Source organism: Chlorocebus sabaeus, chromosome 23 (assembly GCF_047675955.1).
Source record: "Chlorocebus sabaeus isolate Y175 chromosome 23, mChlSab1.0.hap1, whole genome shotgun sequence".
Lineage (NCBI taxonomy): Eukaryota > Metazoa > Chordata > Mammalia > Primates > Cercopithecidae > Chlorocebus > Chlorocebus sabaeus.
In genome coordinates, this window is record NC_132926.1 from 76,888,038 (window position 1) to 76,960,126 (window position 72,089).

Sequence of the window (72,089 nt, forward strand, 5' to 3'; positions counted from 1 at the left end):
AAAAAAGGCAATAACATGTTGATACAGCATGCCTCAGCTTGTTATTCTGCTCTAGATTTCAAAAGACTGAAATCAAGGTGTGGACAAAACTGCATTTTTTATTGGAAATCTAGGGAAGCGTATATTGCCGAGCCCATTCAGATTGGCAGAATTAGTTCCTTGTGACTATAGGACTGAAGTTCTTGCTTCCCTACTGGCCATCATCCAGGGGCTACCCTTACCTCCTAGGGACTTGCCTCTGATCCTTACATGTGACTCCCTGCATCTCAGACATTGTAATACTGCATCGAATCTTCTCACTGTAAATTTATCAGATTTCACCTTCTGCATCATCTCTTCAGGCTCCCTCCGGAGAAAGTTCTCTGCTTTTAGGGACTCATGTGATCAGGTTGGACCAAACTCTAAAATCCAGAATAATCTCACTATTTTACGATCTATAACCTTAATTACATCAGCAAAGTCTCTTTTTCCCTGTTATGTACCATATTTAACAGGTTCCAGGGATTTGGTAGTAGACATCTTTGGGCAGACATTATCCTATCTCAACATCCCAGAATCAAAATTATTGAAAATATTTGATTTATAGTATTTTTATACATTTGCATTGGTTGCTTAGACTATAAAATTGAGCTCAATTTGTATCAACTTATTTTACATTAAGATTACTTGTTGCTTTCTTTTTATTTCTGACTTTGACAACACAGATTATGCAGCATTTGGCTTTATTCTGTGCAGTATTTAAAGTGCAAACAGAAAGTTTTAATCACACTAATGTAGTATTTCTCAAATGAATGTCTCTTCCTCTCAATCAGACTTAAATATTAGATCTTAAAATTAAATTTTCTTGAGATTATCAAATTTTCCTCTGGTGGTAACAACAATCCGATCCAATTTTGTTCTTTCTTCTATTTGGTGAACAGAAAACAAAAAAAAAAATAAGTTTTAGTCTAGTCTCCCACCCATATCCCTGGTTTCTTGCAAACAATGTTTATTCAGCACTTAGTTTATCTAGCCTAGGCAGCACCTTTGGCACCAAGGATGCATATTTCAAAGATACAAGTATCCTATTTACGTTTTTTCACCAAACAGGAAAAATTTAAGGTTTATATGACTCTTCTTACTACTTTGAGGCCTGTGAACATATCAGAATAAATATATGGAAATCTATTTCCACTGCTGCCCTCTTATGTAATTTGCCCATTCCTGTTAGACTTTAACATTGCTTTTATCTAAACCTAAACAGTTCTTGAGAGAGGGAGAGAAAATGTAAATTCTGTAAATTCCCCTGGTATTTATGGATGAAATCTTATTTTGTAGATTATATACTGCATTTTACCAGATGCATATTTAATTTAAATAGTAATTATTAGTTTCGCTTTTTGGTAGATCTTTGAATTCACTAGACTATGTGGGTTTGACAAATGTAAGGATTATTATTAGTGAAATTATTACAAGGGTATTTTTACTTAGTTTCATATTTTGAATTAAAAGCATTTTATAGGCATACTTAAATAAAGTTCTATCCTAGAATTATAGTGTGCATTTATTCAGCAGGGTTTGTTTTAAATTATCTGCTCATTTGTTCCAGTTGCTTCTCCAACACTAATGTGCAGAGGAATTACCTGGGGGTCTGTTTAAAATGCAGATTCTGATTCAGTCGTCTAAGGTCACAGCTTTTCTACATGACTAACAAGCTCCGCAGTGATGCTGACATTGTTCCTCCAGGGACAGTACTTTGAAGAGCAAAGCTTTAAAAAAAAAAAAAAAAAAAAATCAAACCAAATCAGGAAATGCAAACTTTAGTCTCAGTTCTCATTATTCAGGTACATCAAATTGCTTTACCTCCTGGAAGAATCTTTTCCTTTATAAAGGAAATATATTTGAGTTATTATTATTCCGTGATTCTACATTTTTATATATTTTTTTAATAACTAAGGAACAAGAAACTACTGATCACTGAGGTGAAGTCAGATATTGCTCAAATTTACACAGTAGTGGCAACTCCTAGTTACTGACTTTAGGTTTTCTGATGGCAATTGGAAGCTTCTCTTCACTTTACCATACCAGCAACAAAACTTGAACCCATTTATATAGAACATCATATCTGAAAATAAGAGAAATCATGCAGAGCTATTTTACAAGATACCTTGAGAAATTTTAGCAAATTGGACTGTCATTACTTTAATGGATTTTATATTTTTTATACTCTACCAATAGTTTTGTCTCTATTTTATTCATTTCCACTATTCATTACCTTTATTCCCTAGTCCTTTCTCCTGCTCTTAAGCAACCCTTGACCAACTGATAGCAGCACCTTTAAGCAAAGTTATTCTTCACAGCAGTCTTACATCAATGCCAGCTGTGATTTCATTTCTATTGAATCACTATAATTCCTGAAACGATTTATGAAGTTGTTCTGCAATCCTGATTTAAACTTATGTTTCCATGAAATAAAGGCACATAAGGCTATATTCATCTGTGTTTTTCTACCTTTCTATTTTTTTAAGAAAGTTGGACTTGTGGATGTAAACTTATTGGCATGCCTTCATTGACTAGTAGAGACATCGTACTAAAGCACATGTAAATATAAATCTGAATATGCTTACTTGCAGGTGTAATAGATATCTCACTGGCAGTGTGGCACTTATTGCTTCTCTCAGCCTACACAACAGTGTTTGGACATGGATAAACAGGTGCACACTGGCGAAGGACCAAATCAACCCCAAAACACAAGTGACCGGTGTGCTTCTACATATTTAGGCCAACTGGTAGCTTTTTATTGACTGCAGATGGTTACTGAGTACACAATAAAAACTTCGAATTGACTAGTCACATTCTTAAATAACCCTAAAGGCTTTTTAAAAATGTTTTTCCTGATGGCTAGGAGCCCCAATTTGTACTGAAATGTAACAAGCAGGGTAAATTTGAGCCCACACGACAGCCTTACGGCTCCGATGTGTATGCCCTTGAAGCCAATGGAGATCTCAAGCCTCATTTCTAAACTCAGACTGATTTTGATATTTTAAGAACCTGAAGAAATGATCCAATTTCAACCTTCTCATCTTTCCCTAAAATCTTCCCAGGTTTGTAAATATGTGCTTTCTGGGACCCAACTGAAAGCACTGAAAGAGATCCACAGTCAACATATATGTGTAAATTATTTCCTATTTGGGGCATATCTTGCAATAATCTTAGCTGAGAAGGTGCTTCATCAAATGCAGCAAATGTCTTTTCAGTGTCAACTATATCCACCACACTAAGTTACTTGATGTGGGAGACATACACATATACATTAATCTATAGGTTTTACTCTCCAGTGTTCTATAATCATGACAATTCATGTGAATAAATAGCAAGAAAGAATTGAATAGAATGAAAATAACTATATGAAATACTATATGAATTTGTTTATATGGTATTTATGTCTACATAATACTATATGAATATGTTCATATAATACTATATAAAATGTATTAAAAATACACAAAAGTGTGGGCAATACTCTTCCTGATATGGAAGTGGGGTCAGGAGGAGAAGAAGAAAGTCCTGACCTTTGCCTCAAGTATAACTCTTGGGAGCGAAGTTGGCATGGAAAAAGTTGGCAATGTAAAATGGACAGTGTCATTTGGAAATACATGAACTGGTTTCTAGGTCATATTTGTGAATATGTTACCTAATAAGACCTTGGCTGATTCACTTGCCCCCTAGCTTGAGTGGCAATACCCTTATCTGTAAAATGAAGAGCTTGTATCCAATCATCTCTAGACTTCCTAGGAGATTCTAAAAATCGGTAACAATATTAAAAAAAAAAATTGAGGAAAATTGAAAGTACTTTTACTTACCCTCCCCCTCAAATCTCTACTTCCTGTGTGTACTTTCTCTATTTTATCTTTAAAGTGTATTATCATTTGTAAGATAAATTTACTTTGTTACTGTGTATATGTCCTAATCACTAAAAATAAACTCCATTTGAACAAGTTTTTGTTGAATTCACTATTATATTCTCAGAGGTTATAATACTGGCATGTAGTACACATCCAGTAAACAGTCATTTAATTGAGACTGGGCACAGTGGCTCATTCCTGTGATTCCAGCCCTCTGGGAGGCCAAGGTAGGAGAATTGCTTGAGGCCAGGACTTTGAGATCAGCCTAGGCAATGTAGCAAGGCCCTCTTCCTCCAAAATATAAAAAATAAAACACTAGCTAGGTGTATCATCAGGGTTCTCTAGAGGGACAGAATTAGTATAGATGTATATATAAAGGGGAATTTATTAAGGAGTATTGACTCACACAATCACAAGATGAGGTCCCACAATAGGTTGTCTACAAGCTGAGGAGCAAGGAAGCCAGTCCAAGTCCCCAAACCTCAAAAGTAGAGAAGCCGACAGTTCAACTTTCAGTCTGTGGTCCAAGGTCCAAGAGTCCCAAAATTGAAGAAATTGGAGTCCGATGTTCGAGGGCAGGAAGCATCCAGCACAGGAGAAAGCTGTAGGCTGGAAGATTAAGCCAGTCTACATTCATCTGCCTGCTTTTATCCTAGCCACACTGGCAATCTGGTGCCCACCCAGATTGAGGGTGGGCCTGCCTGTCCCAGTCCTCTGACTCAAATATTAATGTCCTCTGGCAAACATTCTTATAGACACACTCAGGAACAATACTTTGCATCCTTCAATTCAATCAGGTTTACACTCAATATTAACCATCACACTAGTTGTGGTGATGCGCCCTATAGCCTATTTGGAGGATCACTTGAGCCCAGGAGTTCAAGGCTGCAGTAAACTATGATTGTGCTACCGCACTCCAGCCTTGGCAACAGACCAGGACTGTCTCAAAAAAAGAAAAGAAAAAAGTATTTATTGAATAATTAACAAAATTAGTAAACATATTTAAACAAAATGAATAAAAATATAAAATGTACAAAATATCTATATTAAAGGAAACTAACAGTGTTATTCGGTGTTATCCTGAAATACCTTCCCAAATGTGAAAAGCATGCTATTATACAATTTGAATTGTATCAGTTAAAAAGAATAAATTAGAATCCAAAGGGTCAAATAATGAGTCAGTGTGCATCAGAGTGCTATGTCCTTTTCAGTGCTAGAATCTCTATCTTCCTTTTGTGCTGACAAAGAGGTTGATAGGGAGCAAACTGATAATTCGTATTATAATAAAACCTTGTTTTCAAAATAATACAATGGAGAAATTTTTTTTAGCTTTCCAAAAATAGACTATGTGGTTAAACCAACACATTTAAAATGATAGAATCACAATTTTACAACATAAAATGTTTAATAGTGGAGTAGGTTTTTTGTTTTTCCTTTTTTTAAAAGCCTAAAACCTACTAGAAATGCTGTAAGACATCAAACTTTTTTTAATTGGAGAAAAATAGTCTTATAATCTGATGTTTCTTATAGAATAAATTCTATATTAAGAACTACTGATCAGAGATCATTAAATTCTTTTTTTTTTTTTTTTTTTTTTTTTTTGAGACGGAGTCTCGCTCTGTCGCCCAGGCTGGAGTGCAGTGGCGCAATCTCGGCTCACTGCAAGCTCCGCCTCCCGGGTTTACGCCATTCTCCTGCCTCAGCCTCCGGAGTAGCTGGGAGTACAGGCGCCCGCCACCTCGCCCGGCTAGTTTTTTGTATTTTTTAGTAGAGACGGGGTTTCACCGGGTTAGCCAGGATGGTCTCGATCTCCTGACCTCGTGATCCACCCGTCTCGGCCTCCCAAAGTGCTGGGATTACAGGCTTGAGCCACCGCGCCCGGCCGAGATCATTAAATTCTTACAAGTAAAAATACATATGAATGAGATAAATAGTAAATAATATAAAACTAAATATCGAATATATAAAGATCAATGTTAAAACATTAAAGTGTTAAATTTAAAAATTGAATATAAAACAAAATTCAATATAGAAATTAAAGTATGTTCTCTGAAATAGATAGGTATAGAATTGGAATATTTTATATGTATCTTCTAGAAAGTGTAAATCAAAATAAAAAACATTACTAATAATAAACAATTTTGGTTAGAGTCCTTTCAGTGTTTATCATAAAATATTTTGGCCACATTTGAATTAGTGTTGTATAGTGACACATATTGAAACTAAGTAATAAAATTAGCTAGTGAAATTCTTGATAATTTCTTTAACCAAATAATAATTAAAATCATATGTTAAATTCCAACTGCAAGCAAATACACAAATAACCTATCATTGACTTCAAAGACAAAGCTTTCTAAGACGTAAAAAATATTTTGGATAACATAGCACATAACAATGGAGGGAAATTAAGACCAGTTAAACATATAGTATATCCAGTTAGAACTGAACTGTGTTAACAACCCAGAAGCAGAGCCATAGAAAAGAATACATTTGTTTAAAGAAAATCAATATTACAATGACTATAATAAAATGCAGAGGTGAACAATTGATTTCCTAGAATTCATTTCTGAGAAATTAAAATGTGAAACAAAATATGTAATATAAAAAGTTTAATTTTTATCTAATATGCCTATTATCATCAAGTAGTTTAGCCACTAAGTGTCTAAATACTAAAAATAGAAATATATTTCTTGCATTGATATTAATGTTGTATGGCAGGTCACTTCTAACATAGCCCCATGAGTGTCCACCTCCTAGCCCTTGTACACTTATGTAATCCCCAACACTTAAGTGTGGGTGGGACTTAGGACTTGTGACATCTTTCTAGCCAATGCAACACTGCAAAAGTGATAGGATATTATGTCTATCTTTACTTTATATAAGGAAAGCCACCATAGTGGGAAGACCACATAGCAAGGAACTGAGGGCTGCCTCCAGCCAACAGCCAGCAAAAAGCTGAGGGGCCCAGACTAACAGTCATCCAGGAATTCAATCCTGCCAATAACAACACAAACTTGGAAGTGGAACCTGCCACAGTAGGGTCTTAAGCTCTGATTCCTTAATTCTGTTCTTATGAGAGACCCTGAAGCAGAGGACCCAGTTGAGCTGTGCTCAGACAGAAAGTGAACCACAGAAAATGTGAAATAACTAATGTATGTTGTTTTAAGTTGCTAAATTTGTGACAATTTGTTATATCACAATAGATAACCAATATACAGGAACTATTAACAACACAGTAATGACACACGTATTAATTTCAGAAATGGTAGAAAAAGATGACATTAGAAATGCAGAAAATGTCATAATTTTTCAACTTGCTTTCTTTTGTTTTGTTTAATGCAGGTTAAAGGATAAATTTAGAAGACTATAGTTCATTCTTTTTAGGTGTACAGATCCATGAGTTTTGATTAGTGTTTGCATTGTGTAACTACGACATGTTGGAGATACAGAATATTTCCATCATTCCAAGTTTCCTTTGTGTGGTTACTGTCTTCTCCTAAACACTGTTACTGTCAATACTTACCTGATTTCTGACCCTATTGTTTATCCTTTTTCAGAATACCCTATACATTAAATCATACAGGATATAGCCTTTTGCATCTGGCTTCTTTTAATTCATATAATTTACTAGTAGTAGTAGTAGTAGTAGTAGTAGTAGTAGTAGTAGTAGTATTTTAGAGACAGGGTCTGTGATAGTTAATACTGAGTGTCAACTTTATTGGATTGAGGATGTAAAATATTGATCCTGAATATGTCTGTGAGCATGTTGCCAAAGGAGATTAGCATTTGAGTCAGTGGGAAGGCAGACCCACCCTTAATCTGGTGGGCACAACCTAATCAGCTGCCAGCATGGCTAGGATATAAAGCAGGCAGATAAATATGAAAAGACTAGACTGGACTAGACTCTCAGCCTACATCTTTCTCCATGCTGGATGCTACCTGCCCTTGAACACTGGACCCCAAGTTCTTCAGTTTTGGGACACAAACTGGCTCTCCTTGTTCCTGAGCTTGCAGACAACCTATTGGGGACCTTGTGATCATGTGAGTTAATACTTAATAAAATCCCCTTGAATGAAGGGGAGGCCAGACTCCCTTGAGGAAGGAACTCACTACATTACCATGAGTTAATACTTAATAAAATCCCCTTGAACGAAGGGGAGGTCGGGTTCCCTTCAAGAAGGAACTGACTACATTACTGACAATTTATGCAGTGAATCTTTCTCCCATCCTTCCCCAAGGAGACCTCCGGCCTTTTGCCAGGGTAACTGCACTGGGCAAAGAGAAATCATCAGACATTTCAGGGACTACTGAACACTGGCTCTGAGCTGAAGTTGATTCCAGGAGACCCAAAATGTAATTGTGGTCCTCCAGTTAAAGTAGGGGATGTTGGAGGTCAGGTAATTAATAACGTTTTAGCTCAGGTCTGACTTACACTGGGTACAGTAGGTCCCAAGACTCATCTCTTGGTTATTTCCCCAGTGCCAGATCCCACAATTAGCACAGGCAAACTTAGAGGCTGGCAGAGCCCCCACATTGGCTCCCTGACTGGTAGAATGGGGCTACTATGGTGGGAAAGGCCAAATGGAAGCCATTAAAGCTGTCTGTACCTAGAAAAATAGTAAATCAAAAACAATATCACATCCCTGGAAGGATTGCAGAGATTAAAGCTACCATCAAGGACTTGAAAGACCTGGGGTGAGGATTCCCATCACATCCCCATTCAACTCTCCCATTTGGCCTGGACAGGAGAGAAATGGATCTTGGAGAACAACAGTGGATTATCATAAGCTTAACCAAGTGGTGCTTGCAATTACAGCTACTTTACCGGATGTAGTTTCATTGCTTGAGCAAATTGACACATCTCCTGGTACCTAGTATGCAGCCATTGACTTGGCAAATGTCTTTTTCTCCATTCCTGTCCATTGGGCACACCAGAAGCAATTTACCTTCAGTTGGCAAAGGCAGCAATATACCTTTACTGTCCTACCTCAGGGATATATCAACTCTCTGGCTTTGTGTCATAATCTTATTCAGAGAGACCTTGATCACTTATCACTTCTGAAAGATATCACATTGGTCCATTATATTGATGACATTATGCTGATTGGATCCAGTAAGCAAGAAGTAGCAAATACACTGGACTTATTGGTGAGATATTTGCAAGCCTGAGAATGGGAAATAATCTGACTAAAATCCAGGGAACTTCTACCTCAGTAAAATTTCTAGGAGTCCAGTGGTGTGGGTACTGTCAAGATATTCCTTCTAAGGTGAAAGGTAAGTTGCTGAATTTGGCCCCTCCTACAACCAAGAAAGAAGCTCAATGCCTAGTGGTCCTATTTGGATTTTGGAGGCAACACATTCCTCATCTGTGTGTGTTACTCCAGCCCATTTATTGATTGACCCGAAAGGCTGCCATTTTTGAGTGGGATCCAGAATGGGAGAAGGCTCTCTAACAGATCCAGTCTGTTGTACAAGCTGCTCTACCACTTGGGCCCTATGACCCAGCAGATCCAATGGTGCTTGAGGTGTCAGTGGCAGATAGGGATGCTGTTTGAAGCCTTTGGCAAGCTCCCATAGGAAAATCAAGCAGAAGCCTCTAGGATTTTGAAGCAAGGCCCTGCCATCTTCTGCAGATAATTACTCTCCTTTTGAGAGACAGCTCTTGGCATGTTACTGGGCTTTGATGGAAACTGAATGTTTGACTATGAGTAATCAAGTCACCATGCGACCTGAACTGCTTATTACAAACTGGGTGCCTTCTGACCCATTTAGCCATAAAGTGGGTCATGCTCATCAGCATTCCATCTTTAAATGGAAGTGGTATATACGTGATCAGGCTAAAGGAGGTCCTGAAGGCACAAGTAAGTTACATGAGGAAGTGGCTCAAATTCCCGTGGTCTCCACTCCGACCACCCTACCTTCTCTCCCCCAACCTGCACCGATGGCCTCATGGGGAGTTCCCTATGATCAGTTGACAGAGAAAGAGAAAACTAGGGCCTGGTTCACAGATGGTTTTGCACGATATGCAGGCCCTACCTGAAAGTGAACAGCTGCAGCACTACAGCCCCTTTCCAGGATATCCCTGAAGGACATCAGTGAGGGGGAATCTTCCCAGTGGGCAGAACTTCAAACAGTGCACCTGATTGTGCACTTTGCATGGAAGGAGAAACGGCCAGATGTGTGATTATATACTGATTCATGGGCTGTAGCCAATGGTTTCACTGAATGGTCAGGGACTTGGAAGAAGCATGGTTGGAAAATTGGTGACAAAGAAATTTGGGGAAGAGGTATATGGATGGACCCCTCTGAGTGATCAAAAACTGTGAAGATATTTGTATCCCATGTGAGTGTTCACCAACAGGTGACCTCAGCAGAGGAAGATTTTAATAATCAAGCCGATAGGATGACCCATTCTGTGGACATCACTCAGGCTCTTTCCTCAGTCACCCCTGTCATCATCCAATGGACCCGTGAACAAAGTGGCCATAATGGCAGGGATGGAGGTTACACATGGGCTCAGCAACATGGACTTCCACTCACCAAGGATGACCTGGCTATAGCCACTGCTGAGTGCCCAATTTGCCAGCAGCAGAGACCACACTGAGTCCTCAATATGGTGCCATTCTTCGGTGTCATCAGCCAGATTCCTAGTGGCAGGTTGATTATATTGAACCTCTTTCATCATGAAAAGAGCAGAGATTTGTCCTCACTAGAATAGATACTTACTCTCTAGATATGGCTTTGCCTATTCTATATGCAATGCTTCTGCCAAGACTACCATCCATGGACTCACAAAATGCCTTATCCACTGTCATGGTATTCCACACAGCACTGCCTTTGACCAAGGCACTCACTTTATAGCTAAAGAAGTGTGGCAACAGGCTCATGCTCATGGACTTCTCTGGTCTTACCATGTTCCCCATCATTCTGAAGCAGCTGGATTGAAATAACAATAGAATAGACTTTTGAAGTCACAATTACAACACCAACTAGGTGACAATACTTTGAAGGGCTGGGGAAAAGTTCTTCAGAAGGCCATGTATGCTGTGAATCAGCATTCAATGTGTGGTATTGTTTCTCCTATAGCCAAGATTTATGGGACCAAAAATCAAGGATTGGAAGCGGAAGTGACACCACTCACCATCATCCTTCGTGATCTACTAGCAAAACTTTTGCTTCCTGTTTCCACATTATATTCTGCTGGCCTGGAGGTCTTAGTACCAGAGGGAGGAATGCTGCCACCAGGAGACACAACAATGATTCCATTAAAAGAAGTTAAGATTGCCAGCTGAACACTTTGGGCTCCTTCTACCTTTAAGTCAACAGGCTAAGAAGGAAGTTACAGTGTTGGCTGTAGTGATTGACCCAGACTATCAAGACGAAATCAGTCTACTACTCCACAATGGAGGTAAGGAAGAGTATGTATGGAATACAGGAGATCCATTAGGGCGTCTGTTAGTATTACCATGCTCTGTGATTAAGGTCAGTAGAAACTACTAAAGCCAAATTTAAGCAGGACTGCAAATGGTCCAGACTTCAGGAATGAGTAATTTGGGCCACTCCACAAAGAAAAAAAACAACAACAAAAAACAAACAAACAAACAAAACACACACACACACAACCTTCTGAGGTGCTTGCTGAAAGCAAAGGGAATACAGAATGGGTAGTAGAAGAATGTAGTCATCAATACCAGCTGCGACCACATGACCAGTTGCAGAAATGAGAAATGTAATTGTCATGAGTATTTCCTCCTTTTGTTAAAAACATGTTTTTGCATGTATATACTTATACTAAGAAAGTATCTTTATTTCACTTTTCTTTTATCAGGTGACATAATATTTGTTGACTTTATATCAGCATTTAGATACTGTTAACTTTATGTGATAGCATTTGGGTTGGGGATTGGTGCATTTCCAGTTGTACAAAGAGTAGTCATATTATGTTAGCCATAATTATGACCCTATTATTGTCTTTATTTGAATATTATCTGTGATCTCAAGAGATGTGTATGGGTTCAAGTTTCAAGTTGACAATGGATGGACTTGTGATGGTTAATATTGAGTGTCAACTTGATTGGATTGAGGATGCAAAGTGTTGATCCTTGGTATGTCTGTGAGCATGTTGCCAAAAGAGGTTAACATTAGAGTCAGTGTGCTGGAAAAGGCATAGCCACCCTTAATCTGGGTGGGCACCATCTAATCAGCTGCCAGAGCAGCTAGAATACAAAGCAGGCAGAAAAAAAGCCTCCCAGTCTCCATCTTTCTCCATGCTGGATGCTTCTTGCCCTCGAACATTGGATGCCTTCCTTCAGTTTTGGAACTCAAACTGGCTCTCCTTGCTTCTCCACTTGCAGAAAGCCTATTGTGGGACCTTGTGATCATGTGAATTAATATTTACTAAACTCCCCTTTATATCTATATCTTATTAGATCTGTTTCTTTAGAGAATCCTGACTAATACAAGGTCTCATTCTGTTGCCCAGGCTGGAGTGCTGTGGTACAGTCATAGCTCACTGCAACCCTGAACTCCTGGGCTCAAGTGTTCTTCCTACCTCAGCCTCTTAAGTAGCTCGGACTACAGGTGAGTGACAACACACCTTGCTAAGTTTTTAATTTTTTTGTAGAGATGAGGTATTGCTGTGTCAGCCAGGCTGGTCTTGAAATAATGGTGTCAAACAATCCTCCTACCTCAGCCTTCCGAATTACTAGGATTTCATGCGTGAGCCACCATACTCAACTTGCAGAATGTTTTCTGAGAATCTTCATAATGTTTCATTTATCTATACTCATTTATTTTTATTGTTGAGTAACAGTTCATCGTATAAATATTAAATATTTCTTGGTGGATAGTTAAGTTTTTCTAGGGTTTGGCTACTTGAATAAATCTCCCATCAACATTAACATACAGAAACATAGTGTTGACATGTTTCTTTTTTTCTCTTAAGAAAACACCTAACAGGGAGACTACAGGTTCATATAGTCTTGCTTTCATATAGTCTTAACTTTCATATAGTTCATATAGTCTTAACTTTCTAGGAGAACATCAGCTGAGCCTCCAGATGAGTACTCAGCCTAGGTTGACACCTTAATTTCCGCTTTGTAGATTACCCAGCTAAGTCATTTCCAGAGGCTTGACCCACAGAAAGTAAGAGATAATACATGTGTGTCATGTGCTGTGTTTGTGGCTGTTTGTTATGCAGCATAGAAGACTAATACTGTGGTTGACCTATCTTTGTTGTTGTTATCCTCTGTATACCATAGAGCTCAGTTTTTTCCAGCAATGGGCTTCTCTTCCCTGGACATTCTTTGTGCTCCTGCTTTACTTCAAATTTCTGCAGACCCTACATGCCTGCACCTCCAAGAGGGCCTGTAAGCCTCTGATACTGTGAAGTGCACATTTGCCACCTTCCTGTCTCTCCTCCCACCCATGAAAGCCAATATCTGCCTTGTATCTGTAGTGGACCTTGGACAGGCAACAGTTTAGTTTCCCGCTGTCCACCGGTGGTAGATCTTTGCCTTTTATGAATGCAGACTCTGGGTTCAAGACATTTTCCTGTCCACTTCTGTGGGCAGAGAGCGTTTGTTCGGCTCCTTCCCCAGAAGCAGTGGATCATTGCTGGTTCTTGGGAGTTGAGAGGGATGTTTCCTATTCCTCCTTTAGAGACAGATGGCGTGGCTTCTACCTTCCCCCAACAGATGGGTGTGTGGTGAGAGGTTATGATACCCCTATTGAGGCAGTTTGGGATTTTTACTTTGTAAGAGAGGAGGATTTAAGGAAGTGGGCAGTATTTTGTGTCACTATTTGAGGAGCAGATGGTCACCTCTTACATGTCTGCTCTTGCCATTAAAAGGGGCTCTTTCCAGTCTCTTTTCCTGCTTACAGTGTTTTTATTAGCACTTGGCAGAGATCCATGGAGACAGCTTATTATTGGGAGTGAACTATTCTGTGTCTAGAGCTCCAAGTTATTCTAATCTGACACACTAATCCATACTCACTCTAGGAATTCAATGAATTTTTTTTTCTCAGCTTAATTTTATTCACTTCTATGGTAACCTCTTTCTCCTGTATTTTAGCAAAGAGAATTGAATATGCGTTCTGTTTTGTCACTGGATAGAATTTATATCGCTTAGTTACTGTATGTCTTCTGCTCTCTGATGGGTTCAAGGAAACTTATTTTGTAGAACACCGGCTATTTTTATTGTTAGTATAGGAGCAATGTTATCTTGCAGATTTCTGCATCTTAAATGAAACCAGAAATTCTGCTTTATTTCTAAACCTGTATTCCACAATCAGAATTAATTAATACAGTGTAATAAAAAAATCTTAGTTTAATAAAGGATAATAGCTTTCCTAAATTGGATCAATTTTCTTAAAATCAGTGTGAGACCTTCTATTTTCTGGGAAAATGCCATTCAAAGTACCCCTAAGAAAACAAGGTATCACCAAGATTAGGGCAGTGTTAAAAGGTATAATTTGAGTTTCAAAAACCATTTGTGTAGTAAAGCTGTCCTTTCTCATCTCACACACACACACACACACACACACACAACACATAAAGTTTTACATAATAATGGTTGACTTTAATTTGTGGAAACTCTCAATATTGTATGAGCCATAAAAACTATTGCACTGAGTAGGCAAAATGCTTTAGACACACTGAAACAAATGTCTCTGCTTTGTAGTGATGAAAAACAACAAGGTCTGTTAGAAATTGGTTGCAATTACTATCTGGACTTTGGAACATTATAAAAAAAAAATCTGCTTCTTTGATTTGTTATCCAGGTAAAAGAGAATGCCAGAGTACGTATGCATATATGTATAAATTTTTCCCTTCACAATTAGGAGCGTGATTTTGTTGACTTATATATCTAGAAGAAACATTATTTATGGTAGAATTAGCCATATCTATGAAAAATTTGGTTTGTGAATTTTTATTATTCAGTATTGGAGGATTCAGATAATAGTACACTTGATTAGTCAACCAAGTGTGTTTGTAGGTTATGTAACCAATTACCAATGTAGAAAATATAGTGTGACATTCTGTGATACAAAAATTTTAAATGAGAAGAAATTTTAAATAGGGGCAAGTATTTGAATAACTATGAAAAAGAACCAATACAGAAACAGCTTGTAAACATTATACCATAGAAGACTAGTGCAGAAGGATGAATATTTTTGCTTAATTCAGTCAACTGTGTAGTTCTCAAACTACAGAAAATTCATACTAAATGCAATTCCATCTTTTCTGTCTTCAAAAAATACGTGAGCTTGAATCACCTCCTCTGAGATTGCATCCTGTGGTTTCTGAGAGTACAGGTGATGTCAAAATCACTGAGCTTGACCTCTATAACTTTCAACTTTATCAGAAGGAAGCAGAGTATAGTTGACTAGGAAATATACAGAAGGAAGATTGAGAGAAAATGATGGTTTGCAAAATTTAAAGAATTTTATAGGTATAGTGCTGTTTTAACTTCAGTTGATTCTTGCAGTACACAAGTCATCAGCTCTACATCTTGGGTATGGAAATCTGAGAAGAGATTTATAAGCCTCCATTTATATGGAAAATATGTTTTTTAAAATGTATTGCTTATTTAGACATGGATGCTTCTTGAGCTTTATCCTTTAAAATGAAGGTTTGCTTATAATGTGCTGTCTGGAAAATAGTTAATTAGAACAGAGAACTGATTGCAAACTGAATTGCACTGTTTAAATGTAGTATCCATTTTGCTTGTTTCTTTATTTTTTAAATTTTGTTTTTCTTTGTTTCATTTTCTTCCCTTTGAAAAAAGAAAATCCTGCCGATCAATAAATGTATTATCAGGACTCTTAAAAACGGGCTAAAGCTACTTAAAACAGTTTGTGATAGCCAACATTTTATAACCACAGTTTCCAACTAATTTGATTAAATGTTAGTATTACAGTTTACTAAATATCTAAACTCCTCCAAATTTAACCTCTAACTTCATCAAAGAGGTTTCTTACTTTCTTAATAAGGCATATCATTTTTAATTGTTCTACCTTGAGGCTATAAAATTATTATGACTTTTATGGTTTTATTAAAATCTGTGATTAAAAAAGCCAAAGTATTTTGAAACATCTCATTTATATTATTATTAGCAAAGCTCACTGAGACATGAAATGACATGTTGGTAACAAACAGAAGATGAAACTGTAAAATCCTGACCAGTCCTCTTCAGTAAGGTTCTTAAAAGGCTCCTGCTGTGCACCTGTGTGAAGAAGTCTGATTCTGCCAAGATGATTGAATGCTAAAATGTTAAACCAGGCTATTGGCAATTTAAAATTATACACTGAATCCCTCTGTGAATATTTGCAGCTTCAACTTCCAGTTTTAATTTACTCCAGTGAACAATTCTCCCATTAAAGACTCAATATTTGTTAGACCACTGTAATAAAACCTTCAAACATTTTGCCTCCAAATACAATATTTGCTTCAAATAAACTTTTGGTATTAATTCATCACTCATGTGTTATAAAATATGTTAGGCAGGTAATTAGGGTTTTCTTTTAACTCCCTGTGAGCCTCCAGTAGCATAAACAAAGTACAAAGTAAGGAGGAAAAAAATGCCTAATTAATTAAACACGTGTGGGAAGAGATTGCTGCATAAACACACACTCACATTTACCTATACACACATAAGTTAATATTCTTTGGGTTGACAAAATACATTTTCTTTGGCAAATTAACTTATCAAAATGTAACATGTGACAAAAAAAAAAGACATATTCTGGTTATGAGTATACTACCATAGCATGCAATTTTAATTTCCTCAGAAGGAAGTTATGGCAATGCATCCTATTCCATAAGTAAAGAATAGTAACTGAGGCCATTTTTCTTTCTCTCAATTTCAGCCACTCTTACCTAGGAAGAAATAAATGGTTCTTGAATCTAATTTTCAACTTTTCTAAGCATTTTTCTTGTTCTTCCTAGAGAGCTGTAGGAACATTTTTTTAGTGAATAGCTTACTAAATGGCAAATTTACATGACCAGTTTTAATTACATATTGAAGTAAAATGTAAAGATACATGATTAAGTTGATAAAAAAATTAAATTTAACCACCATTTTCTCAGCTTTTTTCAGTTTCCAAATTATGTATCTCATCACTGGTTGATGTTTCTAATCTTCTTATATACTAATTCTTTTCAAAAATATACTCTACATTTCTACTTTTGATTTTTCTGAAGGATTATATTCAATTATTTTCATTCCGTTGTTATATTTGTGCTTTCCTTTTTATTTATTTGTAATTTCCTTTTATATCAGTGATAAATATATTTAAACAAAAAAAATCTCTGACTTTCCATTTGGATTTGAATATATTAAGTAATGATTATAAAGTATAAATAGCCAAATAGCCAAATAACTGATATATTTAATGTTTTCCATTTTTAGAACTCAAGTATATCGCTAATCACTTTTACAGGCTTTCTCATTGTTCCTTTTATTCCGCTTTGAGAATTTTCTTAATTCTAATTCTTCTTTAATTTTCAGTGGAAGGACACAGCAGCTGATAGATTCTCCACATGTAGAGATAGTTGATTTGAGGAGGTTGTTTTTGTTTGTTTGTTTAAATTATGCTTTCCTTATATACATTCTAATAGATTTCCAAAATTCCAACCTGCCATTTATTGCCTATGATGCTATTCTGAATGGGACTCAAATATTCTTCAAGATAATTCAAGAATATTAAGTTATTGCTATTTCACACATACACCTTAGAGTATAATATCATACTTTAGCCATTAGTTTTACTATCATTGGAAAATAGATTTTGGAGCTATTTCCAAGCTTTTTGAACTCTTCTATCAAAGATTTATTATATCAATAATGAAATAACCTCATAGAGCAGGAGTTCAGAACATCAAGTTTAAATTCTGCTTTATGATATACATTTTTACCATTTCCTAGTAATATTTGCTAAAGGAATCTTTTTTCTGTCCCTTATTGATTCCACTGCATCTACTACTATTGAAATCCTACTATCAAAGAATTCACATAAAAGGTAACTCATATATATATCAATATTGACAAGTTTCTTTTTCCTTGACAGATCATGTAAGGCCTTCATGTGTTTGAAAAAAATTTAATACCAATGAATTAAGTGGAGTGGCTGTGGAAACACAGGGAAACATAAAGTGAATTCCATTATTTAGAAGAAAAAAAAGTAATCTATGCCTAAAATATCAGTGGTGTAATTATCGGATTTGAAAATAATCCTCTGCCTAGTACATGTTATGCTGTGCTTCACGCATGAACCATTTAAAAGATTTATATAACAAGTTTCACAAATTCTGCATGCCAAAGTTCAGATAAATCCAACATGATATGAACATAAACAACTGGCTATACATAAAAAATTATATATATATATCTATAAAATGTATCTACATAGATATACAAAAGTCTGCAGAGAAGACAAATTGTATAAATATATATATATATAGAGAGAGAGAGAGAGAGAGAGAGATTTACATGTTTGAATCCACTGAAATTAGGAAAGTTCTAGTGCATACCTATACTTTTATTACTGCCTCCAAATTTTGGGAGCACCAACTAATCCTGCCTTTTGGCTCTTGACTTCATTTCACAATACACACAAGATAATGTTCTAGTCTGGAGTCAAAAAGAAAAGATTACTTCTGACATACAGATAGAACTTAGGCGTGTACTTCATTTTAAGATACCCATGAACAAAACATCTCTCCTCTTTGTTAGACTCAACACTTTAGAAGTTAACTCACTAAAGATTATTTGACAGTGATTGCTTCCCAAATGAAGTCAACAAGCTCCTCAGTATCTTCACAGTGCTGCAATAGCCACTTTATTTGCTCTCAACCAAAGCCAACACAACCCTTTCAAAACAAACAACATATCCACCTTAAGCTGCAATAGCTCCATTTATTTACACTTAAGATTCATGGCATCTATCTCTCTTGTTTTTTTGTTTAGTAATATTCTGGTTAGATTTTCTCATTTAATAAGCTCATCACCTAAAAATAAGATCTGCTTTACTAGACCAATAGTTGGTATCAACCTGGGTAAATGCAAACCTCATGCAGACAAATATCCCTATATCCTAGCCTCTTGAGTGATTTGATCTGATCCTTTATTTTCCACAACCATATCTGAATTTTATCATTATTGGCAACTGTTCTTCCTCTGGTATCTGAAATTCAAAACTCTTACAATCTAAGTACAATTATGCATCATATTCTCACTCTTTTATTTCTATTCTACTCTAGTTACTAACCTCATTAAATCTTACTCATTTACCTGCACTCTTCAACTTCTAATCTATCAGTATCAACCAATCTTTACTGATATCTTTCTTTGTTTATATACCATATTCTATCACATTTATGATAACTTGATATTTCAATGGTGAACTTTATTGACTCATTGTCAATGTCAGATATGGCAAAACTCAACCTTGAAGTAACTTAACTAGAAAATATTAACTATAACCTTACTATTCATAGCAAGGCTGGAGAAGATAACAATCATACATTATTAATTTTTAGCTTTAAACTCCACTGCTATCTTAGCCTTGCCACACAATTCATAATTCCTAGTCAGCACTAACTCCCATGTTGCTCAGCAACTTTTATAACCTTGTGCACTCTCTTAAATATAAGTAATTTCCATTTACATCATGTTCCTTCGAGGTATATATGAGCATAAACACATCTTAAAGGAATTAAATGGCCACCTCTGGCTTTCTAAAAGATTTTGACACTAATATGAAACCATGCAAATAATTTTTTTTTTGTAGATCACTTGAAGGATGACACTCTTCTGTCAGAACTAAGTTCTATTTTTATTGAATATTACAATGTTAGATAGCCCAATTTTAAATAATCTAAATATTTCTGAGCACTAAAATAAAAATATCCAAAATGTATTAATCACATTCAGTCAACAACTTATGAAAGGACTTTAAATAATTTGGCTTCAGTGACTTAACATTTTTAAAGAAGTCAAAACCATCAAAAGAAGAACATAATTAAAAACATTTATATGGAGTTAATTTTAAATTTTTTTAGTAGGAGCAATAAAGAAGCTTGGATTGGAAATTTGATGAAATTAAATATGTTAGGGGTTGAGTTAAAGTTCATCAAGAAATTAACAATTAAGTTAAAATTTTGATAGATCAGTATCAGGTCCCATTGATGTGTCTACTCTTTTTTTATTCATCATACCAACAAATATTAAAGCAACAAATTTAATAGCTAAGTTAGGAAGCAAGCTATATGTACTATAGCTGTGCTTGTTTGTAGTAGACAAAATGAAAATACTGAGAAGGCACACTTCACCTCGGATGATCTTTTTAAAATGTCTATTTTTATTTTTACTAAACAAATAAGTGTACTTACGGGGCATGATGTGATGTTTTGATATATGTGTATATTGTGGAATTTTTAAGAGAGTAAAATGGTAGTTATCAGAGCCTAGGGAGGTAATGGGGAGATGTCAATCAAAGGGTACAAAGATTCATTTCGACTGCAGAAAGAAGTGTTTGAAATCTACTGCATAATATGGTGACAATAGTTAATGACATAATGTATACCTCTCAGGATCTGATATCTAAGTTGGTAACAACTCTTTTCTGTAGTTCTTGAATTTAGCCCTTTAATTATTGCTGGTTACAACATCTAGATTACAAATGTTTATGCATTCTTCCAGTCCTCTCCGCCTATTATTTCTTGAGTCCAAAAAGACAAACCTCAAAGAATGTACACTACAATAGCCCCTGTTCATTAATTTAAAGTGAGGACACTTTTCATCTCTATAAAATTAAAATGACTGTTCACAAACCATAACAAATCTCAAATAATTTAATGATTTTGAAGGTAGAATTTCTGTCTGCACTATTGATTTTTGAAGAAATTTAACTAAATTAGATGTAAAGCATAATATTAATTGATGACTTTGGGGAATGACTAATCTACTCCTATTACCAAGTCAATTAAACCTAATGGGTATTAACACTGGTTTACATAACTGTGTTGCTAACATAGCAAGTCAAAACTGAACAAATTGAAAATGAGTTTTAATAGTAAATTAGACTATTTGCTATTTTGTACTAAAGAAGTTTTGGGAAGTATACAATTTATAAAATGATTGGAGAACTTGACATTTTCTATCATATGTTACTATTACTTAGTTTTGAGGTACAGGATTTTCAGTAGATACAGGGAAGAAATTTATGATTTTCTATAATAGTGATTATAATTTATTGAGGCTTATCAAGTATTACTGTTCTAAGCTCACACACATGCTCTTACTTGAACATTACACAAATATTCTTAGGTAGCACATATCTGTAATTCAAATAAATTTAGGCTTAAAGCATTTAAGTAATTTGACAAAAGTTAAACTCCGAGAAAATGAGAACTAATATATAATCTCATACTTGTGCCAATAAATTATTATAGTTTTTTTCTACTATGTTAACTAGTTTTTACATAGCCATATGTGTACTATTCATTTGTATATATAATAAAATGTATAATATTCATTTTCACAAAAAATAGATTTCACCTGCTAAAACTCCCTCCTGTGAAAACTATAACTTTTACTTGTTTTATGTGACTATGCAAGATCTGGGAGAAAACAAAGATATACAATATCCAGATTGGTAGTCAAGCCTGAGCATTAAAGTGTGAGGAGCTGAATATTATATAGCAGAAGGGGAAGCATAAGATAATGCACGTTCAAGGGACAAACACTTGTAGTAAATTGTTTTATTTTGGTGAATATTCTGATTCAGAGACAAATCTTGCAATTTATATCACCAGATGTGAAAGTATGAATGCAATATTTAAAGCTGTAGCAGTTGTTGGTTGTTAAATTTAAGTGTCATTAAAGATATATTATTTTTGATTTCTAAATTTTAGAAAACAGTGTTGCTAAAAACAATGCAAAGTAATTTTTAAATCAAATGGATAACATCCAATCTTATTGGGGAAGTAAATATACTGACCAGCTACTGTTACAGAATTCTATTCAACATTGCATAGAATAATATCCTTCTAAAGTTGCACCCATCCTAATTCCATAAATCTGTAAATATTTTAACTCACACAGCAAAAGGGCCTTGGTCTAGGGGATTAAGTTAAGCATCCTGAGATGTTGTTATTGACCCTGGTTATTCAGATGGGACTACTGTAATCATGAAAGTTCGTATAAGATGCCAGCAAGAAGGTCAAAGAGAAGGAGAAGTAACAATGGATGCAAAGATTGTAGATATGCAGGGAAGTGCCCACTTGCCAAGTAATACAGACAGCCTCTGGAAACCAGAAAAGACAGAAAAATTCACTTTCTCTTAGAGTTTCCAAAAGAAACTCAGACCTCTTGGCACCTTGATTTGAAAACTTCTGACCTTCGAAAGTGTAAGATAATAAACTTATATTTTTTAAAGCCACCAAGTTTGTGGTAATTTGTTACATCATCAATAGGAAACTAATAAAAAGTCTAAATTATTTTCTAACCCTATAAAGAATCTCCAGCTTTTAGCAGTCAGTAAGAATACTGCTCAGATCTTATTATGCATTTCTGTCAGGACTTGCTTCTTGACATAGCAATGAAGTGCATATGATGGCAAGAGTCCAAGTCTTGGAAAGTAGTAAGCTGTGGTTAGCCCTTTTTGTCAGGATTCTCTGAGTCTCTTTTCTGTCTGTTCTTGGTTTTTGCTCATTGTAAAACTTGTCTGATCTAATTATCTTCAGGTTACAAGGTTGAATCTGTTACTTCTAAACAGTCTTTAGTCTGGTATGAGATAGCACACCAATGGAAGGTCAAAACAATATCTTGGTAAAGTGTTAAAAAGTTCCAACTTTTATTTTTCCAGAGAAGTTTATATTTTCAAAAAATATAAATGGTGTTTTGATAGTATACTTAAAAACATCTCAGTCTTGTCCTGCAAGCAAGTTATCTCTCCTCTCCTTGGAGTTCCTGAGAAATGGGAAATCAATTAATGCTTTATCAAAAATGAGCCTAATGCTCATACCCAAATGTCATATAGTAGGATCAACATCAGTGATTAAGACCAAAAATTTAAACTAGACTTTCCAGATTTTTAAGGCCTGTATTCAAAGTACATTTATAACTACATTCTCAGCAGCCACCTAAAGAAAGGAAAAGAAACAAAGGGTTCTAATAGATTAGTCTATTTTCTCTAAAAATACAATGTGGCAACAAAATAAAGAATAGGATTTAAAAAAAAAAAGGATAATGTGCCTGATCTGCCTTGAAGAACCAGTTCTGCCTTAATTTATTCATCCCGCGTGTCAGAGAGGAATGTAAATTAAGAAATACTATATAGATTTATGCTTGGTAATAATAGCAGCCTAGCCAACTAGTCACATGTCCAAATTAATGTTCTTGAACTTTGAATTATCAGATTCACACTTCTTCCTTCTTTTAGCAAAAGAGAAAACAGGTGAGCAATGACAGACTTTTAGGAAATAAATAAACATCTGGAAAAACTTCTCTCTATGATATATATCAATTGATATGTCAATTGTAAAACAGAGGAAAACATGTTGAATATATTGATCAACTTAGAATTTTACATACTACCTATTGTATTAAACCATTCTTGCAATGCTATAAAGAATATTAAGACTTGGAAATTTATAAAGGAAAGAAGTTTAATTGGCTTACAGTTCTGCAGGCTGTACAGAAAACATAGGGGCATCTGCTTCTGGGGAGACCTCAGGAAGCTTACACTCATGGCAGAATGCAAAGGGAGAGGAGGTACATCACATAGTGAAAGCAGGAAAAAGATAGAGAGAGGAGGTGCCACACTTTTTTTCCCAAATACATTAGATTTTAATATTTAATATCTAATACTATTGCTTTTGGATATATATTTCCCTGAACCAAGAATACAGTGATAATTGCATAAAAAGATACACATATAAAAAGTAGTTCTCCATTTTCCCAGGAAAAAATTCACGCATAATTTCTAGAATAGTTAAGTTTCTTGTTTTAATTGTAATTAAAGTCTTTACCATCTCATGTATTAGCTATGTGACTTACATATTTAAATTAATGTTATTAAACAACTGCTGCAATTTATAAATGTAAAGTGCCATTATTCAGTAAATAGACTCCTCCATGAGTGGATGTGTTCCTTCTCCCACCAACTACTGAAGCAGAAATATATATTAGTTTAATTTTATTCATAGATGATACACTGCTGCAAATGCTAATTCTTCTCCATTCCCATGTTGATTTTGTGTACACCTGTGAGTTGTTTAGAATGCATCGACAATGTCTTTAACGATCAACATTAAGATGAGCTAGTCTTGGGCTTTCGATGAAGATCGACCCATGGTTTCGATGAAGTCAGATCATCACTGTCTGAATCAAGTGATCTGACCTATCCCTGGTAGCAAGAACTTTTTGAAGTCCCTTTTCAAATGCTACTGCCACATTTGTGGCATCTTTTGCACTTGTTTCAAATTAAGGATAGTCACTGTCATTCCTACACCAGGCTTAGGCTTCTTCTGCAGACACCTGCTGTTCGCTATGTCAGTCTTGTTACCTAAAATCACAAAAGGAAAGCTTTTGGGTTCTTCCACATCAGCAAAATATATGAATTATTTCTTCCAGTTACTCAAGTTCTGGAAGCTTTGGAATTATCAACACTTAAAGTAAGCAGGCAGCAGTCACAACCTCTGTAAAATGGCATCCTCAGGCTTCAGAATCGCTCCTGACCTGCTGTGTCCCAATTCTACATGGTACCAAAATATCCATCCACTTCCAAATCTTTACTTAAACATTCCACATCTATTGTACGGAAGAGCTGGGTATCAAACTTACTAGTTACATATCTGTTCATAAGACAACTCTTCCCAACTCCACCATCTCCAAAGAGAATTACTTTAAAAAGTGATGATTTTCCTGCCATTGTTAATGTCAAGAGCTTTGGTTTCAGAACTCTTAATTGTTCAACTCAATCATCATTATCTCCTAGTGTTGAGAAGATTCACTCAAATGACAGGGAGAAAATATTTCATCACAATGCCAGGCTCATTATAGGAGTGCAAGAAATTTCTCATGGCCACACAGACCTCTGGGCTGGCCCATCTGAGTGCAATGAAACAGAAAGAGGATTGGAACCTGCCTAGTAGAAGGTGGAAGTGGTAGAGATGTCAGGCTCTGGCTCCAGTGGCTGCCATCAGGTGCAGAGGAAATAACATGGCCCCTAGCTTGGGTTGGCTGCCACACATTTTTAAACAACAAGATCTTGCAAGAACTTAAAAACAATGGGGAGGACAGTCCCAAGGGGATGATGATGCTAAACCATTCATAAGAAACCCACCCCCATGAGCTAATCATCTCCTAGCAGGCCCACTTCCAACACTGGGGATTACAATTCAACATGAGATTTGGGAAGGGAAACATATCCAAACTATATAACCTACTATGAGTATATTAATTATAACAAAAATAAAATTAAACTGTATTCTTGGATAAGGAAAATGGAAGAAGTTACATTATAAAAAATACTTCAACATCTTTTTGAAAAGCAGAAAATGAATAAAACATAGATACAGTGTAGCTAATTTTTCAAACAGGAGTGTCAAGTGAAAGGGCTAGCCATGAAGAACTCTCATAAAAAACTTGCTAATTACTTCCATAGAATTCTGAGTTTTTTATTTTGCTGGCGAGTTCTAGAATGGAAAACATGAACTTATTTTCTTTCTTTCTTTTTTTTTTTTTTTTTCTCAGACGGAGTCTCGCTCTGTTGCCCAGGCTGGAATGCAGTGGCATGATCTCAGCTCACTGCAACCTCCGCCCCCCAGGTTCGAGTGATTCTCCTGCCTTAGCCTCCTGAGTAGCTGGGATTACAGGCGTGTGCCGCCATGCCCGGCTAATTTCGTATTTTTAGTAGAGGCGGAGTTTCACCATGTTGGCCAGGCTGGTCTCGAATTCCTGACCTCGTGATCCGCCTGTCTCGGCCTCCCAAAGTGCTGGGATTACAGTCGTGAGCCACCGCGCCCTGCCACAAAAACTTATTTTCAAATTTATATAGAGTACAACTGGCCTCCTCTCCTCCTTCACCATTCTCCCAAAATAAAACTCAGAATACAGTGGTCAGGAACCTAAAGCCTAGGCAAAAAAAAAAAAAAAAAAAAAAGGTTTAATCCAGGCGAGACAGCAGAATCCTGGGATTACCTGTTACAAAGGAAGATTATAATAATTTATGGAGTTGGAAACCAGGTGAGAAGTGGTCAAAGAAACAATTGCACGCCTACATATAGCCTATTACTTTGCCAGCCTGTTCCATAGGACCCCTAGGACAGGGGCACCCAGTAATGCTTCCTGGTAAGTAGTTTGAAGAATTGTCATTTGGAGAAATAAAGAGTTCAAGAGAGAAGATAAAGAGAAAAAGATACTCACTTACTGAAATTTGTATAACTAGCTGCCTTAATATCCTGAAATAAAACAACATTGTCAACAAGGCCCATATGCACTCATATTGCCCTAACTCCATATCAGATCAGGTAGTATCTCATTAATCCTATCATGAAAGCTCCCAACATAAGACAACATTAATGTTATTATTACTATTAGAAAGTGTGAGGTCTTGTACTCTGACCCTACCTAAACTTGTTTATTTCAATGAGCAATTTTATTAATTTGTACTATATATAATTTGACTCTCTATTGTTCCCTGCATATTCTTTTTAAAACTTTTTATTTTTAATTTTTGTGGGTACACAGTAGGTGTATATTTATGGGGTACATGAAATATTTTGATATAGGCATGTAATACATAATGTCATGAAAATGGGGTATCCATCCCCCTCAAACATTTACCCTTTGTGTTACAAACAATCCAATCATACCTTCTAGTTAAATTATTATTGACTATGGTAACCATGTTGTGCTATCAAATGCTAGATCTTATTCATTTTTTCTATTTTATTGTACCCTTTAACCATCCCCATCTTCCCAATAGCCCCCTACTGCCCTTCCCAGCTTCTGGAAATCATTATTTTACTCTTTATGTCCATAATTTCAATTATTTTGATTTTTAGATCCCACAAATAAGTGAGAATGTATATTATGCCTCGCTTGTTCCACTTAAAATCACTATCTCCAGTTTCATCCATGTTGTTGCAAGTGACTGAATCTCATTCTTTCTTATGACTGAATAGTATTCCATTGTGCATATGTACCACTTTTCTTTATCAATTCATCTGTCAACTTAGGTTGCTTCCAAGTTTTGACTATTATAAACAGTGCTGCAACAAACATAGGAGTACAGATATCTCTTTGATATACTGATTTCCTTTCTTTGGGGTATATACCGAGCAGTGGGATTGCTGGATCACATGGTAGCTCAATTTTTAGGTTTTGAGGAAAGTCCAAACTGTTCTCCATAGTGATTATGCTAATTTACATTCCCACCAGCAGTATACGAGGATTCTCTTTTCTCCAAATCCTCACCAGCATTTGTTATTGCCTGTCTTTTGGGTATGTCCCATTTTAGCTGGGGAGACATGATATTTCATTGTAGGTTTTGATTTACATTTTTCTGATGAACAGTGATGTTGAGCACCTTTCCGTATGTTTGTTTGCCATTTCTATGTCTTCTTTTGAACGTCTATTCAAATCTTTTGTCCATTTATGAATCAGATAATAATTTTTTTCTATAAAGTTATTTAAGCTCCTTTTATATTATCATTATTACTCCCTTGTCAAATGAGTACTTTGCAAATATTTTCTCCCATTCTGTGGATTGTCTCTTCAATTTGTTGATTGTTTTCCTTGCTTTTGAAGCTTTTTAACTTGATGTGATCCCATTTCTCCATCTTTGCTCTGGTTGCCTGTTCCTGTGAAATATTACTCAGAAAATTTTTCTCTAGATCAATATCTTGGAGAGTTTTCCCAGTGCTTCCTTGTAGTAATTTAATAGTCTAAGGTCTTGAATTTAAGGCTTTAATCCATTTTGATTTAATTTTTGTATGTGGTGAGAGATAGAGGTCTAATTTTTTTCTGCATATAGATAGTATGTTTTCCCAGTACCATTTATTAAAGAGTTTTTTCTGCAGTGTCTCTTCTTAGGACCTTTGTCAAAAATAAGTTCACTGTTGGGATGTGGATTTGTTTCTGGGTTCTCTATTCTGTTCCATTGGTCTATGTGTCTGTTTTTGTGCCAGTACTATGCTGTTTTGAATAAAATAGTTCTGTAGTAATTTAAAGTCAGGTAATATGATTCCTCCAGTTTTGTTATTTTTGCTTAGGATAGCTTCAGCTATTATGGGTCTTTCGTGGTTTTATATGAGTTTTAGGACTTTTTTTATTTCTGTGAAGAATGTCATTGATATTTTGATAGGAATTGCATAGAATCTGTAGATGACTTTGGGTAGTATGGACATTTTAACAATATTGATTCATATGATATGAACAAGGAATATCTTTCTTATTTTTGGTGTCCTATTCAATTTCTTTCATCAGTGTTTTACAGTTTTCATTAAAGAAATCTTGCACTTCTTTGGTTAGGTTAATTTTCAGATATTTAATTATATGTCTGGCTATTGTAAATAGGATTACTTTTTTATTTGGCTTTCATATTGTTCATTGTTGGCGTATAGAAATGTTACTGATGTTTGTACGTTGATTTCGTAATCTAAAACATTACTGAATTTTTTTGTCAATTGTCAATTCTACTAGTTTTCTTCTCGAGTTTTTAGGTTTTTTGAAACATAATATCATCAGCAACCAAAGATAACTGGACTTCTTTCTCAGTTTGGATGCCCTTTATATCTTTCTCTTGTCTGATTGCTCTAGGTAAGACTTCCAGCACTATGTTAAATAACAGTGGTAAAAGGGGCATTGTTTTCATGTTCCACATCTTAGAGCAAAGGTTTCCAGTGTTTCCTCACTCTGTATGATGCTAGCTGTGGGTGATTCATATATGGCCTTTATTTTGTGGAGATATGCTGCTTATATACCCAGTTTTTTTTTTAACACTTTTATCCTAAAGGGATGTTAAATTTTGTCAGATGCTTTTTCAGCATTAAGTAAAATTATCATATGCTTGTTGTCCTTTTCATTCTGTTGATATGATGTATTACATTGATTGGTTTTCATATGTTGAACCATCCTTGCATCCCAGGGACAAATCCCACTTGGTTATGATGAATGTATTATATTTAATACATGTATTGTTGAATTTTGTTTGCTGGTATTTTGTTGAGAATTTTTGCATCAATATTCATTAGAGATATTGGCTTGTAGTTTTGTTTCTTTAAAGTGTCTTTGCCTGGTTTTAGTATCAGGGTAATACTGGCTTCATAGAATGATTTTGGAAGTATTATCTCCTCCTCTATTTTTTAGAATAGTTTGAGTAGGATTGGTATTAGTTTTTCTTTAAATGTTTGGTAAAACTTAGCATCCCAGAATCGGGTCCCAGATGTTTTTTTTTGTTTGTTTTTTGTTTTTTGTTTTTACTGAAGATATTTTTGTATGGCTTTAATATCATTACTTGTCATTGGTTTGTTCAGGTATTGGATTTCTTTGTGGCTCAGTCTTGGTAGGTTTTATGTGCCTATGAATTTGTCCATTTCCTCTATATTCTAATTTATTGACATATAGTTGCTAATAGTAGACATTAATGACCCTTGGAATTTCTCTGGTATCAACTGTAATGACTTTTTTTCCATCTCTGATTTTATTTATTTGGCTCTTCTCCATTTTTTCTTAGTTGGTCTGGCTAAAGGTTTTCAGTCTTGTTTTAACTTAAAGAAGATCAACTTATTGTTTCCCTGATTTTCTCTATTGCTTTATAGATTTTGATTTTATTTATTTCTGCTATAATGTTTGTTATTTCTTTTCTTCTACTAATTTTTGTCTGAGATGCTCTGATTTTTCTAATACTTTAAGATGCATCATTAGGTTGTTTTTTTTTTTTTTTTTTTTTTTTTTGAGACGGAGTCTCGCTCTGTCGCCCAGGCTGGAGTGCAGTGGCCAGATCTCAGCTCACTGCAAGCTCCGCCTCCCGGGTTTACGCCATTCTCCTGCCTCAGCCTCCGGAGTAGCTGGGACTACAGGCGCCCGCCACCTTGCCCGGCTAGTTTTTTGTATTTTTAGTAGAGACGGGGTTTCACCGTGTTAGCCAGGATGGTCTCGATCTCCTGACCTCGTGATCCGCCCGTCTTGGCCTCCCACAGTGCTGGGATTACAGGCTTGAGCCACCGCGCCCGGCCTAGGTTGTTTATTTGAATTTTTGTTTCTCTTTTTTGATCTAAGCACTGATAGCTATAATATTCCCTTTTAGTACTTCTTTCTCTGTATCCCATAGGTTATGGTATGTTGTGTTTCCATTATCATTTGTTTGAAGTAATTTTTAAATTTCCTTCTGAATTTCTTCATTAACTCACTTGTCATTTAAGAGTATGTATTGTTTAATATTCATGTGTTTATATAGCTTCCAAAATTTTTCTTTTTATTGATTTCTAGTTTTAGTTTACTGTGTTCAGACAAGATGCTTGAAAGATAAAAAAAAAAATTTTGGAATGTTTTCAGACTTGTTTTGTTACCTAACATATGGTCTATCCTTGAAAATGATCCATGTGCTGAGGAGAAGAATGTATATTTGGCATCCTTGAATGAAGTATTCTGTAAACATCTGTTAGGTCCATTTGATCAATAATGCAGATTAAGTCTGATGTTTCTTTGTTGATTTTCTTTCTGAAATATCTGTTCAAAGCTGAAAGTCGGGTACTGAAGTCTCCAATTGTTATTGCTTTGGTGACTCTCTCTCTCTTTAATAATATTTGCTTTATAAATCTGGTTGCTGTAGTGGTGGGTGCATATGTATTTCAAATTGTTATGTCCTCTTGCTGAACTGACATCTTTCTTCTTATAATTTTTGTCTTGAAATCTACTTTTTCTGATATCAGTATAGCTACCCCTGCTCTTTTTTGTTTCCTATTTGCATGGAATATCTTTTCCTATCCCTTTATTTTTACTCTTTGATTATCTTTATAGGTGAAGCGTGTTTCTTCTAAGCAACAGATCATTGGGTTTTGCTTTTTCATTCATTCAGCTAGTCTATGTCTTTTGATTGTAGAGTTTGGTCTATTTACATTCAACGTTGCCATTGATGAGTAAGGACTTACTCCTGCCATTTTGTTACTTATTTTATACTTGTTTTGCTATCTTTTCTTCCTTCTTTCTTTCCTTCCTGTCTTCCTTTTAGAGAAGATTATTTTAGAAAATGATTTTGGCTTGAGGTTACTGTGAAGTTTGAAAACACTATCTTATAAACTATTATTTTAGTGATACCAACTTAACAACTTAATATTGTTTGCCTAAACAAATGAGCCAACAAATGGGCAAAAATAAAACAAGCATAAAAAAAAAGCACAAAGAAAAACAAACATTCAACAAATGAACAAAAAGAAAACTAATAAAAAAACTACCTTAACTTTGTCCATCAGCTTTTTACCTTTTTGTTGTTTTTATTTATATCTAATTGTATTGCATATGTCTTGAAAATTTATTGTAGTCATTATTTTTTATTGTTTCATTATTTAGTCATTCTACTTAAGATAAGAGAGTTTACATACCACAAATTACCGTGCTATAACATTCTGTGTTTTTCTGTGTATTTATTATTGTCAATGAGTTTTGTATCTTCAGACGATTTATTATTGCTCATTAGCATACTTTGAAATACTCTCTTTAGCATTTTCTGCAGGACAGTCTGGTGTTGATGAAATCTCTCAGTTTTTGTTGTCTGGGAAAGTCTTTATTTGACTTTTATATCTGAAGGATACTTTTGCTGGATGTACTATTTTAGAGTAAACATTTATTTCCTTCAGCACTTTATATATGTCATGTCACTCTCTTCCGACCTGTAATGTTTCTGCTGAATAGTCTGCTGTCAGACATATTAGAGTGCCATTGTATGTTATTTGTTTATTTTCTTTTGCTGCTTCTAGGATTCTTTCTTTATTTTTGATGTTTGGAAGTTTGATTATTAAATGCCTTGAGGTAGTCTTCTTTGGGTTAAATCTCTTGGTGTTCTATAACCTTCTTATACTTGGATATTCCTATCTTTCTCTAGATTTAGAAAGTTTTTTTTATTATCCCTATGAATAAATTTTCTACCCCTGTTTCTTTCTCTTCCTCCTCTTTAAGTCCAATTACTTAGATCTGCCTTTGTGCAACTGTTTTCTATATTCTCTAGGCATGTCTTATTATGTTTTATTCCTTTTCCTTTTGTTTCTTCTGGCTGTGTATTTTCTAATAGTCTGTTTTTAAGCTCATAAATTCTTTCTTCTGGTTGATCAACTCTTCTATTAAAAGACTCTGATGCATTCTTCTGTATTCCAATTGAAGATTCCACCCCAAAGTTTCTACTTGAATATTTTTAATTATTTCAATATCTTTGTTATATTTGTCTGAGAGAATCTGTGTTATCTTGAATTTGAGTTTCCTCAAAACAGCTCTTTTGAATTCTGTATGAAAAGTCACATGTCTCTTTTCCTTCAGGATAGGTCCTTAGTGCCTTATTTAGTTCATTTGGTGATGTTATATTTTGCTGGATGGTGTTGATGGTGGTAAATGTTCTTTGGTGTCTAGTCATTGAAGAGTTAGGTATTTATCATAGTCTTTACTGTCTGGGCTTATTTGCAGCCATCTTTCTTGGGAAGTCTTTTTGGAAATTTGAAAAACTTGGGTGTTATGGTCTAAGCTGTATATCCTTTAGGGGGTACCCAAAGCCTGGTAATGCTGTGGTTCTTGCATACTCAGAGATAACACCTTGATAGTTTAGGTAAGATCCAGGAAAGTTCTTTGGATTACAAGGCAGAGACTCTTGATCTCTTCTCTACTTTCTCTCAAATATAGAGTTTCTCTCTCTGTTCTGAGCTACCTAAAGTTGGGGGGGGGGGAGATGGAGTGACACAAGCACTCCTGTGGCCACCAGCACTATGATTGCACTGGGTCAGACCTGAAGCCAACACAGCACTCAGTCTCACCCAAGGCCTGCCGTAATTACTTCCTGGCTACTGCCAGGGACTACTGACCCTGGAGCTCTGCAATCAGACTCTGACGAAGTCATCTAGGTCTGTATTCTTCCCTTCAGGGCAATGAGTTGCCCTAGGTCTTGGGTGGGTCCGTATGTGCCATCTAGGAATCAGGGACTAGAATCAAAAACCTTAGAAGTCTATCTGGTGTTTTATTGTTCTGTGGCTCAGCTGGCAATTAAACAACAAAATGTAGTCCTTTCACTCTTTCCTCCTCTTTCCAAAGGCAGAGGAGCCTCACCCTGTAGCCATTATCACCCCAGGCCAGGAGTACTTCAAGACTACTGCTGATGTTCCCTTAATGCTAAAGGACTCTTCAGTCAGTTTATGGTGAATGCTTCCTAGCCTGGGTCTCACCCTTCTAGGTAGTGGACTCTCCCTCTGGCCTAGCACAGGTCCATAAGTGCCACCCAAGAGACAAGTCCGGGAATCAGGGACCCCAAGAGCCTGCTTGGTGCTCTACCCACCTGTGGCCAAGTTGGTATCTAAGGTGTAAGACAAAGTCCCTTTTACTTTTCCCTCTACTTTTCTCAAGTTAAAAGAGTCTTGCCCTGTCACAGCTGATAATGTGCTGGGTGTCACCTGAAGCCAGAGGGAGTCTCATCTAAGGCCATTGACATAGGACTTGAGTTTTGCTGGTTGTTATTCAGGGGCCGAGGGCTCTTCATTTACAAAATGATAAGTTCTATCAGAACTAGGTCCTTCCCTTCAAGGCAACAAGTTTCCCTCCGGTGTAGGGTGTGGCTAGAAATGTTTCAGAGCTAAGGCCTAGAAAATGAGCCTGAAGACTCTGACTGGTGCTGTACCCTGCTGTGGCCAAGCTGGTACCCAAGATGCAAGAGAAAGTCTCCCCACTCCTCTCTCCTCTCCTCAAGTGGAGGACCTATAAGCTATGCAGCCTTTTGAACCTGTAAGCTCTGCAGCATGGGTTTAGGAGGTGGATAATGCCAGCCCTCCTTAGCCACCATGACTGGTGTCTCATCAGGTCACTTGTTTCCCCAGTCTACTGGCTCTGGGCCTACTTCAGCCCTAGGACTCTCCTAGGAGTTGCAGTTCTTGTGGCCTACATTATCTTTCAAGTTTACTTATGACCCCACAGCACTTTAGCCCATGGTGGCTAGGCTTGCAGAAACTCATTAGGACCACTGGGATTGGCAATTCTCTTCTATCTAGGGTTGGTTTAAATACTTTATACACAGGTGGGCATCAGCTGGTTTTGTTTTCTGCTATAACAATGCAAAACTGAGTTCAATGTCTTGATGGGTGGGGGTATCAATGATTCAAGACTGTTTTCCTATCTCTTCAGTGTGCCTTTCAGTGACATGAAGTGAAAACCAGGTACTGTGAGTGGTCACCTGATTTTTGGTTCTTATGAATGTCCTTTTTCATGTACATAGTTGTTAAATTGATGTCCTTTTAGGAGGGACGATCAGTGGAGCATTTTATTTCACCATCTTTGCTTTCCCCCTCACTCGGTGCATAAAGATTTAATTACCTCTTTCTGATTCTCTATACCTTTTTTCACTCAATTACAGTCATTTATATTCTTATTTTTAATGAAATATTAATATTGCTAAGGTATAATGCTGGCATTAATTGTATACATATAAAATATTATGTTAACATGATGTCTTAAAGCATTGTTTCCATTCCTTTACTCACATATTCACTATATCATTAGGTTATCTGCATGTATCTAATAAATATCATGCAGCATGTTTATAAATCCAATCTGTGACACTGTTCTTTTACAGGCAAGCTGAAGTCACATATGTATTATACTTTCTGATTTATTTGGGCTTTTTTCATGTCATTTTGTTTTCTTTGTGTACCGTTTTGGTTTGTATTTTTTTTCTCTCTTCCCTTCCTCTGAATACATCAGGTTTTCTTTGTGATTTTACTTTTTAAATACATCATATTTCAATTTTTACTTGTCTCTTTTAAATTACTAATGTGCATACTCAGCTATGATAAAATGAAAGTTAGGCTATATGTTTATCACTTTCTGAACAATACAAGAACCATTACATATACTTCATCTCAGATATCTTTTTTGTTTTTTATATTAATTTTATATTATATATTGTATCCACTCTAATTTGTAAATTGTCTGAAATTCAGCAAATGATTATTGACTTGAGCTAGTTCTCCTGTTTTTGGCAAGTGACTTTTGTCATGATAGTTTATTTCTTTATTAAGTGTGATTTTTATTTTTGAGCTATGTTTTCAGTGGCAGTAGTTTTTGATTGTTGTTGTTTCCCTCTGTAGAGAGTTCCATATGCTTTGACTCCAGAAACATTCCTTCACAACTTGCAGCTCTGGCTTACATGATTCTAAGGTAGCAAGTGAGTCTGGACATGCTGTAGGCTATTCTTTAATTTTGGTGTTGAAAACCTACTACCAAGTAGAAATGCAATTCCAAGCCTCACAACCATGAGTTGTACAGGCTCCAAGTTTCTATTTCTAATGATTAACTCTCCTATCATGCTTTAAATAGGAATCTAGTGGTTTCAGTTTTCTAGTCTTTGAGTAAAGCAGGCCTTTCTTCTGGCTGCCTTCTTCTACTAGAGTGAATGCTATGTCTTCTCCTCCAGGTGGCATGTGAAACCTTAGCCTGCAAGTTTTCAGTCATATTGCCATTAACCAAAAGGGTTTAACATCTATATATAATTCTAGTGTTTTCTTTTCTCATGGTTTCTAGCATCAATGGGTTTCTTTTTTCTTTAAAATGCTATTTTGTATTTTTATATGTCATGTTAAATGGAACTATCTTTATTATATGAAAATTGGCTATTAGGACTTAAAATTGGAAACAAATAGATAATAATTATCCTGTATTTTATAAAAGGACTGGAACAATTATGTAGACTAACATTTCTTTCACTGTTAATACACTACACTGACTACCTATCCTCTAGGCTTACTATTTGAACTTGGAAAAGAGTATTATTGAAAAGAACAGTATAGATACAAGAAAGTCATGCAGTAGCCAGCAAAACAATTGTTTACAATGCTAAGGATGAGGAAATCTCTCAGTGGTCAAGTGGGTGCTGTAAAGGAGATCTACTTTGAAATAACTTATGCTCCACCACTAAGGAGGCTGGCTGCTGAACAAAGATGTAGTGTAGACAGTTGTGGAATTAAAGAGGCCATGCTGGATTATATTTCTCACATCAGGAAATTGTGCAGAGGGTTTTTAGCCTTCAGGATCCATGAAATATTTACACATGTTATCCACTTGATAAACAGCTTCTGTTCCCTGTCTTACATGAAAGCAAGCCTGTCTTAAAGGAGAAACAGCAGCAGACAGGGGTCTACAACAGTGGACAAATATGTATGTAAAAAGTACCTGCCTCTCACATCTATTCCTCCTTCCCACATGAATATGCCAGAGAGGAAACACAAAGAGGAAGAAAAAGAGCAGATGGAGGAGTCATCTCAGCAAAAGAACATACTTTCCCTATCCTCCCCAAGTCATTCTTGCTAAAACATGGCTGGTGTTGATGGGAAGAAGAATAACTAATGTTAATTGAACATAGAGTAGAATTTTAAACTTGAATAGTCTTCTTATATATGAACATGAACATAAAGTAATGGACGCTGCCCACAACTTGGTTAAGGAAAAGGGAGATTTAGAAAAACATGATAGATGGCAGTGATTGCAGAAAAAAATTAAAATCAATTTGTTTTGATGAATTGTGCAATAAAGCAGTTACACATATGTTTTTATACTGGGAGTGAGGCTTGTCTTTGTGAGCTCAGTCCTCCTTATTGATGGCATGTCATTTATTTAAAAATGAAATCATCTTCAATGTAGTGAGAAAAGCATTTTGCAGGTTTTTTTCTAGTCAAAACGTTGATTTATGTTAAGGAAAACATTTCTGAAATTCATAAATTTAAAATACTGAAATTGTAAGGGGGAGTAAATGTATGATAAAAGATGCATGACTTGGAATATATGTGTGTGTTCTTAAGCTGTAAGAATCACCTACAGAGGCATGGGCTTTCCTGCCAGTTAGACCAGCATGCTCACATTTTCACACTGAGTTGGTTCCTAATCCACTCTTTCTTTTCTTCTAGTGGAGCCAGACACTTGGACATTTTGCCTTTCTAATTGCTTCATGATAATGTTTTGCTGGATTCTATCCATAAATCCCTTTTTTTCCTTCTTAGCTTTTTCCAAATAGATGCATGTGGATCTATTTTATTTTTTAAATGAAGAATGTAATGATAGCACCTATGTAAATACAGATGAACCAAATCTAGAATAAGAAAATTATATGAACTGATAAACATATTATAAAAGCTGATTATTAAAATTAAAATCACCTTGTAGTAGATTAAGAGCATGTGATTTGTATACTAATTTTTCTAGTGTGTTGTAGAAGAACTTGAGTTCAAATCTTTGCTTTATGTTTACATCTTAGTCAACTTTAGACAAATCACCATGATTTTGAATTATGCACTAATTTGTGGTAAAGAGTAAAATGTACGTGTGTGTCTGTGAATGAGGGAGAGAAAGGAGAGGCAAGAAAGTGCATGTGTGCCTTTGCCTATACAGATATGCATTTAGACAATACTTCTAGTGCAGTACAGAGCATGTGGTAAACATACAATAAAGGATACATTATTTTCCACCGATACCCTCTTCTCTTTGAGTCAAGAATGATGAAATTCAAATGAGCAACACACAAACTTGGGCAGGCCCTTGGAAACAAAGTGACCTGTTATGAAGCTCCATGTCCTCTAATAGGCAAAATACACAATAGACTAGCAAAATCCTCAGTCGTTTTTAAAAAATAACTGAGGATAGAATCTTTTCCCCACTTTCATGCAAGAAATAGACCAGCCACTGGCACGTGAAACTGAAAACAATAAAGACTTAAACCAGATATGACAATAGGTTTTCTGAATATTTTACCCTTTGTGTTTTCTGCAATGGAACCATAATGGTTATAGCATGAATGTTATAGGGAGTCTGGACTGAGCTGAGGAACCCCAAAAGATGGCCCACCCCAGGTTATATTCCTCAGGATTTCCACTACTCTCTGGCTAAAACATTGGAAAACATCACATTTCTAGGGAAGAGAGGAACAGAACGTGAGCTGTTTCAGCTCCTCTCTTGCCTATCTCACGATGTTACATTCTGGCACATTCTACGGTCATTCTTGAGAACTACAAGCAAAAAAATGGAGAGAACTGGGTCCATCCAGGGCAACCACTGGGTTCCTCCAAGGCCACTAAGCCATTACAGTTTGGCTACAGCACTCTACAGTATGCACCATTTTATTTAATTCACACCCAAGGCCTGAAATTTCCATAGACCATGGGTTTATGTCTTCAGAAAATTACTGTTGAACGGTCAACATGTTATTGAAGTGGGGATAAAATTTATCAACAGTATCTTTAAAACAATATTATTAAGATAATTTTGTTACAGGTCAAACTGCAGAAATATATTCTTAAATTTTGAATAAAGAGTGATGAGATTGACACATATTAGTAAGATAAAGAACTTGAGCTAGAAAAGTAAAAAAAAAAAAAAAAAAAAAAAAGTATGAGTTTCTAATTTGCCCAGGTCGTACCACAACCACTTGTGCTGAGCAAATTTTCTTGCTTTCTGTGTCTACCTTATCTCTGTTATCTGAGGTCATGAAGCCTAGAATTCTGACTTCTGATTTCTCCATGTTCTATGGTCTCTTTTTTGTCTGTTTCTCCCTATATATCTTTCTTTCCCTCTCCCTAACCACTGCAGACACACACAGTGTGTGGATACTACAGCGTCATAGGACTACTAAGAATGGGAAAATTTGGTATCTCAAGCCTGAATGGGGTTAGGGGAGGGGAATAATTTTTTGCACCCAGGAGAGAAAGCTGAGTCAGTGTCACTCTAAGATAAAAGCTGCCAGTTTGTAGTAACTCTTCACAGAATGAGCCAAATAAATAATTACTTTGACCTTGTCTTTCTATCTAATTCTCATTTCTTGCCTATGCTCCCTATTAGCTAATCCCCATTCCCCAGAAGCCATAGTGCAACAGACCCCAAGGGCTGCTCATATAGTCACAAAGCAGCTACAGGATCTTGGAGAGAGGTCTAGGGAGGTGAATGAGAGATAACCAGTAGAGTAAAAAATTTTCAAATAAATAAATGTTTACAACAGTTACTTCACAGTATTTAGATGCTTGATGAAATAACTTCATACTAAAATTATAGTGGATTTATTCTTTATCCCAATTACCTAAATTACTTGTTCATAGACAGATTTGTTTGTTTTCATGGTGCTAGGAAAGACCTGTCTGAGACTGGGTAATTTATACAAGAAAAAGGGTTTGATTGACTGACAGTTCTGCGTGACTGGGGAGGCCTCACAATCATGATGGAAAGCAAGGAGGAGCAAATCACATCTTACACGGAGGACAGCAGGCAAATAGAGAGCTTGTGCAGGGAAACTCCCCTTTATAAAACCATCAGATCTCTTGAGACTTACTCACTATCACAAGAACAGCATGGGAAAACTTGCCCCGATGATTCAGTTACCTCCCATTGGGTGCCTCCCACAATATGTGGCAATTCAAGATGAGATCTGAGTGGGGACACAGCCAAAACATATCAACAGAACAAATTTTATATATATATATAAAATATTATATATATATAATATATATATATAAAAAAACATGTATTATTGATAGATGGATGGATGGATAGATAGATAGGTAGATACCTAGATAGATAGAACTGGACAAGAGTACTCAGGATTTATATTCAGTGATGAACTGATGAAGGAAAACAGTTCCCTACAGAACAAAGCTTTTTCATTGCTTTATTTTATTTTACTTTATTTTATTTTATTTTATTTTATTTTATTTTATTTTATTTTATTTTATTTTATTTTATTTTATTTTATTTATTTATTTTGAGACAGAGTCTCACTCTGTTGCCCAGGCTGGAGTGCAGTGATGCAATCTCAGCTCACTGCAACCTCTGCCTCCGATGTTCAAGTGATTTTCCTGCCTCAGCCTCTTGAGTAGCTGGGATAACAGGTGCCCGCCACCATACCCAGCTAATTTTTGTATTTTTAGTAGATACAGGGTTTCACCATGTTGGTCAGGCTGGTCTCAAACTCCTGAAATCATGATCCATCTGCCTCCACCTCCCAAAGTGCTGGGATTACAGGCGTGAGCCACCATGCCCAGCCTCATTGCTGTAAAGATACTGATTATGGTCAGCTATTTTTGAGACTTCATTAAGTAAAATCTTCAAAAGATATCTATTCCAAAGAAGTCAAGTGATCAAAAGAGAAGAAAATCTAAATTAGTCCCTCATTCATACTATGGAAAACATTTTAGTAGAATGTTAAAATAAAAATTCCTATAATATTTGAAATAAATGTTTAATCTTAAGCACAAAATATTATTATTCTGTCCCTCATCAGGTCCTATGATCTAAATAAATTAGTTGTAAACCAAATGTTAAAAGAAAACCACAACCTAAGTAACAACTTGATTTAAACTGCATTATTTCTCTGATATTATACATGATAATATTCAAGATGTATTATCTACTTAAATTTAGACTAACCGTATTTCCATATCACCAAGAGAAGCAAATTTCTGGGTTATGGTCATTGTACTATTGCTATGTTAAGTTATTAGCATTAGTGACTGGGTAGAGTTATGCTACCTTAACTCTCTTTACAATTTTTGCAACACTTCTTTAAATCTAAAATTATATAACAATAGAAAGCTTTAAAAAGGCTTATCAAAACCAAGTGTCTTAATACTGAATTACCTTTGATGATATATGTTTAAACACTATTTGCAAAACTACAAATCTTCGGAATAAAATACGTGCATTTGGGAAAAGGACAAGCAGAAAAATAGCAGTTGGAAGTCCATTAATAAAAATTTTCTGGAAGGCATATTTACTCTAAGAGTCTAAAGAAAAATAAGAACAAAAAGTATTAAACTTGTGACTTACAAATTTTAAAAATATTGCTGCATATTTAGTAGGAGGTTCTGGGGTTTTATTTTTCAGTCTTTTGAGAAGAGAAATACGTTTGTGTCAGATTTTGATATGGAATTTTTCTTGCATGAGACAAAAGAACGGAATTATATTGGAAAACTATTTTAGGAAACAATTTTAATAATAATTGCCCATGAAATATAATAAAGCAAAAACATCAACTTAGTTGTCAGTAACCTAAATGACTGCTATCAACAGAGTCGTTTTTTGACAACAGAATGAAAATACAAATTGTGTATTTACACCCACTATATTTATATTTTTAGAATAAAAAAATCTTTCAGTTTATACCTTTTCATAGCCCAGAAAAATGAGTCATTTAGACAACTATAGTAAAAGTGCATTTTAAAATATTCTACTATTTATTTTTTAAAACTTAGGCATGTAGTTTAACAACTAAGAGATTCTGTGTCATCGTTTTGCAATTAAAATAATTAGATCTAATTTAATTACAGAATTGTAAAATGACTCAGAAAAAAATAGGTGTTTGACTAACAAACTGAAAAGTACAATACCAGCTGATATGATTTGGCTGTGGCCCCATCTAAAACCTCATCTTGAATTGTAATCCCCATAATCCTTAAGGGTCAAGGGTGGGACCAGGTGAAGGTAATTGGATCATGGTGGTGGTTCCTCCATTCTGTTCTCCTGATAGTAAGTGAGTTCTCACAAGATCTGATGGTTTTATAAGCCTCTGGCATTTCCCCTGCTTGCACTTCTCATTCTTGCCACTTTGTGAAGAAGGTGCTTGTTTCCTCTTCACCTTCTGCCATGATTGTTAAGTTTCCTGAGGCCTCCCAAACCATGCTGAACTGTGAGTTAATTAAATCTCCTTCCTTTGTAAATTATCCACTCTTGGGCAGTTCTTTATAGCAGTATGAAAACAAACTCATATTCCAGCATTCATTTTACTGCTTAAACATCTATAATAATTTTTAAGAACAACAGTGATAATCTTTATTCTAAGTAACAGAGTGCAGAGTAGAAGAAAAAAATGTACTGTTACTGGCACTTGACCATTTTCAGGATTAGCATGAAGAGGTGTAGCCAAGAAATTTCTGAGATGTTCACCTCGAAAATCTAGGTAAAATTGACCTGAAACTTTAACTTCTTGACCTGAAGAACTCCAAAGCATTATCATTAATGTTTGCAAATTCCCAAGGCCATGAATTCATCAGCTCCTGGCATCTATGTTCTCACACACCAGCAATTGTTTGCCTGCATCACTATGGAAGTCAAATTTACACCTTTTATTGCGTGCACGCACACACACATACACACACTCACACACACACATGCAATTCAATCACACAAAGTATTCAGGTATAAAATAAAATGAATTTTTATGGGTCCCAAGGATAATTCATTTTGTGCACAGCTGGTATCTTCCTCTCTTTTTCCACTTTCTTATCTCCTTATTCTTCCCTTGGCTTCTTTCTCTAAAAGGCCATCATTTTGTTGGTTATGATCTGACTCTTTGAAAACTTAGGGCTTCCATATTCAATATACAGTCAAGCATCAATTAATGGCAGGAATACATTTTCTGAGGAAAGCATTGTTAGCTGATTTTGACATTGTGCCAACAACACAGAGTGTAGTTACAAAACCCTAGGTGATATAGCCTACTACACACCTAAGCCATATGGTGCAGCCTATTGCTCCTAGGTTACAAATCTGCATAGCATGTTACTATAAGAATATACTTAAGTATATTACTTAAGTAATATAAAAATACTTTAAGAAATTGTAACACAATTGTATTAGTGTATCTAAACATATAAAGGGTATAGTGAAAATGCAGTATTATAAATTTATAGGACCACAATCTTATATGCAATCCATCATTAACCAAAACCTCACTATGAGTCACATGAGACATATTGTATATATAATTTATATGTACCATTTATTTCTCCTTAGATGAATTATGCTGCCACTACTTGAGGGAAAATATATTCTTCACATTATTATCTATGTTCCAGTAGTGTTTTGATCACTTGATGAACATTTAGACTAATGGGAGAAGGCTGGATACTATCCTTTTTAAAATTTATTTATTTGTTACTCTTTGTATTTCATTTTAGTTAGTTTCTATTGCTATGCCTTTATGTTCCTGTTTTAAAATTGCCATTTATTTTAGATAACAGGTGGTACATGTGCAGGTTTGCTACCTGGATATATTTCACCCAGGTTATGAGCATAGTATCCAATAGGTAGCTTTTCTGGCTCATGGCTCCCGCTCTCTCTCTTCCATTTAATAGTTCACAGTGTTTATTATTCTCATGTTTATGTCCCTGTGAGCTCAATGTTTAAGTAAGAACATGTCATTTTTAGTTTTTTGTTCCTGTGTTAATTTTCTTAGGATTCTGACCTCCAACTCCACCCATGTTGCTACAAAGGACATAAGTCCATTTTTTATGGCTGTGTAGTATTCCATGGTATATGTGTACCACATTTTCTTTATCCAATCTATCATTGATGGGCACCTAGGTTCATTCTATGTCTCTCCTATTTGAATAGTGTGGCAATTATGAAAATATGATATAAATTATTGGCTGTAGAAGAATGTATTTTCTAATCTCATATTAGGTATCAATTTTTTGATTATCATAAAATAGTGGATAGAAGTATCAATAAAAATTTTTTCTTCCTGGAGGGAAATGCTTTTTAGAGTCTTATTTGACTTTAAAAATGTCAATTACATTATTTAAATTTCAGATGCCTCAAACACATTATAGTATTTTATATCCATATATTTTTCCCTATGCTCAGCATTGTACATTGTGGTTTTGCAGTATGAATTCAGTTGTTTTTCAAAAAGAAAGCCATTCTAGGTACTTCAAAGAGGAAGAATTTTTTATTTATAAAAAATAAAGTTTTAAAACGTATTGGCAGGATTAGGAAAGTAACTCTCCTAGAACATACCACTGAGTGTTCAAGAAATCAGGCAGTGCCAGAATCACAGGAACTGATGTTTATATTGTCAGCTGTCTGCATCATCAAAGTGGTTGATCTGTCAGAGAACAGCCAGAATCTTCTTGGCAAATCCATGCTGATCACCTGCTAAAATCCAGGCATTTGGCTGCTACTACTGAAAACTCAATTACTGCTGAATCTCTCTAGCCGACCAAATCTCATATAAATAGCTCTCATTGGTGAAATCTAACCTGGAAGTGAAGAATCCTAATATGCTGTGAAAAATTCTGGGAAATATGCTTTTCTGGCTTTCAGTTCCTGCAATGTAAAAAGAATATAGAAAGATAACAATTCCATAGTTATCGACATGATTAGCAAACTAAGTTACGTAAATTTTATGCAATTGAAAATGACTACTAGGTTCCCATCAAGCAGTGCTTGACCATAACTATTATAGGAAAGCAAATACAGGAGCAGTGGAGAACATTCTTACATACACTGATGGGTTTCAATGTCTTGAAAAGTAACTACTGAGCAATGGAGCTAAATATATTTTTTAGCAGCAGAGAAACACGACTCAATACAAAAAGGTAAAATAAAGAGAGGGGGTCAGATTGCTTTTGAGATAGGTCATTTATTGTTAATGAACGTAATTCTTCTCATTGTATAATATTAAATTTCTATAATATTAAAACTGCATGATGAATCTATGATGCATAAATAACTCTCCTGTAAGATAGTTTTTTTAAACTATAGAGTTCCTTGTAGTAATGCCAATTTATTAATCTTTTCTGTGATCCTTAATCTTCCAGCAAAATGTTTTCATATGCTTTATCTTGAACACTGACTACACCTCATTTTGGTCCAAAAAAAAAATAAATTATCCAATATATTAAGAATGTATATGAACCAAAATCTTACTTAGCTTCTAAATATATTTCTATTTAATGCATGTTCAACAAAGATCATTTTCCAGACTAACAGATAACAAATGTACTTTTTAAAATACCACCTTGTTCTACTGTTTGTTTTAGGTAAATACTGCATGGTAATAACAATAATAGCAATAATAGTTAATACTTACTGATTATTTATTAAGGACCAGGTAGTCTGCTAAGTATTTTATATGTATTATCTAATTTAATCTCCACAAAAGTGCTATGAAAACTGGTATTGTATTTATCCTCATTTTACAATTTATGAAATTTTACACGACTAATTTGCCTGTAGCTGAGTTTCAGACACAGGCAATCTGGATCTAGAGCTCACACTTTTATCTACTACTCCTTCCTGATGAACATTAATATGGTAACACATTAGACACTGAGGACTACTAAGTAGGGGAAGTGGGGGAAGGATTTGTGGCTTGAAAAACTACTTCTTGGATACTATTCTAACTAAATGGGTCCAATTTACCATTGTAACAACCCTACACATGTACTCTGTATATCTAAAATAAAAGCTGAAATTAAAAAAAAAAAAAAAAACAAAAAACTGTTCTCTCCAAATTACATTTCAATTGTTTTATAGCATATTATGCTTATAGAATAATAAAAGAGCATTAATTAAATCATCCAGAGAAACACATAACTTGGTGACATCTCTTCTTTGATGAGTTCCAAAGCAATGAAGCACTATTTGAGCTGCAACCATTCATGGAAATTGTCATGTACAACTTATCTAAGTCAGCTCCCCATGCATTAACACATACAAAGATGCTCTAAATGAGCAAATTTCATAAAACACCTGAAGAAGCAAACCTTATGAATACTGCAGAGAGATCAAGCTTTCCATGAGATCAAAAAGAAAGAGAGGAAATACTTAGAATCCTGGATGTTAGAGCCATTCTGACAGAGAGTCCTGTGTGAATACACCCTTTTCCAAATGCATTCATCTATTTAAAATAAATAATACCTATAATGTGATCATTAAAAGTTATACAATAAGTATTGAAGAAAAAACAATCAATATTTGAATTGCTGAACAAACAAATTGCAACAAAGGAAAAGAAACCATATGTTTGGTTCAAAAGAGAAAACAGTAAGGAAACCATTGCACATTGGAGCTACAGATAGATACTGGGTTTTTGTTTGTTTGTTTGTTTGTTTGTTTGTTTGTTTTTTGAGATGGAGTCTCCTTCTGTAGCCAAGCTGGAATACAGTGGTGCAATCTTGGCTCACTGCAACCTCCACCCCCTGGGTTCAAGCAATTCTCATGCCTCGGCCTCCCAAGTAGCTGGGATTACAGGCACTCACCACCACACCCAACTATTTTTTGTATTTTCAGTAGAGATGGGGTTTCACCATGTTGAACAGGATGGTCTCGATCTCCTGACCTCGTGATCTGCCCGCCTCGGCCTCCTAAAGTGCTGGTATTACAGTCATGAGCCACCGCACCCAGCCTAGATACTGATTTTTAATTGTATATCATTCATTGATTGCTGGTTGCCATGGAGTCCCAAATCATCAGAATCTGGGGAAAATTCTAATGTTAGAAATAAGTTTTGACGTTATAAACTCAATTTTGTAATCATGTTTTTTTCTTACCGCTATTTTATTTTGGTCATGTTGCCATTAAACATAAAAAGAAGAAAGAACATTACTTCTTAATAATAAAATAGTTGCTTTAAGTAGAGACTTGCCAACTGTGTATTTTAAAATGCTTGCAATAAAAAAAATCTTTGTTTCATTGTTTTTCATTTTTTATTTTTCACACATTTTACAAGTTTAAAGAACTGCCCTTTTATAGTTTCCGTCGTTAAAATTTTCACACATTAATGGAAATACTAAAACAAAATATGATGATAAAAGTGGTTCTTAAATAATGCCCAAGAGAGCTCCTAAGACTGCCTTTATCTATTCCTTGCAGGCACAGCCTTAACATATCATAAGATGTGAACTCTATTTAGCTGACACTTTGGTGGTGTAAGTGTTTTTTACAACTAATCAGCACCTGAATAATCAAAGGTGTGTACCATCCGTCAGCTTTAATGAAGCATTAAAATACTTTAATGGAACTTAGGGTAATAAGAAAGTCTCTTATGCAGTTCATCTACTAACAAGAACATTGTAGGGATTAATAATAATGGAGTAAATTCTCCAACACAGAATGGGCCCTTACTTTGCCTCAGCCTCTCATTTATAAAACTAGAATTGTTTTGTGTGTTTCAAGGAGGTGTTGGGTATAATTAACGATTAAATTGTCATGAAGTATTAATATGTCTTTAGTTGAAATTATGGCTACAGTTCTTCCTTAAGGATAATTCATAAGAGAGAAAAAGGGGAAAAAAACAAACTATATAGTTTTCCAAAGAGTCAAAATTACGTTTTAGAGAATCTAGTCCCTCACTGAAGATATTTTACTTTGTAGAACAATGTTTTTCTAATAATGCCCTTAAGACTATTGGAACATAATAAAAGTTATATATTAACAGGCAGATTGTGTATTATATTTCAAGAAATTAAGTTTGTATAACCGGTAGTCAACATTGTTTTTATCATATTAGAAAACCAACTACTTTCTCCAACAATAAATATTAACTCTGCTGATAAGCAGGAGAATTTTTAAATGGCCATAGAACCTGATGCATTGACAGTGTCTCTGCAATTAATTTTCTCCTGATTATTTATTCTCTTTTCCTACTTATAGAACCTTTTGGACTCTGTAAGTTATATTTTGGTGACAAACTCCTTATTTAAATATCTAGATTTCCCAGCCTGATTTGTGGGTAATGAGATGAAAGCATGTGAAAAATTATCCAGTGAGAACTATATTTTGCCCTCCACCCCTTCTCCTCCCTGAAATTTAGAACCCATGCTCCTGTAGCTATTTTTTATAGTGAGTTGACCGCTGTGCTCCAGGACGTTGGACCAGGAAGAGGAAAGGAGCTTAAATCTCTGAATAAACATGAAACTTCTCATAAGTCTTAGACTACTTACTTCAACTTATTTTATGAATGCCTCTCTTGTTTAAGCAATTTTGAGAGTTTTATTTACTGTATAAATTACAAGATAATATGACATGAGAAAGTTAAACATGTGACATACAACAGTTTTTAAAAAGGAAAGATATGTATGTAAATTATAAAAATAATCTAATACTATATAAAACAAAGACTGCAAATTAACAGAAAATATAATCCTAAAATCAATATATATAATAAATTTGAAAAATAATTAAGTGTATTTCTAGGATCTAATCTGTGTTGATTTGAAACCATGCTCTACCACTTACTGGCTGAAAAACATGGGAAGTTTATTGAATCCTCTACTTCAGTTACTTAGCTTGTAAAATGATGGCAAATAGAGTGCACATTTTAATAGTATTTTTGTGAAGATTAAGTTAGATGACACATATAAAAATAACTTGGCCCTTAGAATAACTAGAGTAGCCCTTAGTAAGCATTCAATAATAAATTTCATTTATAAAATAGGGTTAAATTACAAAATTATGTTATCATGTTTTATTATAATTTTATCATTTTAGATTTTAAAATTATTTGTTTTTAACCTGTTACCTAGTCTGGAATTAAAATTATTTTTTACCCTTGTTTATTTTACTATTTTTATATATCAGGCTCATGTCATCTTTTTAAATTTTTTCTTATTCTTGATTTTTAAAATGGTAAGCAGGAAGCATTTTCAGGTAAAGATATCTTCTAAAACCAACAATAGATCATTTTTGTCTTATAGTTCTTTATTAATAGAACTTTAAATATTTGTTATTGTTGAAAAATATCAGTTTATCTTTTTTTTCTAGTTCATTGATATTCTGGGATAGGCAAAGAGAAGTAGTTTATGACAGACCTTCTTAGGGGAAGGTGGAATTGAGACAGCCAAGTATAAAGGGATCCCCAAAGAACCTCCTACTGGCCTGGAGAACCTCTGACCTGCGCACTGGGAGAACAGGGCAGAACCACTGAAGTTGGCGCCCTTTGCCTGGGGAAGGAGCCTGGCCCCTCCTGTTCCTGTGTGGGATCCTGGGATTCAATCTGTGAGGTAGAGAGCCTCTTAGCAGGACCCCATCTTATTTTGCTATGCTGTTTTTCCTTTTTAGTTTTTTGACCAATAAATTCCATCCCCCTCACCCTTCAAAGTGTCTTTTGAGCCTAATCTTTCCTGGTCGTGTGACAAGAACCCTGTTTTTAGCTGAACTAAGGAGAAAGTCCTACAACAGAATCAGGGCTGTGTAGGCTTATAATGGAAACCACCAAAGAATTTTGAGGAAATAGATGATATGATCAGATTTTCTTATATGTGTGTGCATGTGTGTGTATATATACATATATATGTGTGTGTGTGTATATATATATAATCTGTTGCTATTTGGGAAATTAATTGCTAATGAATAATAGTGCAAAACGGCAGAGGAGTTAGGTGGCAATTTGAGAATTTCAGGAAAAAGATAACTATCATCTGACAGAACATGGTACAGTGGATATGGCAAGACCTAGAGCTGTAGAGAGTATATAGTCTGGGGTTAGAACTAAGAGCACTTGCTTAGAGATATGGAGAATGGCATATCTAATGGTCATTCAACCAATCAGGAATTAGGTGTAGAGAGCATTTTGGATTCATCACTCTAGCGTCGAGACTTAATACCACTAGAATGGGTGAAAGGGAATACAAAAAGGAGAAAGTAGCAAGTCTCCCTAAGCTTTCCCACATATAGTGGCCAGGTTTTTGAAATGCTGCTTACAACAATCAGTCATGTGAGGAAGTACATTGTAAAGGAAACTCAGTGAAAAAATTTCAAGAACAAGCGCGTGGTCAACTGGGTCAAATTCTCCCTCTCAATCAACTAAACTGATAGAAGTGAAGGCTCCTGTGGATTTGGAGATATGAGGTTTTTGTGACCTTAACAAGAGCAATTTTGGGGAAGTGCTGGAGAGGAAGATAGGCTAGATTGGTGGAGTGGTTTGAAGAGCAAATGGGAAGTGAAGTGGTGGATCCACAAAGTACAGAGATACTTTCAAGCAGTTTTACTATGAAGTGGGTGACAGGGATATTGGACAAAAATGCAATATAGTATAAAATTATTGGAGTTAATAGGACATATCATTATGCTGATCTGAATGAAAAGAGAGAAGGACTTGAATAAACAAAAGAAAATAAGATATTTGAGGAGCAGTGGAGTCACAAGTTTATTTAACCTATACTTAGGTAGGGAAAACATAGTTATTTTGTCTCTAACAGATGTGATTTTTTTTCCTTAAGTTCTTAGCATCTGAGGTGGCTAATACACAAACTTTTGTTCCAATTAATTTTCCCCCTTCCTTAAGATGTAAAAAGCTTCCTTTCAATCTAAAGCTTCTGTCAATTCACATCTCAACTTCCTATCAGAGTTGGTTTAGATTTCTTTGAATGGTTTAATATAGCAGAGTTTTAACCTTCTCTCCTTTTTCACTAAAGTGATACCTGAATATGGGGAAAAGGGACAAGTTTACTTTATCTTTAAGAAGAGATGGGAGAGGGAACCATATCATTCTATACTCTTGCATTTTAGCTCATCTCGGCTACTGGTGTTTGCTCAGCTGTAACTGGTCTCATCACCAGACCATGTGTTCTGTACAATATGAGACCATGTGTACCCAGTCTCAATGCTCCCGACTGTGGCATTTGCTTTTTCCTGTAAGCGTTTAGTTTCACTAGCATGCTCAATATGTCTGTGTCCTTACACTGGATCATGCAGAACATTCATAGTATCCTCAGTAAGACACTGAAGGTCACAAATACAACCTCATTTTTTTTTCTTTCTACCTGCCTCCTGCCATTGGTGTTATGCAACATCTATTGCATTACCTGGGACATAAAGCAAATCTATGTTTTAAATTCTTCTAAGCTTGAGTCTTCCAAGGTCCAAGGAAGAAAGCTACTAGGTTAAAGTCATCATCTTCTCCTTATATATCCAAATATATCTAAAGTGCTTTTACCAGATATTGATATTGGGCCCTGTTATCAGATTGCATAATTTCCTCCCTCACACTATTATTCTTCGTAGTCTTTTGGGAACAGCAGGAACTGATTTACTACCTTTTCTGCCATATACACCTACTTTAAGGTTGTATATTTCATGACCTAGATTGTAGGTTTCCTTGTTGTTTCCACCCCGTGAACTAGAAAAGTTGGATGTTTGTTTCTGTAGCCATCTTTGTGATTATGAGTTAACATGTGACAGAATACTAATCAAAAGCATGGAAGTACAAGTCTGCTGGAGTCATGTACTCATAAAAGAGACAAAGGTACTTTGACCTTCCTTCCCTCAGCCCACTGTTATGCTTGGGGTATAGAAAAAGATAGTGATCACCATGAGGAAAACACAGATAATCTAACATACATAAGTTTCACATAGTTTTTGAATCGATCTATATGAAGAACATATGCCAACTAATTCCTACTCACAAACTAGTATCTAAGAAAAAGATAAACTTGCATTTATACTTTAAGTATTTGTTAAGTATTTTAGTACTTGCACCCAATAGCAATTCTGACTGATAAGCTCCTACTTTTTCATCTATGTAAAATGTTCTTTTCTAATTCTCTCCTGTCTATAAGATCTCTAGTTTAATGTCCCTTCTTAAAGAGGGGTTGATATAAAGTAGGTCCCCAGCTTATATTTATCATAAATTTCTATATTGTATGATAAAGATTATTATAATTCCATAGTGAAAATTGTCACCTAGCATAGGGCTATTTCATGGAAGGTAATTACTGTAAAGTAGATTTTCAACAATTTGAATATATTCTGAAAATTGTGTGGAATTCAAAATTCAAATCTCTACCATCAAAGACCATTTATTTCATACATAAAAAGTATTGTTGGCATTATTCTTCATGTTTCTGTTGTAGCTGTTTTTAGCCAAGTCCTAGAAACTCCAGCTGTGGGTTGGTGGTTAGTGACCAAAGTTAAGTAGGTATAGGTACAGGTACTAGAATGCTGGGTAGACACTTTTAGTGATCAGTGAAATGCTGCCCTTCAGGAAGCTTACAGCTCAAGAATAGTAAACTTATTTCTTGGAAGTATATTATAATGACAAACATAATGGATTGAAGTAATAATTCACATATAAATACAAATAATAAATGGGTTAATGACATAAATCTACTTTATTTGTGTTTTAATTATTCCACTTCCATAAAATTTTCTCCATACAAATGAAATAAAGTCACTTTTGTCAACTACTGCAACAACCTTAAAACAATAGTTATTTATCACGGATAAACATGACAATTTACCTCCTATCTGTATAAACAGCTGTAATCTCAATCAAGCTGGATGTTCGGAGGGGTGCTACTGCCATGCAAGTCTTAATGTGCTTTGTGGGAGGGATAAGAGGATGACAGGTTTGAGAGCACTTTTAATCCTGGGCAAATTCTTTTGATCTTTACATTATTTCATTGTCATTTTCAATGTCAATTTTAATGGATGGATATCTTTACCACGAATATACGAACATGGATTCATGCATAACAACCAAACTGGCTACCTGACTACATTATAGTAACTTGAAAGTTTTATAAATTAGGTATTTTTTATATCATTCCCAGGTAGTCTAATTCAATAGGTCTTTAGTGTGACCATAAAATGTGTGTGTTTGTGTATTTCTCTCTTTCTCTCTCTCTTTCTTTCTATTTCCTCCTTCTCTTTCTCTCTCTGTTCTGCAGGTCTGTAAAATGTTCTCTACATTATCTTTTAGCTAAATTGCATACCTAGCTTTTGGACCTGGTTGTCATTTTAATATACTTTCTAAAATTGACTTCACTTGAAATAATAATCCATACAGTCCTAAGTAAATTGCTTTACTGTTAACTTTAAATAAGTCTAGGTAAACTGATATTTATATAAAAAGTAAGTTTGTGAAGATGTATCCTTGATCCATAGAATGTCTAGATCAATATGAGGCGTGTCTACCGCATATAGTGACTATTTCTAGAAACTGTCAAGAATATAAGTGTGTCCCGGGTCAATAGAGTGTTATTTCCAGTACATCATTCATGTGGTAAACAAAACTTAAGTAAACCTTTATTATAAGCAAAGCACTATAAGAATTATGTACTTGGCTTCTGATAATTCCTCCTTAACAAGTATAAGAGTTGTGACATCAGCTCAGCTGACGTGCACACAGGACTCACTATCAAGAAATGTACTTCTAAGTTACTCTGAAGTACAGCTGCAACACCAGGTACCTATAAAAAACAAATCTGTGCTGCCTTTAAAGACTGGCCAAACTGTAAGCCAAAATCAACCTCACACTAAATCAGAAGTACTCAATATACAAGAAAGGGCTGCTCTCAATGAAGACAAATTTTGAAGTTTTGAGGTACTCAGCACTTTAATGGTTGGGCTGTCTGATCAATATTTATTCTGTTGTTTTCCTCTACCATTCTTCAGGCATGTTGTTTAGTTTTTTGTTGTTGTTGTTGTTTGTTTTTTTTATGAAGGCAGTCTATAATCAAAGAAATAAATAAATATATATATATATATACTTGTTCATATATATATAGAGAGAGATTATAAAAAGAAATAGTACAAAATATATTAAACAAAAGCAGGAAGGGTTTAGGGTTGTCAAAAATTATCACTTTTTTAAGGATGATATATAAGCTGATCTCGGGGAAGAAAGTTGTGCACCACATCGACAAAGAAGGCATTTTCTGCCGTTCTCGTTTATCCACGGTTGCAGAGGAAACAGTACCTAAAATCTTCTGTCTCTAAGGCCCCTTTCTCTTAGATTAGAAGCTTTAAACCTTGTTTCCCTTCTGGAAGGTACCCTTTAAAGTGTTCAAGGCACGCTTCTACTTCAAAATTGCCTGCCAATCACAAAAATATGAGCAGGCCATATAAAGCCATTCTACTTTTACCTTATTGAAAATTAATTCCTGTGATTAGCTCTTCGTTTTATTGCTCCATTTTTTAAAAAATCTGAGATGCCCCTGTTATCCACCCTTTATTTTGGTAACAAAGGATACCTTTTTCCCAGAGGGGAATAATTAGATATAGTTTAAGTGGGATTGGTCTGTCTCCACAAAGCCAGGTATATGAGTAGAAGCCTTGGGCCCACATAAATATAGTACCCATCCCCTTGGCTAGGTGAGTGATTCAGTTATGTCCCCATGACCCAGTGCGTGTCTATTATGAGTTACTATGCAACATTTTATAAGGACTAGCCCTTTCTAGTAGGCTGATGAAAGTGTATTTCCTGCCACATAAAAGTACACTGTCTAATCAACAAAGAAAGAGGAATCTCCTGGATTCCTAGTTACATAAGTTAATACATTTGCTTTTGAATTTTATTTTATTTTATTTCTTTTGAGACACAGTCTCACTCTGTCACCCAGGCTAGAGTACAGTGGCAGGATCTCAGCTCACTGCAACCTCCACTTCCCGGGTTCAAGCTATTTTCCAGCTTTCCTCCTGAGTAGCTGAGACCAATACGCCCAGCTAATTTTTTTGTATTTTCAGTAGTGACGGGGTTTCACCATGTTGGCCAAGATGGTCTCAAACTCCTGACCTCAGGTGATCTGCCTGCCTTGGCCTCCCAAAGTGCTGGGATTAGAGGCATGAGCCACCATCCCTGGCCTAAATTGTTACTTAAACTGATTTGATTTGTTTCTATCACTTGCATCAAAAATAGTTCTAATACACAAATTTTCTCACAGCCAAGCAGCACAAAATGAGCTAGTATACACTTTTATAAATGCAGGCACTTCCCACACTTTTACAAATGAATGCATTTTCTACATCCCAAATTTTACACTAGCCCATTTGACATGTCTATTCAGAATATGTTATTATATAAAAAATGTTTTCATTTTATTTTACATCTCTTCTTGCTGCAATTTAATAAGGCTATAAGGTGGAGAGTGCAAAACACCAACTTCACAATTATACTGGATTTGGAAATCCTGCATTCTAATCTTTGATTCGGGTTTATATGAATACAATCCACATTATTTTAATTAATTTTGTTATTTGCATTTGTTTATATTGAAACTTTTATAAAACTCTCAATATTTCAAAATATGTTTCACATGTTTATTCTTGTTTTCCCTGTTCGATATTTACTCCATCATCTAAATAATTCTTTACAATGTTGAATCAGATTTGCCAAATAATTTTTCAAAACTTTGTTTCTTGTCTCTCAGCTAGCCTGTCTTCTATGACAAGTCAGTCACCTTCAATTTTACAGTTACTATAAATTTTTCTTTAGGTGTAGCTATAGAAACTTATTCAAGGATTTTTAAACATTTAAAAAGATTGTATTCTCTATTTTCCTCATTATTCAAGCATATTTACCCTTCAAAGAATGTCAATTGATTATTCAAGTACAAGCTTCTCTTATAAGGATCCTATAAGCTGTTGTGGTCTCTAAAATTCTGCTGAGGTGTCTGTAATTATTAATAGTTTTGGGATTTACCCTCCCCCTTTTGTTCTCTTCTGAGCAACATTCATATTTAAAATAAAATCATCCAACTTCCATTGTAAAACTTGATTTTGTTAGGTGGTGGTACAATTACTATGAGGCACTCATACATTTTTCCTGTAAACATATTTAATATTCCATATGTTATAGATTGAATGGTTGTACAATCCCACAATTCATATATTAAAGCCCTAACAACCCATGCAACTTCATTTGGAGTAATTAAAGTTAAATGAAGTTATTAAAGCTAAATGAGGCCAAAATGGTAGAACCCTGATCCAATAGAATTGATGGATTTATAAGAAAAATAAACCAGAGCTCTCTTTCCCTTTGGATACACAAACGAGAAAAAGCCATGTAGAGGCTGTTTATGCAAAGAGGAGAGAGCTCTGGAGCCATGTAGAGGCCAAGAAGAGGCTCTTACTGGGGACTGACCATGCTTCCATCCTGAACTCAGACTTCCAAACTCTAGAACTGTGAGAAAATAAATTTCTGTTGTTTAAGCCAGCCTGTCTATGGTATTTTGTTATGCAGCTTGAGAAAACTAAAATACCATATTCATGTAACAAATGAAGTATGCAGGGCAGAGTAATTCCTATTACAGCTCAAAGTTGTATTCTGCAGATTACCTTGTTTGTTGTATTGATTTGAGGAGTGTTTATTGAGTATCTGTTAAGTGCTGGAATCCTTCTGAGGAACTTGGAGATAAATCAGTGATTAAAACTAAGACCTGTATCACTGGAGGGCTTCCATTTCAGTGGGAGTTGAAGTGGGTGAGGGCTGGGCAGATACATAATAATTAATAAGGATAATATATAAGTGAATCAAATAATAAACTAGAAGGTGATACATGGTATGCAAAAAAAATGAGAACATAGTAAAAGCTTGAGTGTATATTGGCAGTATTATCAAGAAAGGACAACAAGAGAAGTTGAGGTCAAAGAGGTATTAGTGGAAAAGTCTTTATAAGGCAAAAGTTTTTAACTCTGGTATGGAATAAAATGCAAGATGTTCATGAAATTTGATGGATTTTTTTTTTTCAGTCATGCTGTGGAAAGCTAAATAATGAGCTTCCAAAGATACTGAAATCCTTATTCCTAGAACCTGAAGCTATATTACTTTATGTCATAAGAGGAACTTTACATATGTTATTAAGGATTTTGAGATAGAGATTATCCTGAGTTATCTGGTGGGCTCAATGTACTTACAGGGATCATTATAAGAGGGAGGCAGGAAGATCAGAGTTAGAGAACGAAGATGAAAAGAGCAAAACCAGAGACAGGAGCTCTGTGCTTTGAAAATGAGGAAGGGTCTACCTTTCAAAGAATGTAGATGGCCTTTAGGAGCTGGAAAAGGCAGGAAAATAGATTCTTCCCAGAGCCTCGAGAAAGTAAAGCTCTACTGACACCTTATTTATTTATATGTTTTTTTGTTTTTATATTTCATCATTTCAACTTTTATTTTAGATTGAAGGGGTACATGTGCAGGATTTTTAACCTGTAGGTTGCCCTTCTCCCCTTCTACTCCCTCTAGTAGTCCCCAGAGTCTATTGTTCCCAACTTTCTGTTTATATGCACCCAATGTTTAGCTCCCACTTATAAGTGAGAACATGCAATATTGGCTTTCCATTCCTGTGTTAATTCACTTACAATGATGGCCTCTAGCTGCATTCATTATGCTGCAAAAGGCATGATTGTATTACTGTTTATGGCTACATATTATTCCATGATGTGTATGTACCACATTTTCTTTATCCCATCCACCATTGATGGACACCTAGGTTTATTTCATGTCTTTGCTATTGTGAATAGGGCTGTGATCAATATGTGAGTGCATGTGTCTTTTTTTGTAAAATTATTTATTTTCCTTGGCTATATAACAGAGTAATGGGATTGCTGAGTTGAATGGTAGTTCTACTTTTAATTCTTTGAGAAATCTCCAAACTGCTTTCCATAGTGACAGAACTGATTTACATTCCCACAAACAATGTATAAACTTTCTCTTTTTTCCATAGCCTCACCAGCATCTATAATTTCTTTACTTTTTAATACTATCCATTCTGACTGGTATGAGATGGTATCTCATTATGGTTTTGATTTGCATTTATCCGATTAGTGAAGTTGAATATTTTTTCATATATTTGTTGGCCACTTATATTACTTCTTTTGAGAAGTGTTTGTTCATGCCCTTTGCCCTCTTTTTCACTTGCTGAGTTGTTTACATTTCTTATGGATTCTGGATATTAGACTTTTGTCAGATGCATAGTTTGCAAATATTTTCTCCCATTCTGTAGGGTGTCTGGTGTCTGTTTTCTCTGTTGATAGGTTTTTTTGTTTTTTTGTTTGTTTGTTTGTTTGTTTGTTTCTAAGCAGAAGCTCTTTAGTTTAATTGACAAATTTCCCGTCTGTTAACTTTTGTTTTTGTATTAATTGCTTTTGAGGATTTAGTCATCAATTCCTGGCCAAAGCCAATGTCCAGAACGGTATTTTCTGGGTTTTCTTCTAGGATTTTATAATTCTAGGTTTTACTTTTAAATCTTTAATTCTTGAGTTAATTTTTGCATATAATGAAAGTTAGTGGTCCAGTTTCATTCTTCTGAATATGGCTAGCCAGTTATTCTAGCACTATTTATTGAATAGGGAGTTATTACCCCATTGCTTTTTTTTGTCAATTTTGTCAAAGATCAGATGTTGTAGGTATATACCTTTGTTTCTGAGTTATCTATTTTGTTCCATCAGTCTACTTGTCTGTTTTTGTATCAATATCATGTTGTTTTGGGTACTGTAGTCTTATAGTATAATTTAAAGTCAGGCAATATGATGCCTCCGGCTTTGTTCTTTTTGCTTAAGATTGCTTTGACTACCTGGACTCTTTTTTTTTTTTTTTTTTTTTTTTTGATTCCATCTGAATTTTAGGATAGTTTTATTTTTCCTAATTTTGTGAAAAACGATATCAGTAGTTTGATAGAAATAGTGTTAAATCTGTAGATTGCTTTGGGAAGCATGGTCATTTTAATGATATGACTACCCCCAATCCATGAGCATGGAATGTTTTTCCATTTATTTGTGTCATGTCTGACTTCTTTCAGCAGTGTTTTGTAATTTTCCTTATAGAGACTTTTCATCTCCTTGATTAGATGTATTCCTGGGTATTTCAATTTTGTGTGGCTGTTGTAAACAGGATTTCACTCTTTATATGACTCTCAGCTTGAATTTCATTGGTGTAGAGCAATCCTATTGATTTTTGTACATTGATTTTGTATTCTGAAATTTTACTGAAATCATTTATCAAGTCTAGAAGCCATTTGGAGGAGTCTAGGATATTCTATGTATGGAATCATATCATCAGCAAAGAGAGATAATTTTATTTCTTTTCCTATTTGTTTATCTGTTATTTTTTTCTCTTGCTTGATTACTCTGACTAGGATTTCCAGTAATGTTTTGAAGAGGAGTGGTGAGAATGCACATCTTGTCTTGTTCCTGTTCATAACAGCAATGCCTCTAGCTTTTACTCATTCAGTATATTTCCTGTAGGTTTGTCATAGATGGCTCTTATTATATTGAGGTATCTTCCTTCAACATCTAGTTTGTTGAGGACACCTTGATTGTAGCACAGTGAAAATGATTTTGGACTTCTGACTTCCAGAACTGTAAGATAATACATTCATGTTTTTAAAAGCCACTTAATTTGTGGTAATTTTAAGAGCAATGACAGGAAACTAATACATATGTCTAACTAGAATGTATAATCTCAATATAGTGGTATTAATAATATGTAACCTTGTTATGAAAGTAAATGACAGACATTTTATGTCATATAAAGTTCATAAAGTATCTAAAACTACCGTTTAGGGTTATGACTATGTTTAAAGTATAGTAGTTACTAGATCTTGGGCTAGGAAAATCAAGTGCTACATTTTATTTAATGCATTCATGAACAAAAGTACATGTATTTCTTAAAAAATACATTTCTTCAATGCCAATAAAATTGAGTTCCTTTAGAATTTTAGCATTTTTATTTATTTGGAAACATTAATTTTACAGAAAGTGTCCTTAGGCTTAAACAGATTGTCAAGAGAGCCCTTCGTAGCAAAAGTTAACAATAACTACTACCGGGCTTCATCAACCACTGTAAAGACTTGGCTTTCACCCAGAGGGAAGGGGAATCTATGGTAGGAGAGTAACACGGTTTCATGTAAACTTTAAAAGAATGTCTTCGGCAACCATGTTGAGAAAGTATCACTGAAGGTAAACATCCAGGAAAAGGAAAATGGGTGCTCAGAGCAGCATGAAAATGGTAATGGTAATAGTGTAGGTGCTAAGCGATGGCCTGATTTGGATTATATTTTGAAGTTTGAGGCAGTATAGTGTCTTGATGGAATGGATGCATAGAGTTAGCAACAGTAGATCTATGTTGTTCTTCGTTTGCTTGTTTGTTCAATGGTTCTAAAGGTTTGCAAAGTGAATTCAGTAGAGATCTTCATGATGTAGGAAAGTGAGAAGAGAATTGCTGGAGGGAGTTCTTGAGTACATAAGAGGGATGAGATACAATGCATAACTGGAAGCCTGACTTTTCGCAGTACAGTGGCTAATGCATCTTTATGTCTAGAAATAGGCTGCACGAATTTATTTTGTGGCTCCTATTTCTCAATTATTGAACTTCAGGTTTTCAAAAGTGAATTATTACCCCTTAAAGTTACAAAAAGCCAAACGTATTGCTCAATAATAGTAGGTGAAAATAATAGACACCAACGCACTAAGAATGACTGCTGTAAAAATATTCTTCACTATGTAAATAAAAGCTTAAAATTACTTATTAATAATAGCAAATTAACTCATTTTCAGCACTTTATTGATTCAAAACATTATTGTATATGCTCTTGACAACTATAAATAAGATTTGGTCATTTCCTCCAAGAATCCATATTGTTTGAGAACAAATAATATATACTTATAAGAAATTAAATAAAAACAAAATATTTGTATAACCATTTTTGGAAATAAAAGAAGCCACAAGAAAGGTTAAAATGAATTTCTAGATACATTATAATGAAAATAAGTGCTACAAACTCTGAGGAAAAAGTCACTTCATGACACAAAAATGAATGTATTCTTGGATCCTTGGACCCTCTGTTAATGTTTCCCAACTAATAGACTTGTATAATGAGATGGAAAGAGCTCTGCAGATAGTCTCTGGACATATAAATCTCTGAATTTACTAAGTATTTTGTTAGTGTATATATGTATGTATACACACACATACACACACACACACACACACACAGAGAGAGAGAGAGAGAGAGAGAGAGAGAGAGAGAGAGAGAGAAGGGTTATTTTCCCATGTTCCAGTGGGTCACTCTTTACAACACCAACCATCGTCATGTGGACATGAACTTTATAGGATGGAGGCAAAGAAGTTTTTTCTTTCCTGCAACAGATGGATGTAGCAGTTTTGACTTTCAAATTATTGCCGTGGATGCTTGGCTTTGTTCTCACTTAAGTCACATTTGTTTAATAGCAAAATAGTCCATTTTTTTTTTTATATTGACATTTAGAAAAAGGAATCGAATCAGCATTTTAGAGTTTTAACTTTGTGGAGAAGTATTTATTATTATTGAAAAAAGTGACCACCTATAAAAAAGATGAAAAGGGTTTGTATTCATTTTCTGAAGCTGCTATAGTACATTATCACCAACTTGATGACTTAAAGCAATAGAAATACATTTTTCTGTTTCTGGAGGCCAGAAGTTCAAAGTCGAGGTGTCATGCATGGTTGATTCCTTCTGGAGGCTGCAAGGGGGAATTCCATGCCTCTTTCCTAGCTTCTGGTGGCTACTGGAGATTTGGGGCATTCCTTGGCTTATAGCCCCATCACTCCACTCTCTGTCTCCAACTTCAAATCACCTCCTCTGTGTCTCTAAGCAAGGACACTTGTCATGGGACTTAGGACCCACCTGGATAATCCAGGATGACCTGCTCATCTCACCATCTTTAATACAATTACAGCTTCAAATACCCTTTTCCTAAATAAAATAACATTCACAGGGTCGGGGGATTAGGCGTGAATACATATTTTGGGAGACTAGCATTCAGCCTGCTACAGGGCTGAAGAAAGAAGTGTGTAGAAAGGTACATTTTTCTAGTGTTTTGATATTCAGGAAATCTGGAAAAAAAAAACCTGAAAAATAGTGTATTTATTTATTTATTTATTTTTTATTTTGAGACGGAGTCTTGCTCTGTCGCTGAAGCTGGAGTGCAGTGGCATCATCTCGGCTCACTGCAAGCTCCGCCTCCCGGGTTCACAGCATTCTCCTGCCACAGCTTCCTGAGTAGCTGGGACTACAGGCGCCCGCCACCTTGCCCGGCTAATTTTTTGTGTTTTTAGTAGAGATGGGGTTTCACCGTATTAGCCAGGATGGTTTCAATCTCCTGACCTCGTGATCCGCCCGCCTCAGCCTCCCAAAGTGCTGATATTACAGGCTTGAGCCAACATACCCAGCTGAATAGTGTATTCTTGATATTGATGTTGAAACCTGTTGTTTATTATTAATATTATTTTTTTTGTAATGAAACTATAACAAAGAGGAGAAAGTATATTTTAGATATGTGGTATTTTTTTTATTCAGTTTTAATTATATTGAAATTTAACTTGTAATATTCTCAAGAAAGACACTTGGAGATATATATTTATATTATATATGTGACATATATATTATTTAATGAAGGACTACCCAGTATCTTATTAAAATCTACTGTGAATTTACAGCAGTGTTTTGCTGTGCTACCTCTATTAATACTCAGGCTATTTCATTAATCTGGTGTTTAAATACACATTATTATTTGACTATGATTATAATAATATCAAAATTTTCTTCATCATAAGTAGTTTTTGATAATTAGATTCAATTTTTTATTAATACTGTATTTTTTACTATTTAAAAAGTAATTGTTAGATACTATGATACAACATCATCAACATGAAATTGCCTAATATGTATGTTTTTTTAAAAAAATGGCCATCTTTAACTAATTTTAAGGCAGGAACACATGCATAACTAAAATATGAAGAAGAAAGTGGAGAAAAAAAAACAGGAAGAAACAAGAAAGGGAGGAAGATAGTCACCTCAAATTAGACAGGTTACAAATTTGCACTATTAACATTTTATGGACTTTTTTCTTTCATGTTTCTTTTTCTTACTTTTCCGTGTAACTTTGTTTTCTTCTCTCCCCTTGCTTCCTTGTTTTGTTTTTTTTTTTTTTTAATCTAGGTTTTCAGTTAATAATTTACCATGAATGTTTTGCCTTATGTTATACCATCACAATATTACATTACTGATACCTAAGATTTCACAATTCATTTACATTTGAAATTATATGTGAGATGATGACACAAACACTAATTTATGTTATTTTAAAAATTTACATGCTTCCTTGCTATCTTTAATATTTTCTTACTTTCTCTACCATATTCTTAATCTGAGTGTTGTAACAAACTTTTGTCCATAAATTAATGATGAAGAGACTGTAACATGTGGGATAAAGCATGTCATTCTTCTGCAGCATAGCTACCTAGGTCAGTGTTTCTCTGAGGGGACTGTGACATGAATATGAACACATTTGAACATTTCTTACCTGGTATGTTGAGGTGCATGAATGGTTGGTAAAGACTATATATTGATATGGGTCACTATTTATCTTGTTTTCATACGCCCACCCCAACCACTTTACAGCATTTCATTTTTTGATTATTCTATTTATCTTTAAATGTATTAGTAATTCTCCACTTGTCAATATTTTCAAATTTATTGTTATTTTCTTGATTTAAGAATTTAGCAAACTCTACCTACTTTTGCCCACCTGCCACCTTCTAAACACCAGTTTTTTAATAGTATAAAGTAGATAATTTTTGAATTTTACTCATAAGAGCTGCCTATATCTGTGTTGCTTCAGGATGATATTTACAACGATGTAAACTCTGTGTTTAACTGCCTGATTGCTAACCAGCAATATTTTAGAACTATAATTTTTCTATACTTAGGATATGTATTTGTATTTAGAAGTAGTACAAGCTCAAAACCACTTTTTTTTTTTTTTCTCTAAAAAGTGGTTATAGGGGATATGTGTCTGAGTCCTTGCTGATTCAATAATAATGCTTTTCTAAATTTAGCTGGACAGAAAAATTCCTATGTCACAAAATGTTTTACACAGAACTTGATACATTTGGATTTATTATCTTTAGGACATTAATGTTGTAAAATAAAGTCTGAGACTGGCTTAATTTTTGTAAATTTAGATATAAACCTTTCATTTTTGCTGTGAAGATAATTTTTTAGAGCTAATTCTTTATACTTGAAATAAAGAACATTTGCCAAGGTATAACTAACTAAGTGTTGAATTTTCTCTTTCCCTTCCTCATTCTCTCTCTTTTCACAGTCCTGCACACATGTGCACACACACACATTGTTTACTTTTGGGAATTTAGTTCTTTCTACAACTGGGAAAAATTTCTGTACATAAAATCATATAATTATTTACTTGTACTTAATCTTCTCTGTTTGTAATTTTGTTATGTGTCTGTTTTTATATAACCCAAGGGTTACAGCTCCTTCATCTAAATGTTTCCTCTTAATAAATTTGACTGTTAATAACCCTGTTATATAATTCTCTTACGGTTTTTGCTTGCATAGGACACAGTTTATTTATTGTTAGTCCTGAACTGGAGGCATGAATTTATTGTGTATGTGTGTATGTACACACACACACACACACACACACACACAAAATGCTAATTTTATCTTACAGCCGTAATTAACACTGTAATGTTTCTGTAAATTACTAATGAATATGGGGCATATTACAAACACCTATAGTGTTTATTTGCTTTGTCAGAGCATATTTCATGATGAGAAACAATTTTATGCTATGGCAACAGTGAATGTATTGATAATATTTGGTCATGAGAAGTTTCTAAGTGTGAAAATATCTTAATGAACTCTATTCTCGAAATTACAATATACAAGAATATTATATCACCATCTAAAATAGATCATCCATTTTAAAGCTCACTTTTCAGCAATATAGCAGTGAACAACATAGCAGTGAACAACAGAGACACATAGCTTACATTCCAGTGGTGGAGGATAGATAAAAGTCAAAGTACACACACAAACACACACACACAAATGCTAAGGAGAAAATGTACACTGGGAAGATAGTTAAGGAGTATTGGTATAGATGAATATAGAAATTTTTAATACAGTGACTAGGGAAGACCTCACCAAGGTGATCTTTGAGAAAACACCAGAAGGAGGTGCTCAAATTTGTAAAATAATTAGCATTCTCTTCAAGGTATAATGTTGGGTATTCCATATTAAGTGTATGTGGTGAAAATGTGTATTTTGCTCTCTGAACACTATTTTTGTCTATAATCAAATTTTATAAATATGTTAGTTTTCTACAGTCGGTAAATACATTTAAGGAACACATATTTCAATGATATTATTGCAATTTCATTTAACGATAACAGCTATTTATTTGTCATTCATATAATTCTTTAGACTGTTCATGCTATGAGCCACTTTAGGCATTTAAGTGCACTCCTGAAAACTGTAAACTATGATTCAGTGGATGACTCTGGTACTAGGCTAAAACTGCTTTAGTCACAGTTATAAACTATCTTGAACTTTTCTTCCCCAAATATATCATTTACAAGAATGGAAAGATTATAATGTTAAATTCAGTCAATGCTGGAATGAACTTTTTAATGCTTCCCTATTCATCCAAATAATGTTTTTCAAACACTTAGGCACTTTATGTTCAGAATCACACTGATGCAGTAAGAAAAAGGCAGTTACTAATTCCAGAAAAAAAAAGTGACTGACATTATATTTTAGATATCACACAAGAGTTGCCCAACATGTTTATTTTCTGTATATTATAATAAGATTTCCATCAAATCTACAAACATTTTATGTGACTCTTTTAGATATAGATAAAACAATTCCCTCTAAGGAGAGAGAAAGGAAACAAGAAAGTGAAAGAAGATAGAAAGCGCTCTATTACAGTGTTCTGCTCCATATAGAGAGCAATGTCTTTAATTACCAATCAGTGTTTTTGAATTAAATCTTATCAAGTGAAACGAAATCTAAACTACATCTCTTGGAAAATTAGTACACTCTTAATGAGAAGCGCAATTTAATAATTACAATTTAACCAATCGTGGAACTTAATTGCAAAAATGCTATCTACTTGAGAGCCTAAGAACTTAAAATAGTATACGGACATACCTCAAAGTTATTGCGGGTTGGGTGTTATGTCTGCCTCCCACTGCTGTTCATGATGCCTAGGCTGTTCATGTCAAGGGGCACCTGCAGATCAGCGCCAAGCTGCCCTCAGCTCCCACTCGGCTTCCCTCCAAGTGCCAGTGCACATAAAAGTCATGTGCAAACTGTATGTGCAACAGCACTTTGTCTTAAAAAAAGTACATACCTTATTATAAATACTTTATTGCTAAAAAATGATAATGATAATCTGAGCCTTCCATGACTGGTAATTTTTCTTGCTAATGTAGGGTGTTGCCTTGCTGTTGACACATGCTGAATGATCAGAGTGGTGGTTGCTGAAGATGTGGAGTAGCTGTGGTAATTTCTCAAAATAAAACAATAAAGTTTGTCCCATTTATTGATTCTTCCTTTCATAAAAGATTTTTCTGTAGCATCTAATACTCTTTGATAGCATTTTACCACAGTATAATCTCTTTTCAAAATGAAAATCAATCCTCTCCAACCGTGCTGCTGCTTTATCAATGAAGTTTTGTAATGTCCTAAAACCTTTGTTATTTCAGCAACGTTAACAGCCTCTTCACCAGAAGTAGATTTCATCTTAAAAAAACACTTTCTTTGTTCATCCTTAGTAATTAACTCCTCATCTATTCAAGTTTTATCATGAGATTGCAGCAATTCAGGTACATCTTCAGGCTCCACTTCTAATTTAAGTTCTCTTCCTACTTCCACCAATCTGTAGTTACTCCTTCCACTGAAATCTTGAAGCCCTCAAAGTAACACATGAGAGTTGGAATCAACTTCTTCCTAACGCCTATTAATGTTGATGTTTTAACCTTCTCTCATGAATCACAAATGTTCTTAAAGTTATCTGGAATGATAGATTATTTCCAGAAGATTTTCAATTTACTTTGCTCAGATCCATTAGAGGAATTACTATGTATGGTAGCTATAGCCTCATGAAAGGTATTTTTTACATAATAAAACCTGAAAGCCAAAGTGTCTTTTTAATCCATGGACTGCAGAATGAATTAGTGTTAGCAGGCAAAAAAACAACATTAAACTCCTTGTACATCCCCATTCGAGTTCTTGGGTGACCAGGTACACTGTCAATAAGCAGTAATATTTTGAAAAGATTTTTTCTTCTTTTTTTTCTGAGCAGTAGATCTCAACAATGCACTTAAAATATACAGTAAACTATGCCACAAACAAATGTGGTGTCATACAGCCTTTGTTGTTCCATTAATAAAGGACAGACAGAGCAGATTTAGCATACTTTTTAAAGGCTCTACAATTTTTGAAATGGTAAGTGAGCATTGGCTTCAACTTAATCACCAACTGCATAAGCCTCTAACAAGATAGCCTCTAACTGCATAAGCCTCTAACAAGTTTAAAAACTTCAACGGACAAGCATTAACCTCCTCTCTAGCTATGAAACTTGTCATTTTCTTCCAATAGAAGGCTATTTCATCTTCGTTGAAGATGTGCTGTTTAGTGTAGCCACCTTCATCAATGATATTAGCTATATATTCTGGATAACTTGCCACAGCTTCTCCATCAACACTTGCTGCTTCACTTTGCGCCTGTATGTTATAAAGACGGCCTCTTTCCTTAAACCTCATGAACCAACCTCCATTAGCTTCAAACTTTCCTTCTGCAGTTTCCTCACCTCTCTGAGCCTTTATGGAATTGAAGAGAGCTAAAGATTAAACTTTGGCTTAGACAAATGTTATGTCTGGTTTGATTTTCTATCCAGACCACTCAAGCTTTCTCCATATCAGCATTAATGCTCTTTCACCTTCTTATTGTTTGTGTTTACTGGAGGAACAATTTTAATTTTCTTTAGAAACTTTATTTGCACTCACAACTTGGCTAACTGTTTGGTGCAAGAGGCCTAGTTTTTGGCTTATCTAGGATTCAACATGCCTTCCTCACTAAGCTTAATTATTTCTAGCTTTTTATTTACACTGAGAGATATATAACTTCCTTTTACTTGAAAATGTAGAGGCCCCTGGAAGGTTATTGAATGGCCTAATTTCAATGTTGTTGTTTCTCAGAAAATAGGAAGGCTCAAGGAAATGGAGAGAAATGGGAAGGGCTGTTAGGTAGAACAGTCAGAGCAAACACATTTATAGATTAATTTAACTGTTTATATTAGCAAAGTTTGTGTTACCCCCAAAACAATTAAAATAGTAACATTTAATATAATTGATCAGAGATAACCATAATGTTATGGAATCTTTGGAATGTCGCTTTTCTGGCTGGAAACCTGTGGCCAGAAACTCCTTTGCCTGAGTTTTGCTTGGGTCTGCTGGGCTCATTCCGCGTACTCTGCCTGGCAAGTTGCACTTGGCTCATGCTACTGACCTGGATCCCATGCCTCTGTGGAAGACTGCAACTCAGGCGTGAAGTAGCAAGGGGCATAAGTGTGGGGTCCGGTGACTGCATCATCAGACACACACTGGCTGCTGCCAAGGGGCAGCCAGCTCCAGGTGCTGGCATGGGTGCCAGTTCTCTGAAAGCCTGGAACCAGGTGTGCCACAAGCAGCTTCCCTGCTGGCACCAGGGAACACAGTGGCACCCAGAAGCTTAGAAACACCAGGAACCACAGGACCACAAAGAGAGAATCACAGCCCTGGCTTGGAGAGCTCCCAGGTCTGTGCTCCCCAAAGGGCCACGGCTCTTCTTTCCTTCTCTTTGCCTGCAATATGGAGAGCAAGGGGCATGTCTCAGACCTGTTTGTGTTACAGCTCATTTAGCCCCAGCAATCAACTGGTCCCAAGTTCTTGTACTGTGACCAGGAAGAAAGAGGTATTCAGACAAGTGGAGGGTGAGCAACACAAAGAAGAGCTTTACTTAGTGATAAAACAGCTCAGTCTCCCACAGGAGGCAACTCCTTTCCACAGCCAAGGTGTCCTGACAAGTGTTCAACTATTAGCAGAGAGGAGACCCTGGAGTGGGAAGCTCTTCTCCGTAGAAAAGTTGTCTCATCCTCTCTATAGCTTTCAGCAGAGAAGAGGCCCCAAAGTAGGTAGCTCCTCTCTGCAACTGGTTGTCCTATATGTCTGTCCTGCTCTGGCTGAGCCTGGAGTATTTATGGGCCTCAGAGGGAAGGAAGGCCAAGTCCATTGGTCAATGGGCAGCCACATGTGGCCTGGAAAAGGCAGCACAAGCTCCCACTCCATTTACCAGGCTGGCATTCCAGCCCCCAGCCTTCAGGCCCTCCCTGGCCTGGAGGTGAGGCCTCACCAGGGACCCACCCCCTTCCACCCAGGGACCTCCTTACCTCCCACTGCTATTCATGACGCCCAGGCTGTTCATGCAAAGGGGCACCTGCAGGCCAGTCCCAAGCTGCCCTCACCTCCCACTTGGCTTCCCTCCCATGCTTATTGGCACTCAAAGTCTGGAGGGGACTGAGGCAGCAGGGAACTGGCATGTCAGCACTGCCCCAGCATTGCCCCATCACAACCTGGCCAGGCTGTGAAAGCACTTGGGCTCAGCCCCAACTTTACTCCCAGATTTGCAGGGAGAAGCCAGGTACTGGGAGAGGGCAATTCCAAGCCTGTGAGGGCAGGACACCTTTCTAGGCTCCCAAGAATTCAGGGATGGCTGAGTCCACAGCCATGGTTTGGGCAACTACAGCTGCACCCAGGGGGGTGGAGCTCCTCTCTGTTCCGTGGAGTGGGAGGCCCAGGTATGCAGCCATGGTTTGGGTGGATGCAGCTATGCCAAAGAGGGCAGGGCTCCTGCCTGTTACCTGGCCCCCAAAGCACAGGGATGCCCGGGTCTGCAGCTGTGATTTGGGCAGCTGCAGTGGCACCTGAGGGGCTGTGTCCTCAACTTGGAAGAAGCAGGGCTTCCACTTGTCCCTGGCTCCCATCAGCTCCATGAAATGTGCAGCCCCAGCTATGCCTCCCAGCTGTAGCCGGCATGATGGCACTGGCCACTCCAGATGGCCTGTTGCTGCCATCAATAACAGATATAATAATAATGAAAAAGTGTAAAATACTGTGAGAAGTATCAAAATGTGACACAGAGACACAAAGTTAGCACATTCTTTTGAGAAATGGCCCCAATAGACTTGCTCTATTCAGTGTTGCCAACAACTTCAACTTGGAAAAATATTTTATATCTGTGAAGTGCAATAAAGTAAAGCTCGATACAACAAGGTATGTCTGTATAGTATACAGGTATGTCTGTATAGTATACAGTATACAGACAACAAGGTATGTCTGTATAGTATAATACTGAGAGTCTTATGTGCTGATGTTCATGGTGCAGTTTTCAATAGATTACATCCATTTGTGTGATGAAATATAATACTTGTATACAATCTTTATAATATTTGTATGTATAATGACCCTTTGCTGACTACAGAATTAGCATACATCATTTCTTTCTCTATTTTATACATTAATTGCTACTCTTGTGCATTATAAAGATTTTGATGAGTTTTATTGAAATACCATTAAGTTCTCCATGATATAGTGAAAGGTTTAGTTCCTTTGCATGATAACTTTCTACTAATCTAGTACATGAAATACTCTTAGTTTAATTTTATCGGTGCATAAATTTCTTCCTGCCATCAGAAGTGAAAATAGGTTCTACAGCACCTGGCAGAAAAGAACATAAAAATCAGAATATATGCCTTGTAATCTTCACCTAGCTGTTTGGGATCCAGCACAATATCAGCTCAGAGCAAATAAATATCAGCTCAGAGCAAATAAAATAAATACTTGCTGATTAATTGATCGTACATGTTATGAGAGTCTCACGGAAATGGTAAAGAAGTTTACACCACTGTAGTTAAACTATTAAAATTTAATATAAAATTGTTGATAATGTTCTGATTTCATCTTTCATAGTAGCTTTTTATAATCTTGAAATAATTATGATACGTAGTTATAGACATAAAATATAGATAAATGAATACATACATCACACTTTCCTAGTGTTGAAACACTCATTAGCTGTTAGTATAGGTTTAGTATCCCCTATCTGAAATGCTTGGGACTGGAAGTGTTTTGCATATGGATTTTTTAGGATTTTGGAATATTCAAATATACATAAGGAGATAGCTTGGAGATGGCACCCAAATGTAAACACAAATTTCATTTATATTTTATATATACCTTATATACATGGCCTGAAGGAAACTTTATACAATGTTTTAATAATTTTGTGCATGAAACAAAGTTTTGACTGCAGCCTGTCACTAAGGCCAGGTGTAGAATTTTCCACTTGTGGCATCATGACAGTTGCTAAAAAATTTTGGAGTTTTGAAGTGTTTCAGATTTTGGATTTTTCAAATTAGGGATGCTCAACTAGTACTTACATGGTCAAAGTAAGTATCAGTATAGAGCTGCAAAATTTCACTTTTCAGTTCCTTGATAATATTACGCTAGATTTATCAATAACTCAATTTTAGTATCTTCCTCCTTCTTTCACTTTGCTTAATTTTCTTCAATATATATTGAATGTACATAGTTAAATAGTAGGTGTCATAGATGAGATATACTTTGCCAGGTATTCGAAGAGCAAACAAATAGAGCATCTTCTTTGTTGGTGCTCAGAAACTAGATAACATAAAGTAAGTACCTTGTATCTCTGGCACATCAGAAAACAAAGTGCAATACAACAATGGGTAACAAAAGATACATTAAGCATTTTAAATAGAACTATTTCAAGATTTTAATAATACACATTTTAAATAGCCTATATTGATTATAATTTGAAGACTTACTCATGTGACTGAACATACATAGTCTCTGTGACATTGGTTGTGTGGCTATGTTTTTATAAGTTGATGCTCCTTGAATTATAAAAAATATGTGCTGCTATTATGAAACACACAGTGTAAAACTGTTCTCAGTAGTCCCAAAGTTCTCAAAGAAGCCTCATTTTCCTCTTGGGAAAATGTTGAAATAAACAGTGGCTTTTAATCAAGTAGCTACAACATTCATATGTCACTTTTCGGAACAGTCCCTAATGTTACTCCATATATAAATCAGTTGGTGGTCTTGTTAAACTATTGTTAAATAATTCTGATTTAGGAGATTTGAACTATGATGTGAGATTCTCCATTTCAAGCAAACTCTCAGGTGCAATTCATATGCAATTCATGCTGCTGGTAGAAGGATCACAACTTTATGTAGCAAGAGTTTACCAAAACAATATAAACCGATTGCAACAATCCGAAAGTGACTGTTGAATTATGTGTAATGTTACTACCACAGAGAAGAAAGAAATCTGCATGTGGACTCTGACTCAGATTAGGTAAAAATGTATTTTTTTTGTAAATATGATCCATTATTTCTGTACCAGATATAGCTATAAAAAGACTGGGCCTCCATCCTGTTGAGGTAGTATTCTGGTTGTGGGCAAAATCCTGTGTCTGTTCCAGCTGCCACCCTTAAAATGGATGCTCCAGGTCTGATCAGGTTTTCGTAAAATATTATCTCACCAGCTGCTATCACAGTGTGAAA

At 35.4% G+C, this 72,089-nt stretch overlaps 1 pseudogene; it reads right to left on the reverse strand.

Annotated features, from left to right (window-relative positions):
* Positions 1–24,256: 24,256 nt before the first annotated feature.
* On the reverse strand, positions 24,257–24,821 carry LOC103244298 (ras-related protein Rab-9A-like; annotated as a pseudogene).
* Between the last annotated feature and the right edge of the window lie 47,268 nt (positions 24,822–72,089).